Genomic DNA, 72,089 nt, shown 5'->3' on the forward strand with positions numbered 1-72,089 from the left:
CTGAAGTCCAACACATGTGATAGGTCGGCATGATACTTCCGGAGCATAGATACATGGAAAACTGGATGAACTTCCGATAGATTGGGAGGCAATGCAAGCTCATAAGCAACCTCTCCAACTCGTCTCAACACCTCAAATGGGCCTATAAACCTTGGGTACAACTTGCCCTTCTTCCCAAATCTCATAATTCCCTTCATCGGCGAAACCTTCAAGAGAACTTTTTCACCTACCATAAATGATAAATCACGTGCTTTCTGATCCGCGTAACTCTTCTGTCTGGACTATGCTGTACAAAGTCGCTCCTGAATCAACTTTACCTTTTCCAAGGCATCCCTTACCAAATCAGTACCATATAACTTAGCCTCACCGGGATCAAACCATCCGATAGGTGAACGGCATCGACGGCCATATAAAGCCTCAAATGGAGCCATCTCGATGCTGGATTGGTAACTGTTATTATAAGCAAACTCGGCCAAAGGCAGGAAACGATCCCACTGACCTCCAAAGTCAATCACACATGCCCTGAGCATATCCTCCAAAATCGGAACTGTCCGCTCTGACTGCCCGTCGGTCTGTGGATGAAAGGTTGTGTTGAGCTCTACATGGGTCCCTAATTCACTTTGTACTGCTCTCCAAAAATGTAAAGTAAACTGAGGGCCTCTATCTGATATGATAGAAATTGTCACACCGTGCAACCGAACTATCTCCTGAATATAAATCTGGGCCAACCTCTCTGAAGTATACGTATTCACAACAGGAATAAAATGTGCCGACTTGGTCAACCTATCAACAATCACCCAAACTGCATCAAACTTCCTCAAGGTCTGCGGCAACCCAACTACAAAGTCCATAGTAATTCGTTCCCATTTCCACTCTGGTATAGCCATCTGCTGAAGTAGGCCACCTGGCCTCTGGTGCTCATATTTAACTTACTGGCAATTTAGACACCTATCTACATACTCAACAATGTCCTTTTTCATTCGTCGCCACCAATAATGTTGTCGCAAATCACGATACATCTTCGTAGCACCTGGATGAATAGAATACCGAGAACTGTTGCCTCCTCTAGGATCTTTTTCCTCAGTCCATCCACATTAGGAACACATAGACGATCCTAGAGTCGCAGAACACCATCCTCTCCAATAGTAACTTCCTTGGCACCACCTCGTAGTACCGTTTCTCGAAGAACCATCAAGTGTGGATCATCATACTAGCGAGCCTTGATCTGCTCAAATAGTGAAGACTGAGCTACGACACATGCAAGAACTCGGATGGGCTCTGAAATATCCAGCCGCACAAGTCTGTTGGCCAAGGACTGGATATCCAAAGCTAATGGCCTCTCTTCTGCTGAAATGAAAGCCAAACTACCCATACTCTCCGCCTTTCTACTCAAGGCATCTGCAACTATATTTGCTTTACCTCGATGATATAGGATAGTAATATCATAATCTTTTAGTAATTCCAGCCATCTGCGCTGCCTCAAATTTAGGTCCCTCTGCTTGAACAAATTTTGCAAACTGTGATGATCAGTATAAACTTCACAGGACACCTCATAAAGATAATGCCTCCAAATCTTAAGGGCGTGAACAATCGCAGCTAACTCCAAATTATGTACCGGATAATTCCTTTCGTAGGGCTTCAGCTGACGTGAAGCATATGCAATAACTTGCCCTTCCCGCATCAATACACAACCCAAATCGACGCGTGAAGCATCACAATACACTGTATATATTCCCGAATCGGAAGGTAACACTAACACTGGTGTTGTAGTCAATGATGTCTTGAGCTTTTGAAAGCTTGACTCACAATCATCGGACCATCAGAACCGAACACCCTTCTGGGTTAATTTGGTCAAAGGTGCTGCAATAGATGAAAAACCTTCCACAAACCGACGATAATAACCTGCTAAACCCAAAAAACTCCTGATCTCAGTCATCGAAGTGGGACGATGACAATTATGAACTGCCTCAATCTTTTTAGGATCAACGTTAATACCTTCGCCCGATACAATATGTCCCAAAAATGCTACAGACTCTAGCCAAAACTCACATTTAGAGAACTTAGCATATAGCTTTTGTTCCCGCAATGTCTGAAGCACTACTCTCACATGCTTCTCATGTTCCTCCTTGCTGCGCGAGTAGATCAAAATGTCATTAATGAAGACAATGACAAACGAATCAATATATGGCATGAATACCCTGTTCATCAGATCCATAAACGCTACCGGGGCATTAGTTAAACCGAAAGACATTACCAGAAACTCCTAATGACCATATCTAGTACGGAAAGCAGTTTTCAGAACATCCGAATATCGAATCTTCAACTGATGATACCCCGACCTCAAGTCGATCTTAGAGAACACCCTAGCACCCTACAACCGGTCAAATAGGTCATCAATACGCGGCAACGGGTACTTGTTCTTAATAGTAACTTTATTCAATTGGCGATAGTCAATACACATTCGCATTGTGCCATCTTTTTTCTTCACAAATAATACCGGTGCACCCCAAGGTGATACACTCGATTTGACAAACCCTTAGGCTAGTAACTCTTCAAGATGTTCTTTTAACTCTTTCAATTCTTTCGGAGCCATGCGATACAGTGGAATAGATATAGGCTGAGTATCTGGAGCCAAGTCAATACAAAAATCAATATCACGATCAGGTGGCATACCTGGAAGATCTGAAGGAAATACATCGGAGAACTCCCGAACTACTGGCACTGAATCAATAGTCGGAGTCTCTGTAGTAGTATCCCGAACATAGGCTAGATAGGCCAAACAACCCTTCTCAACCATGTGTTGAGCCTTTATAAAAGAAATAACTTGATTAAATGAACTAACCGACGAACCCTTCCACTCCAGCCTAGGCAAAGATGGAATAGCCTAGGTAACAGTTTTGGCATGACAATCTAGAATAGCATAATATGGAGATAACCAGTCCATACCCAGAATAATTTCAAAATCGATCATCTCGAGCAATAAAAGATCTGCTCTAGTTTCATAACCACAAAATGTAATAATACAAGACCGGTAGATCTGGTTCACAATAACAGAATCGCCTACAGGAGTGGACAGATAAACAGGAGTACTTAAGGACTCATGAGAAACACCCAGGAATGGAGCAAATAGAGATGACACATATGAATACGTGGATCCTGGATCAAATAATACTAAGGCATCTTTGCCGCAAACAGAAATAATACCTGTAATCACAGCATCTGAGGCCTCTGCATCTGTTCTAGCCAAAAAAGCATAGAACCGAGCTAGAGCGCCAACTGGCTGGCCTCCGCCTGGCTGACCTCCACCTCTAGGATGGACCCTACCCACCTATCCTCCACCTCTTGGTGGTCCGACTACTGGTAGAGCAACTGGTCCGGTAAGCATAGGCTGCTGACCCTGCTGTATTGGTCTACCCCAAAGCCTGGGGCAAAACCTCCGCATATGACTGGGATCCCCGCACTCGTAACAACTCTTCGGTGCGATGGGCTGCTGACTAAGTGTCTCGCCCTGGGGAACTGAATACCTACTGGGAGGACCCTGAATAGCTGGTGGGTGGTAGGAACTCTCTGGTATAGCACTGAGATAAGGTCGCACTGAGCACCTCGAGGAGGTGGTGGTGCTGGAAATGAGGGTCTGCTAGACTGCCCCCTCACGAACTTACCTCTGCCCCCAGACGGAGCACCTCTGAACTCTCTAGAGTACCTGAACTGCTTATCTCTCATAATCTGCTCTCGGCTCCCCTGACGCACACCCTCAATCCTCCGGTCTATCTCCACAACTCGCTCATAAGAAGTACCCATCTCAACCTCTCGAGCTATAGTGGCATGAATACCAGTATGTAAATCGGCTACAAACCTCTGCACTCTCTCCGCCTCAGTAGGGAGTATCATAAGTGCAAGGCGATATAATTCAGAAAACCTCACCTCATAATTAGTCACTGACATCTGACCCTGTTGGAGCTGCTCAAACTGAAACTGCAACTCTTCCCTCTGGAAGGGTGGAATATACTTGTCTAGGAAGATACGGGTGAACCTGTCCCAAGTCATGGGAGGAGAATCTGCTGGTCTGCCAAGAGCATAAGACTGCGACCATCTACGGGCTCTGCCCTCTAGCTGAAAAGTAGCAAAGTCTACCCCATGAGACTCTAATATCCCCATGTTGTGCAGTCTGTCCCTGCAACGATCAATGAAGTCCTGTGGATCCTCATGTCGCTCACCCCCAAAGACAGGAGGATGCAGTCTAGTCCATCGGTCCAATAGCTTCTGAGGATCGGCGGCTACAGCTAGCTTGGGCTCAGGTGAAGCTGATGCCACTTGCTGGGCTCCTCCCACGGGTAGTGCACCCTGGATCTGATATACAGCAGCTGCCTGTCCATGAGCCTGCGCAGTAGGGATCTGTGCTCCCCTGCCCGCCTGAGATGTGGCTGGGTCTGCCGGAAATAAATCATCCTGAGTCATATTGTCCATGAACCGCAGCATACGACCCATGATATCCTGAAATCCCAGTGCAGATGTGAAATCCACCGGAGCTGGCTTTGCCACAGGCACCTCACCCTGCTCCTCAATAATGGGATTCTCTGTTGGACCCACTGGCGGCAAAACTGGAACAGTCCTGGGACGTCCTCACCCTCTACCAGGGGCTGGAGCCCTCCCTCGGCCTCTAGCAACTGGGGGAGTAGCTCTTCCCTGGTCTGGAACCTTATTCGAGCGCGTTCTCACCATCTGAGAGAGAATAAGAGAAGGATATTTAGAACTACATCAATTGCACAATGGAATATAAAGAAAGTAAATTTCCTAACACCCTATAGCCTCTCGAAGATAAATACAAACGTCTCCGTACCGATCCGCAAGAATCTATTAGGCCTGCTCATAACTTGTGAGACCTACGTGAACCTAGTGCTCTGATACCATGTTGTCACGACCCAATTTTTCCTATAGGTCGTGATGGCGCCCAATACTACAGCTATGCAAGCCAACTTAATAAATTAAGCATATATTGACAAAATTTCAAACCAAGAAAATAATAAAACCCAAATTCTACCAATATGTGTGCCAAGACCTGGTGTCACAAGTGTACGAGCATCCAGTAGATTATACAAAACCTCAAACACTGTCTGAAATAAAAATAGACAGAATGAAAAAATACAAAAAGAGATACTAGTAGCTGTAGAATGGATCAGAAAGGCAGCTCACCACTATGCCCCTGGATAACGTGGGTGTAAGACGATAGGTCCCCCACTAGTACTTGCCTCAGGTTCTGCACAAAAAGTGCAGCAAGTGTAGTATGAGTACGTAAACAACGTGTACCCAGTAAGTATCAAGCCTAATCTCGAAGTGGTAGAGACAAGATGGCCGACTTTGACACTCACTATGGGTCAATAATAATAATTGAAATACAACTAGGATATTTAAATCATCATGATTTATAAAATTTAAAATAATTTATTTAATCAGCAGAAATAATCAAATTCCTTCAAATGCAACAATTCTCAATATATTAATTAAATTCCTTCAATTCAAATAATTTACAATTTATCAATTAAATATCATTTACAGGAATAATAATTAATTTTTTAACAAGCAAGAATAATAATTCATTAAATTTCAAGGATTTTTCAATTTATCAATTAGCTTCGCAAGCTGAAATAAACTATTAAAGTATCGTGTAATTATTATTATTAAGCACGATTTCTGCCGAGGACGTACGACCCGATCCAGAGTGTCGTGTACACTACCGAGGGACGTGCAATGCGATCCATAGATGCATCTATCCTGCCGAGACGTTCGGCCTGCTCCACAATAAAGGAGGACATTTTTTTATGTACCTTCGGAAGGAGAGTATATTTATTATAGGATAAATTTGGGAGAAAGAACAATTGTTTTTAACAATTAATTAATTTAAACAGAAAATCAAGCATATGAGATTTTCATCCTTTAATATCTTTATCTAATAATTCACAATATATTCATATATATCAATTAATATTAATTAAACAAAGAATACAATTTACACAAGTAATTCATGCTTTGAGTCCTAAACTACCCGGACTTTAGCATTAATAGTAGCTACGCACGGACCTTCGTCACCTCGTGCATACGTAGCCCCCGCAATTAGCATATGGGGTAATTTTCCCCTCACAGGATTAGACAAGAGACTTACCTCGTCTTGCTCCAATTTAATCTACTAGAAGGCCTTTTCCACGATTATCCAACTCTGTCTGGCTAGAATCTAGCCAAAATAATTCAATACAATCACTAAAAACTATTGGAATAAATTCTATAAGAAAATATTACTTTTTCAACAAAAATCCCGAAATTAATTAAAAATTCGTCTGTGGGACCCACGTTTCGGAATCCGACAAAAGTTATGAAATATGAACACCCACTCAACCACGAGTCTACCCATACCAAAATCACTAAATTTCGATAACAATTCGGCCCTCAAATCCTCAAATCTATCCAAGAGGGTTTTCAAACTTTTCCAAATCAATTCATCAATTAAATGATAAAAATAGTGATGGATTCGGGTAATTTAACCAATATTGAGTTAAGAACACTTACCCCATTTTTTTTCTCTGAAAATCTCCCAAAACTCGCCTAAATCCGAGCTCCAAATCGTTAAAAATGAAAAATGGGACGAAGTCCCATTTTCAGAACTTAAACTCTCTGCCTAGTGATTTCTTCTACGCGATCGCAAACTTCCTCACGCGATAGCGTAGCACAAATTTTACTGCCCAAACATTAACCCTACGTGATCGCATCAAGTCTCACGCGATCGCGAATGCATCAGGTTCCGACTCTACGCGATCGCACCCCTCTTCACGCAATCGCGTAGCAAAACGCGTGGCCCAGCTTCCTCTCAAGTTTCCCCTACGCGATCGCAAACACTGACACGCGATCGTGATACACACTGGCCAATCCTACGCGATCGCGGACGTGTCCACACGATCGCAGTGAACAAATTCCCAGCTGCCCAAATTAACCTTACGCGATCGCAACCCCATTCATGTGATCGTGTAGAACAAATCAACCTCTGCCTAAATTACTTTACGCGATCGCAGACCAACTTACGCGATCTGGTATAAGGATACCAGAAGAAAATACCAGCAGTTATCAGCAGTGTTCCAAAGGCCAAAAATGATCTGTTAGCCGTCTGAAACTCACCCGAGCCCCTCAGGACCTCAACCAATTATACTAACAAGTCCTAAAACATCATACAAACTTAGTCAAAACCTCAAATCACATCAAACAATGCTAAAACCACAAATCATCCTCCAATTCAAGCTTAATGAAACTCAAAATTTCCAACTTCTTCATTCGGTACCGAAACCTATCAAATCAAGTCCGATTGACCTCAAATTTTGTACACAAGTCATAAATGACATAACAGAGTTATAAAAATTTTCAGAACTGAATTCCGACTCCGATATCAAAAAATCAACTCCCCGGTCAAACTTCCAAACTTAAATTCCTATTTTAGCAATTTTAAGCCTAATTTAACTACGGACTTCCAAATACAATTCTGAACACGCTCCTAAGTCCAAAATCACCATACGGAGCTGTTGGAATCATCAAAATTCTATTCCGGGGTCGTTTTCTCAAAATGTTGATCGAAGTCAAACTTAGCACTTTAAGGCCAACTTAAGGAACCAAGTGTTCCGGTTTCAACCGAAACACTTCCAAATCCCGAACCAACCATCCCTGTAAGTAATAAATCATTAAAAGCACATATGAGAAGTTTTGTTTTAGGGAAGGGGGTTCTAAAAGTTAAATTGACTGGTTGGGTCATTACAAGCACGATCAATGGTTGCCTCATTAAAAAATCTTGCCAAAAAACCCATTTGGGACAAAAATCGGTCTAAGGGAAAAAGAGTGCAACAACTCGTGCTTTCTGGCCTAAAGGCTTCGAGTTGAATAATACATCCATGTCTTTGGTCGAACACCTGCAAGGGTTAGTTTCGAAATATAATTGAACAGGGGAGGGTCATACCTTAGCAGTAGTATCGTTTTAGGTGTGACACGTTCCAATTGCTTTGAAGTTGATTGTCGTTTATCACACCGAGCTTGTAGGATTTCCACTATACGGCCGCTATCGGTCCCTGATCGGCCTCTGTTCTCAGTTGGTATCCCTTTTAATAACGGACCCAGAACCCAACTGGTCGTCTTTGACTCTTATTTTGGATTGATACCGATTGTGCACATCGGCCCAAGTAATAGCTGGGTACTCAATCAGGTTATGCTTCAGCCGCCGTGAAGCCATCGAGCTTCATTCGTTTAGACCTTGAGTGAAAGCTAAAATAGCCCAATTGTCTGTGACTGGTGGTAGATGCATTCGTTCTATTTGGAAATGAGATACGAATTCTCTTAGAATCTCGTTATCCTTTTGTCTTACCTTGAATAGGTCCGACTTCCTAGTCTCGACCTTTATGGCCCCAGCATGTGCTTTTATGAAAGAATCTACAAGCATAGCAAAAGAATCGATAGAGTTAGACAGTAAATTATGATACCATATCATTGCTCCCTTTGACAGGGTTTCACCGAATTTTTTCAATAATACAGATTCAATTTCATCGTCCTCTAGATCATTCCCTTTGATGGCAAATGTGTAAGAGGTGACATGTTCGTTGGGATCGGTCGTTCCATTATATTTAGGATTCTCGGGCATGCGAAACTTCTTTGGGATCGGTTTAGGAGTTGCGCTCGGGGAGAAAGGCTTTTGTACGAATTTTTTGGAATCTAAGCCCTTCAATATCGGTGATGTCCCCGGGATCTGATCAACCCTAGAGTTATACATTTCCACTTTTTTGTCGTTTGCCTCGATCCTCCTTTCTCCTGACTCTATTCGTTTTGTTAGTTATTCGAGCATCTTAACAATTTCGGGATTAGTCCCCGATTCTTGATCATTTGACCTTATTATAGATGGTCCCATTTTGTGGGTGACTTCTTGGGGTAGACTGAGCTCGAGTCTGGTTGGTGCCTGGGTTTGGCTCGGCAACTGGGCTATTGCTACTTGTTGAGCTTGCAAGATCTCAGAATCATACGCAAGCTGATTCCGTTTTCTTGAGCGTTTTGGGTATTTCGAGCTGCAGACCGAGTTCCACCATGAATGTTATCTTTAGGGTCGGAACGTTGTTTCGCCTCGATGGCCGCATGTGAATTAATGTCAATTGTCTCTTCGACCCGAGCTCCAACGGGATCGACAAATAGCCTTCCACCCCCGGGGTTTAAGTTGTTGTTCTCATCTTGAAGGCGAGCTTCGTTGTCGATAGGTAGGGCTATTAATTGAGGATCCATCCTTTTCAACCTGAAACCAAAGATACTTTTAAGAGCAAGTGTAAAATGGTGTGTTTTGCAAAGATTCGTACCAAATAACCACTGTTATCCTTAGCCTCACGGTGGGCGCCAAACTGTTTACCCGAAAAATGGAAAGAGTTGAATTTATATGTAGTTCTAAGGGTGCATAGTATAACTTGGCACAAATCGGAAAGTAAGAAGAAATATATTGAGTATTGACTGTATAAAGGATGAAATACAAATCAAATTGAATAGAAAGCTGTTTTATGAACAAGCAAGATGGATCAATGTATAAAGCTCACAAGAGGATAATCTCTATTGTATTTCTCTATTAATATCAAAAGTATATGAATATGAGAGTGTATGAATGCCTTAAATGATGGATTCTCTTACAAAAACAATAGCCATCCCTCTTATAGTGGAGGGATCCTACTTTGAATATAATTAAAAATACATAGTGGGGAACCTATGATAGATTAGCTTTTCTCTAATTCCCGCCGAGATTCTCTCCCTTAGTGCGGCTATAACGGCTCTTGTCGATTGGCTCGATCTTGATCGGACTTGGTTTTAGTTGGTTCCAGATTTAGTGCCCGATATTGACTCGAGCTCGATCTTTCCTCGGGGCTCGGTATTGACTTGGGCTCGGCATTGGTCGATCTCTAGCTCTCAAGCTCGATAACGCCGCTTCACATCATAGTTCGATTTGGATTCGAGCTCGGTATTTGATCGGTCCTAGAAATTTGAGCTCGGTAACCTAGCTTCAGATCTCATACCCGATATTATGAAGATGACCTTCGGTCCATTATGTTCCAATCTTGACTAATCATACGAAGGTTGAAATTGGTTTTGGCCGTATACAAACTTATAATGAGGTTCTAAGGACACATGATTTCACTTAATACCAATTGATAAATATGAAGATTAATAATAGAAATAAACTATAAAGTAAAGCAAACCGATGTTAGAATGGAACTCAACCCTCGAGCTAGGGTGCCCTCGAACTGATTGATACCAAAACAGTTAAAAATAAAGCAAACTGATGAACAAGAGAGTATAAGCTAAAGAGAGAGCATTATATTGGCTTTTTTATGCGAGAACAATGTGTCTTACAAATGGTTAATACTTACCTTTATATAGTAGAGGAATTCTACTTATGGTATAACTCTAATTACAGAAGAAAATCCCATGATTAGCTAATTAGCCGTTCCTAATTTGATCCGTTCCGAGATTTTCGCCATGATCTTCAACCAGTCACAGATATTTTGCCTTTCTGTTATTATGTTATCTTCGATCTTGCTCGATGCTTGTCTCATTCGGTCTCGATCGCTACTGGCCTCAATATCGACAGGTACCTCGAATCCTGAACTTGGTACCTTGTCCTCGTACCTTGGTCTGATCCACTACGGGGCTGACCCTCGATGTAGCTTCCTGGTCCGGGTCAGATAAAAAAATTGGATGGGCTCGATTTTAACCATATACAGATAGTCCCCTCATTTTTTGGAGTGTAATGACAAGAAACGAATTGAGCCTTCGATTTTTACCTCGACCTTCCATGACGTCACCGTCATGACGTAAGCAACAGAAGTGATCGAAATGTCTCGTCGGTACAGTTCCCCAAGTTATTAATGAGTGTCAGTTGGTGGTCGGCCACTAGTGCCTTTGAACCGTCGCCGTGAATCCAATAAATAGAGCCCTTCTTCATTGATTCAAACTTTACTTTCACTTCCTTCTAATCTCCAAAGCTTTTACATCTCTTAAGTTCTTCCCTTTTACAAATCTTCAGTGTCGAGGTATATATGCTCGATAACTGAAGGTTACCTTAAGCAGGTAAAGAAAGACTACAAATGGGAGGGCAAAGAGGTGGTGATCCCGACCCTCGAAGAAGACATCACCACCCATGTGGAAGGGTTTCTAAGTGTTTACACTTACCCTTTCACACTGAGCCCCCTCTACGTCATCATCATTGCTTTTTTCCGTCAATATCGAATAAACCTAGGCCAAATCCATCCTTCCTTTTGGTAAATTGTTATTCTGCTCCGATTCTTCGTGAGCAAAATCGAGGGGCTCCCTTTCACCCTCGATCACCTTATCAGATTGTATAGCCCCTGCCTCTATCGAGGTGGGTTAATAAAACTCCAATGTCGGGATACCAAAGTACTGTTCTCGAGCATAGACGAGGATAAAGACCGAGGCTGGATGGGCCGGTTCGTTCGAGTGAGGACTTCCGACCTAATCCAAGCCGAGAAGATGCCATTTCCTAAAAAATGGAACATGAATCGTAAGTACCGTCTCACTGTTAGCTTCCATGTATTATTTGTTCCTTTATTTTTTCTCATCGATGTCTTTTTCCATGATGTAGCAGTTGCTTGGATGCCCCATGCAATTCCCGACGTTGAGAGCTGGGTTCGGAACCTGGCCTCGACCTCTAATACGCCGAGCGCTTATGGCGCGATTTATCAAAGGGCTGATGGGAGGCCAAGACTCATGGTAATCCCACTTTTTGTGTATTTGATTATTCGACTAAGATGCACTTCTTCTACTTATTCAATTTTCTCGTGTACAGGCCTGGGCAAGGATGCGGTCATGAGGCCCCTATCTGGTGAGGAGGAGATTTCGATTCCGGCACCGAAACCGACGAAGGACAAAAAGAGGAAAAAGACCTCAACCTCCGAGGATCCAGAACCTAAGAAGAAGGCGGCTCGTAAGCCGAAGAAGAACATCATCCTTCTGACCGAAGACTATGTTCGGCGTCTAAGGGAGGAAGACGAAGAAGAGGAAGAAGACGACTCCGGGCTGGTGGCCCGAGTGGGAATGAGCACTGAGGCCCCAAAGGCCACTGAATCGGTGAAGTCTGCAGAGACTCCATCTCGAGATGATAGGGTCTCGGGAAGACACTTGGGCGAAGTCCCCGAGTCATCGAGGATTGAAGATGCCTCCCACCATAATGAGCCAACGGTGGGTACGACTGTAGGGGCTAGTCTCGAGGCCCCTCGAGATGGAGAAAACGCCCCAAGTGATCCACTTGGGGTAATAGGAATAAGAGGCTCCCCGCTGCTCTCCTCATTTTCTGAGGAGATGATTCAAGAGGCTCGGGCCTTGAAGACCCCCTCCATCGAAGGAGCCCATGGAAGGGAGGACCTCTTCCGTGATTACTTTACTGGGGTCGAAGATGCTACCGGCCTGAGTGACTTGGAGGTCTCGAGGAAGGACTCAGGCGAGGCATCGAGCCTTTTCAATAAAGCGCAGCAAGCTCTGAATTGGGTAAGCCTTAACTCCCCTTGTTGGTATTAACCTTGTGTTTATTTTTCTTTTCATGTCTAACTTTTTTTTTCTTCTTTCTGCGTAGGCCTCTGCGCTTTATCGGGAAGCATTTTCTCGGTTTTGAGCTGAGCTGAGTCGGTATGAGGCCGACATACAAAGGCTTACCGAGGAGAGGAATTCCCTCAACCTTCTCGGTGGGCAAAAAGAAGAAAAGATCAAGGACCTCCGAGCCGAGTTGGCCACAGCTCACAAAGATCAGACCGACCTGATCGAGCAAGTAAGGAAAATCTTAAAAGCTCATGGGCTCGATTTAGGAACGGTGGCTAACATTTCAATCTCACAGCTGAAGCAGAAGGTCGAGAGGATCGGGCAGTTCCACGAGGAGGTCAACATGATGAAGGCAGAGACTTAGGGTGGAAAGAAAGTATGGACCGCTTTGTTGCAGAAAAAGAGACTGCTCGAGCCCAATTATCATCGGTCGAAAGTCAGCTTCGAGGCATGAAGGAGAAGAGCTCGGCTCAGGCAAAGAAAATAGAGGAGCTCAAGGTTCGGTTGGCTTCCGAACTTGCAAAGGTCAAATCTGAAGCTGAAAAGGAAAAGGTCGAGGCAGATGCGATCCTGGTCGTCTACCAGGCCGATGCTGAAACCGCTTAAGTCCAAGCGAGAGAGGCAGCCGAGACCGCTCAAACTCGAGCACATTGGATTGTTGAACTCGCCAAATGCCAATCTCGGAGGAAAACCCTCGAGGAGATCCACGCTCGAGGTTTCGATCTTACCGACGAGATAATAAAGGCTAGAGAGTATTAAGCTGATGCTAGAGTGCTGGCCTCTTCCGATGATGATGATGATGATGGTAGCAAGATCGGGTCCGAGAATGGCGAGGACCTCGATGGAGAAGAAACCACCCCTGAGGAAAATTAGGAATCTTAGGTTTTTTCTTTTTTGATTTTTTGTGCGGGACCCTGATCGGTCCTTGTAAATATCTTCGTATATATTGTTGATACCCAATTTTGCCCTCATATTTTCTCAAATAATATATATACTTTCAAATATTATTTTTTGCATCATTATTTAGTTTACAAATCTATACGAGCATTTTCTATATTTTTTCATAATATTTAGAGTTTTTAAATTGATTTCCCTGTACTTAAATTACTTGAATACTTATTAATTATTTCTTCAAATTATTTTGTGATATTACCTAAAATTATTATTTGCACCTATAACACAGGTTTCAAATATTTTACTTTATTTTTTATATATAATTACATTAATATTTTAAAGGCTATTTGTACAATTTTGCAGCAATAGCCCATATTCATACATAAATGCTCTTTATTTATATTATTTGAGTCAAAATAGCATTTTATATTTTTTATAATACTAAGTTATTATTTTTAATCATTTTAGTACATAAATAATATTCTTATTTATTTATTAATTATTTTTATAAATTACTTTCGATAAATATTGCCTATTTAAATAATAGCCCAGATTTAAACTAATTTTTGGACCAAAATTGGCCCAATATACTTATCCCAACCCCCTGGCCCAAGACCAAATGACCCCTTTAGTTATAACTCAGCCGGGACCCGTTCCGCGACCCGCCCGCTTCTCCTCTAACCCTGGCCGTTGATCTCAAATGATCAACGACCCATAGTCATTCACCCGTTTTAATTAACCTAACCTGCCCCAAAACCCTATCATTTCCTCCCAGACGCCGCCTTTGAATCCTCTCTTCTCCTCTCCTCAGAAACCCTAGTCGACCTCTCAATTTTCTCCAAATCTGTCTCAATTATGGATTCTTTCCATGATTTTCTTACCTTTTATGTGTTATATCGGCACTACTTGTAAGGCTATGGTATCACTTAGTACTTGCCTAAACTTGGCAAGTACTATCTCTTAGATTTGGGTCTTTTCAACTTCAATCGCTTGAATCTGGATAAAATCTCGTCCATGTGCATCATGGCAAGGCTATATTGGGTCTGATTAGCCAAGCCAAGATCTCCGGCCAATCTCCGATTTCTGTCAACTAGGGTTTACCTATTTTTTCCCTAATCTGACTTTTACTGATTTTGCATGATATTATTTCATTATTTATGTTGATTTTATAATATTTCCTTGTTTGTTTGCCGAATTTCTACTACTATATAACTCCTCCCCCCCTCATTCCCCTTTAATTCAGACCGGAATTGCTAGATTTTCACTAATAACTATGGGAGATTGATGTGAAGTAGGTAATCGATTACCTATAGATGAGGTGGCACCGTCAGGGGAGAGAGAGAGAGAGAGAGAGAGAGAGAGAGAGAGAGAGAGAGAGAGAGATGGGTTGTGCGTGTGAGTGTAATGGGATCAATGTTTAGGTCCCTTAGGGTGGGGTGGCTCACTGACAAGTGGGATTGGGCTATGAGTGTATTTCTTTGAGAGACTGGGATATTTTTATTTTATGTAAGAATACTCGATTTGGGGGGCACAAATAGAAGTCCACCTAAGGTATCTTCTTCCACCTTGTTTGTATCAAATTTGTGAGTGTGGGTGTAAGGTATTATGCCCAAAGAGGCATCTTTTATTAGTGTATTAGGTAGGTGCCTTTTATGACCAGAATGTTTGATATGTGGTGGGTCACGTGGGCTACTCGCGCCCAATTAGTGATTTGGGCTAATTTGCTTCTGGGTCATAGAAGCCCTGGGAGGTATCTAGCCCTTTTAGGTCAAGAGATCACCCCTTTTGGGCTAGCTGGCTCCCTGGGTCATTTTCAACGCGGCCCTAATTTATGGAGCCCATGGAAGGCCTGTGGTTCAGGACAAGGAACGTACCTGATGTCGAATTAAATCGCTTTACTTGTATTTGGGTAGTCGTCGCCGTTGTTCCCTTCTGCTACCATTGTAGATGCTTGTTTTTTCCTAAAAGGGACAGTTTTCCATTGACCGTCTCTGTTCTACGCTGTTTCTTCTCCGGGGGGAGGGGGGACATTTGTGTGGGGATCTGGTTGTGGGTTTTGATATGGGGTTTTAACATTGAAGGAACAAAACCTAATTGTATGCCCAATCCTCTCACAAGCCTTGCAAAGAATCCCCTCCCCCCTCATACAGTATGGGCTGGATGTGGGTACCTATGTTTACTGTAGAGGTAACTGGAATCTCCAATGCTACTTAAACACATATCGTTGCGTATCTTCCCCTTTGGGTGGAGGAGGTACATGTGTCGATCTTTAAGAGTTTCCCGATTATGTTGCCGACTTGTTCAAGACTGGCTTTATCGTAGAATTTTGCCGACAACTGGGATAGCCTGATCCATACAACTGTTATGGCTATCTTATATTCTACTGGGACAAAATTTGGTTCCCATCGGCGAACCGATAAGAAATGTCCCGCTACAAACCATAGGCCCTCTGTCAAGATCCTAGTCATGCTCTCTTCGAGAATGAATTTGACTATAAAAAAATCCCAGCCCAAATTAATGAGGGTGAGGGGTTCTATTGGTTTCCATAAGTGTGCCAACTTTGCTCGCAACACTTGGTGTGAAATTTTCCTCCCAAATATTTTGATAATTAGGGAATTTTTTTAAGGTTGGTAGAGTCTGACTTTGTCCTCATTAGTCAGTGGGATTGGAATATTCCCGACGTTTAGTTCAAATAAGAGAATGGAGGGTGATTGGTGATGTAGTTGGTACAGGGTAGATGAAAATTCAACTACGGGATATGAAAGAGGATATGCCCAAAAGAACTCCTTTAAGGAGATTAAGTTTTAGTGTAACTATTTAGGGATATACCTTATAAGGAGTGTGAGTGTAGAATTTTCATAATATAGGAGGTGAAAGTGCTTGAATAAAAAAAAATAAGGGATGTTCTCAAAATTGAGTTATATTATATGAGTATTTGTGTAATTAAAAGGAATTTGAGATTCTTTGATGTTTAGTTCAAAAATCGAAGGAACTCAACATTAGCAAATTAAAGGCTGAGGGCATATACAGGAGAAGGGGAGTAAGAAGAGTTGCAGAAGCAATAGAGTGAAAGGGTTGAAAAAGAGAATCAATTGTCAATGTAAATAAAATAAAAGGAAGCTATTGTTACAATAAAGTTTGTAAAACGGAGCTAGTTCTTAAAATATCACGTATGTAATTCGCGGGTGTCCGGCGCGCGCAAGTTCTGGCTGCTTTTACAATCCGGGTTCCGGTCGGAAAGAGCAATCGTGTTGGTGGTATCAACAAACTGCATCTTTGTTCTGCTTCTTTCCTTCCCATGTAATACTACGATATTTTAGTTTTAGTTTCTTCTCAAAATCTATATACTATTAGTCTTCTCCAATTAACTTTTTTCCCCACCTTTTTTGTACTCGTAATATAAGTTTCTTTATGATTTTTGAGAGTATGTTATGGCCATGTTAGTACTGATTGACTCTGGTAGTTGGAAGAAGAAAGAAAAATATAAACTTTTATTTCATTCCGTTAATTGTTATGCTGCAGGAGACTCTCATGGCGAAAAGGCTGCAGCTTTCCAATAATTTTGCTCTAAAGAAGGTAAATCCTGCTACAAGACTTCTGCTACTATTCTTTTCTCATTGATTGATTTGATGAAACAGTTTTTATTCTCTATTTTTCTAGTGTTCAAGACGAGTTTGCACTCCGGAGGATCGCATTAGTCAGTTGCCTGATGAAGTTCTTGTACATATACTGTCTTACCTTAGCGTTAAGGAAGCAGCAGACACCAGTGTCCTCTCCAAGCGTTGGTTAATCTTGTGGAGATATGTTCCTCGGCTTGATTTTGATGCTACCAAACAATTGGACGAAGTAGCAGTGGATCAAAAGCTTCAGAAAAGGCACATGAAGAAGTATGTGAGATGGGTCAACCGTACGTTGCAAATGTGTAAAGGTCAAAGATTAGACCAATTTCGTGTTTGTTTCCATTTAAACAATTCGCCCAGTATGAGATTGACAAGTGGCTTGAGTTTGCCTTTGCTAGGCAAGTGCAAAAGCTAGAGTTTGACTTATCCGACAGGAGATGTGGGGATTGGAGATCCTAAAACTTTTTATACTTTCCCGCCCCAACTCCTCGATCTCACTGATAATGCTTGTCAACCACATTTCCACATGTTCAAGCCTTTCTTGCATAATTTTAAGCATATAAAGGTACTGTTATTTAAGTCTGTAAATGTGACAGGAGATGTTCTTGACTTCTTCCTGCACAATTGTCCTTTTCTTGAAGAAATGGTGGTTCAATCATATTCCTGGTAAATTTGAATGTCGTTGGTCCTTTCCTCAAGTTGAAACGCTTGGAGATATGGTACTGGCGTATTACCACCGTGTAAAATTACTTCAAATCTGTGATACAAACCTTGTAACACTTGTGACTTCAGCAGGCGACAAATTATTGCTTCGTAATGTCCCGATGCTGATTGAGGTAGAAATTGCGGGTTTCATGTTCACACATATTTGGATGAAATATTGCCCTTGGAGTTGGGTTTCATGTGTTCTCTCTCAGCTAGAGGTCCTCAAAATACATGCTTGTAATGGATTGGTCAGTGAACAAAATTTTCAAATGTATATCTATCTTTACTTTGCTTGTACTTATTGCTTGTACTAATTGGTGTGTTGTAAATATTTCCCAGGAGTACTTGGAGCATTACAAATTTCCTGAACTCACCAAGCTCAAGAAATTTGTCGTAGAAGTTTTAGCAAAGGAAGACATGAGTGTCTTAGGTTGCATAAATGTCATAGGGGCGGCTCCACAGTTGAAGGAATTTGAGTTGAAGGTAAGTGTCAAGTCTGATTTGATCATTTTGGATGTCTTGATTATACCAAAAACTACATAAATTAACTTCATTTTCATATTCTGCATTTCCTATGTACTAATTGTTTGCCATATGAGTTTGTGTAACTGTGGGTTCAATTTTTCTCATTGGCAGTCGTTTTGGAGTAATCCCACGAGGCGAGAATGGGAGTGTGTGAAGACTGTAAGATGTTCACTACATCACCTCAAAGTGATCACGTTTTTTCGGATATTTTTGAAGTATCGGTGAACTTAAACTTGAACTCGTTAGGTATTTTTTGGAAAATGCTATGGTGCTCGAGAAAATCGTTGTTGATCCTCGTAATCAATATGACCTTGTCCCGTCGGAATCAGAAGAAATTGAGGAGCAAATGACAGGAAATTTTGCTAAGCTCCAGCTTGAAGGTGAAGTACCTTCGCCTATTGAGTTGGTGATACTGTGAAGGTTAATTTATGGAAATAATAATATGTTAATTTTCAGTTATTTGGACCCGTATATTTAAGATTTATGCTAGAGGGGAAATGTGGTTTAATATAATGATTGTATTCCTGAGGGAGCTTTATGTATGATCTAATTTATATTTCGAAATTTGCTTATTTTGACCTTATGTAATGTTTGTGTCAAGTCTAATAACAAGATTTATGGTGCTGGCAATTTTACATACAATTTAAATGGAGTATTTATTATAATAGGATTACTTACACTGTTTTTACTTTTCTACTGTACTGTAAAAACTCATACTTCGGGTTGCCCCTCCATTTTGGCCTCTCATAATGACCTGAGACTTCTCCCCATGTAATTAATTGATGAAATAGCAAGTGATTAGCAATTCTTGATTCTAATTAAGTAAAACTTCTGTATATAGAGATTTGAGAAAGGTCTTTTGTAAAGCCTGATATAGTGTTGAAGTTGTACCAAATCCAATATAGGAATTAGGGAAAAGCTCAAACCTTTCTTCTTCTAAAAGCAAACAGCACTTCCTATTTGCCTATTTATCATATTCACCGTCTAAAAACTTATCCCTTATGTTCATATCAAATACTGTGATTAAATTATAAATAAAGGTGTAAACCTATTAGTTAATTACAGTATGATTTAATGATATGTGAAGAAATGTATGTATCATAGAAAAGAATAAATGTGGTGCTTTATCTCTAAATGAATTCCCTAAATTGCGCTTCTTTCTTAAATTAATTAGTACTTAATTAATTAAAAGCTTGACGCCAGGGTGCCGAACAAAAGATCAGAAATGCTATAATAACAAGTTAAAGGGGCATACCAACTTTCTTTCTGCATGAAAATTCACAAAAAGGCAACATAAAATAATAAAAAGTAATTTCCGAATGCTTGAGAAAGAAAAAGATAGTGCTATTAACTACTCTTATATGATCTGGTCAAGATATGTTCAAACAATCCGGAAAAAGAAAAAAAGTTTCCTATATCTGTTTTCTTATTAATAATGACTTGAATATATATACAAATACATTGCAGAATTCATCTAGTATTAAACATGAAATAACCAAATAGATCTTCTTCATAAACAAGCAAAATATAAAGACAAATGTTAATTGCTGGTGACTAACACTAAATTAGATCCATTGCTTAACTTTCTTTGCTTTTGATCCTCATTCCGCTCCCTTTCTAATTGAATCTTTGCATCTAAATATGCCCTCTTAACTTCCTCATTCCCTGGTTTTTCTTGTAACAAAATTTCATAATCTTGAATTGCAGCCTCCCATCTTTCCAACTATGTAATAAAATGCAAGAATCAAAAATGAGGGGAAAAAACCCATCAGGTTAGTGTATGATCTATGAAATAATAATAGAAATTAAAGAAAAAAAGAGATGTGTACAAAGAGTAATTTTACCTTCATGTAGCAATCAGCTCTTTTAAATCTAGCCTTTAAATATGAAGAACGTAATACAAGAGCTGCAGTGCAATCCTCCACTGCTTTCTCAAATTGTCCCAACTTGAATCGACAAGCTGCTCTGTTAAATAACAAAACAGAATTGTATGGCTCCTGTTCTAATCCTTGAGTGTAAATAGAACAAGCGTCTGTGTATTTTGATTCCTTAAAAAGGTCATTACCCTTTAACCGAGCTGATGCCAACCCTTTAATTCTTCTTAAAATTTTGGTTATTTCATTGCTCAAGTCAAGTTTCGCAGCCTCTTGAGCTGCAGCAATTCCATCGTCGAACCTGCCTACTAATGTGTAAACTTGTGCTCGAATTATTAACAAATACGCTGTTTTAGTTGAGCCGAAAAGGCAAGTACAAAGTTCCGTTTCAAAATTAGGTCCCTTCTGAATAGTGATGTATGCCTCCTCATGTCTTTGTAATTTCATCAATGCTTCAGCTCTCATTGCAATGATCTTTTTGAGTACAAAAAAGAAGGTGGAAACATAAAGTAAGCATCTTTAAACAGGTAAAGTTTTTAATTAAACTTGATGATTAAGAAAAGGGCTAAGTTGTTTCAACCTGTGGAGCTGAATCTGCACCAAAAGACATTGCATTTTGGCTCTCCTTAAGTAATGTGCTGTAATCCCTTAGCTTATGAGCTTCTATGCAATTGCAGATGCTTCTTTTAAGATCTTGAGCCTCAGCAATGTCTCTTCTTTCAACTTTTCGTCCACATTGTTTGTAATGATCTATTGCTTTCTCTGCTTCTCCCAATCTGTTGAGGGGAATATTATCAACTAAAGTAAAGAACACCATCTAATTAATTACTTAAAAACTTCTGTTTTGATCACATGATTTTAGTACCTGAGATATAGTCTTGCAAGGCGAGATTGAGCGTTGTGATAAAAAGGGTCTATCCGGATGGCCTCTCTGCATTCAATCACTGCCTCCATAAGACGGCCTAAACTCATTAAAGCTGCACTTTTGTTGCTATAATAACATGCATTTCTTGGATTGATGGAAATTGCTTGATCATATAAAGCCATTGCTTCCTCAAATCTTCCATTTCTATAATGCTCATTTCCCATACACTTTACCACATCAGGGTCCAATTTATTTAACATATGGCTCCTTATACTAGGTTGTTTTACTATGTTCCCCATCAAGACTACTTTGCCTATAGTCTTTTGATCACTTGAGCCATTTTGGTTCTTTTGTTGCTTCAGATTTCCTAATTGGCCTAATAACATAATGTTGCCTGTGGAGGAAGCACGGTTCAATGCTCCAGTCGCGGTCAAGTCAGAGGGGGTGAAAGTTGGTTCCCTCCTAGGCTTTTTAGTGTTGGCCAAGTTGACAACTTGTGACATTTTGTGTGAGCTCGAAAAAGTGGACGATTGCTTCGAGCTGATTCTCGTACCATCGGATGTTGATCTCCTAACATGTTTTTGATCATGGGAAATCGAATTCCTCGGAGTGATTGAGGGTGGTTGAGTGGAATGTTTCACACCTAGTTTTCTTGGATTTTTGGCTGATTTCTTGGCGTCTAAATATGTGATGCTTGGCCTAATTGGTGTTAGATCATTGGCACTGGACTTGATGGGAAGTGGTGGCACTGGTTGTTTACTTGGCTTAGATTTTCCAAGTTGAAAAATTGCTGCCATTAAACCACAACCCAATTGAATTTCCACTGACCTCTCTGCAATTTCAGCCATTGTTCCTCCTTCACAATTTGCTATCTGGTTTTTAATAAGCTATTTTAGAGGAAATGGAAGGCTTTATCCAAAGTGAAGTATTCATGAATCAAAGTGGAAAGGTCAAATGGAAAAAAGATATTAATTTTTAAACACAATCCAGTAGACACATGGTCCAAGAAAGGGGAAAGAAATCAAAGATAAAACTTGAATATGAAGGGTTCAATGTGATAGGCCCTGATTCAGATAGAACAAATGTTTTGATTACTTATATATACTCTTTAAAGGTCCTAGAGTGGAAGTCAAGAAACCAACTTTATTTTCTTTTGCCGCTAAGAGTTTTGGCCTATCAAACAAAATTCCAAAAGGGGACAAGACTCGTCGTTCTAATAAAGTACCAACGAATGTCTTATCAAGAAAGTGTTATTTGGAACGATTTCTTTAAAATTTCTTTCCTATAGTGCCAAACAAGTAGGACCTTCCACCTAATCATAACAAAGTTTTTATTCCGGCAGGATTAGCTTAAAAATTCACACGTGCAAACATGTTTCATTCGCCAAACCTTCTGAAAAAATCTAACACGCAAGTTGAGAGATTAAGAATTCTATTATTAACTGAAAAGAAAATATATATTTATATAACTAAAGAAGAGTTGAATTTGTTTCTCAACGTCCCAAGAAATGAACCCATTGTTCAGATAATACATTTCAGTATTTAAAATCACATTTAATGTGTCACTTCCCAAACCATGTGTAAACACGAGATAATTTGTGTATCAAACTATCTTTTTTTATAACTTAAGTTTACTTACTAAAAAGTTTAGTTGAATGATAATTACAACAACTTTATTATAATATGACTTGTCATTTACATTATTCGTTTTAACTCGCCCATATCTGATCCGATCCGACCTACCGTTTGCCACCACTAATGAAGTACTTGTATTTATTACTACTCCTTCCATGTTCTAAAATCGGTGGTCTTGTTATTCAAAGAAAGATTTCGGTTTTTAAAAAAAAAAAAGGAAAAATGCCTCGTTAAATAAATCAAACAAGATGAAAAGAATATAGTTCTATATACAGTCAGAAATTTCAAACAATAATTCTAGTAAGACATATTATATAATTCGGCATGTCCTTATTGTAACGCGATTTTTCCAACAAAGCTTGTCATTTAGTGTAAGAAATACTGTGTTCACTTTGAGGCCAATAATATAAATTCCAAAGAATTTGACCAAAAAATAGACACTTTTCTTCTGCTGCATGGCTTTAGAAATTCGTCGGTGCCTGCCGTCCATAATCCAATTTCGGCAAAATCAATATGAAACAATGAGTTTTTCATTTTGTGACAATAACATTTCTAACCTTGCCAAAAATGTAGTCAAAGTTTTCAACTTTTGGAAAGAGGACAATACACCTAAGCTATCTCTCCTCTTCCATTTTCTAATTGAAGATCTTTAAGAAAATTGACATCATTACTTGTACCAAATGTAAAAGTTATTTTGTGTCACGATTCGGGCATTCCATAATCGTTTTGGAATAACTCGGATTTAACTTTCTTAATAGTGAGTATAAGTATTTAAAATATTTTCAGTTTTTAACAAAGCAATGAAGCAACTGAAGTTTGGCCGAATAAAAGCAATCTCAGTGCGTAGTTATGGGACGAAAACATCACAGAAACTCCTATATTTTGCTTTTTAAACAACAACCATTACCTTTCCGCTTTGTCTTTTGATAAACGGCCAAAAATGCATATTTCATAACTTCTGTGATTACAGTAAGTTACATGAGTTTTTTTAGTAAATTATGCTCATTACATGCATTCTTATGTGTAGAAGCAAGTTGGACAAAAAATGAGCAAAAAAAGTTAATTCGGGACCAAAAGACAAAAGAAGGACGTTGTTCATTCACTCTCGCGTGCACATGAGAGAGTGAACAAGCAAGCTGAGGAAAAGCTTGAAAAAAAAAACAGCGGATTATGGCAAAAAGGCATGGAAGTGCACGAGATACCTAGAAGGAAAAGAAAAAGAGAAGAACTTCGCTCGTTCACTCTCGCATGCGCACGAGAGAGTGAACGAGCTATCCTAAAAAGGTTATTTCGAAGTGAGCTTATATTATTTTGCCCCATGCTAACCCTATCCCATATAAATAGTTTTTAAACTCACTTTAGGAGGGGGAGAGGAGGACGTTTTTTACAGCAGATTCGACCTAGGAGGGGGACGTTCTTAGAGAAGATTATCGACCAAAGGAGGCAAGAACACACCAGGAGCAAGGCGGAGAATTCTTCTACGAGTTTTTCACTTCCTTCTTCCTATTTTCATTATTGGTTATGAATTCTAGTATTGTAGTTTTTCATACTATTATGAATAGCTAATTTGTTATCTAGGGCTTTAATAGAACCTTTTGTAGGATAAATTCTTGTGATATTTTTATATAATTAAGCCGTTGGATTTCTCTACTTGTTCAACTACGTGTTTATTGTTATTGATTGAATGGCCATAAATAAACTGTGCCTATTTAGTGTGTATACTGATCGAGAGAGAGTACACATTTAGGTAGTTGTTGAACAACATCACTCCTAATGTATGTGGGAGATCAATACAGAGGGTTTAAAGGCAGGATTAGAGATAACGAAACCTTGGTGCGATCGTAGTGAGCGGTGAATTAGTGCCAGCTAGCGTAGTTCGAGAGAATACGTCTAGTAAATTATGGTAGTTGCTCGAGAGAGAGAGTTACGACACCCAAAGTACTCACGATCGATAGAGAATACTTAGGCGAAATTATAAAAGACGTAGCAGGAAGGATTCCGACAATTGGAGAAATCATAACTCTAGACCTCCTTAATTAATCTTTTCTCCAACCTCTCGTATCTCTAGTTGGTAATTCACTACTTTAATTTGTTAGTTAATTAGTTTAACATAAGAATCTTTATATTTATAACTTAGAAATTATTCGAACTTGTATTCTTAGTGATACTTAACAATTATAGCGAAGCCTTAGTTCTCTGTGTGATTCGACTCCGGACTTTTAGATCGGATTATATTTGCAGCGACCTCTTATCCTTTTTAGGACTAGAGTTGGCCGTGATTAAATTTTGGTGCCGCTGCCGGGGAACTAAGGTGTAGTTGTAGGTATACATATTGCTAGGTTTCAAGTTTCAACTTTTATTTTTATTTTTTTGTATTTAATTTTTTTTATTTTTGTTTTAGTTATTGATTTGAGAGACATGACATCGTGGAATTATGAGAGTTTTGATGTTGGCAATTCTTCTCTCGATCCTCCTTATGCATATTATGGAGAAAACCACCCATTGCAAAATTGTCAAAATATTTTCGAGAGCGAGTTATGCGCACCAACTCAATCTTATGTGTGGAATGTGTGTAATATATGTGGTGGTCAAGATGGTCATTTTTCTGATTGTGCTTGTATGTCTTATCCGCTTTGGACCCCTTATTATGATGGTTCTACTTTTTCTTGTGAGGTTAACAGGAACAAAGAACCCAGTGAAGCTGACCTGAAGGAGATCAAAGTTATGTTAAAGTATTTTATGGAACAAAGTAATGAGAAACAACTGCAAATACAAAGGCTATGTGATACTATCCAAAGGGAAGATGCAATTATTCATAACCTGGAGACACAAGCGAGTCAATTAGTTGAAGCATTTAATGCTCAACAAGCTGATATTGTGGATAGTATCCAAAAAGAGCATACATTAGATGCAGAAATTGAGGTGCTAATGGAGGAGGTCAGAGTAGAACACCAACAATCTATCAAACTAGAATTTGAGGATGCCGATGTTGTAAAAGTGATACTAGAGTTAACCAAAGACATTGAAGATACATATTTAGTTGAGTCTAGTGTCATTGGTTTTAAGGATGTTAACGGTCCCAAAGTTCATGTAGTTGAGCGCATTGGCCCACACTATGTTTGGATGATGATATAGAAATAGAGTCATCCGAGCCAATTGAGGAGTTAAGGGATGAGGAACAAGGTACCTACACTCTAAAATTCTTCTTGCCGGAAAGTCAGGATCACACGCCTCATCTAAAGGCCAAGAAGTGCAGAATACTACATTGTTTCCTTGGGCCAACTAGATTCGTTCCACCAACCCAAGAGCATAATCGTATACTTGAAGCAAAACTTGGGGTTCAATTCATAAGCTCGAGGTGGAGGCAAAAAGTGATTCGCATCGTGCCGCGACTTTAAATCAAGCGCTTGTTGGGAGGCAACTCAGCTTTATTGCTTTATTTTTTTTATTATTATTGTATTATTATTACAGTGTTGTTTTTGATTTCTCTAGGAGCATGGGAAGTAAGGCTATTGGAAGAAAGCAAAAGCAGGGGAGATGGTCAGAACTAAGTGTGGGGTGCCCGCACAAAGAACCTAGTCTGGGAGAAGTCTGAGTACCCCATGAGCTGCTAATGCTTCGGCCTTTGTCCTATCAGGGAGTTTCTTTTACCCTCTTGTATTTATGGGTGTGCATTGGGGACAATGCATAATTTTAAATGTGGGGTGAAGAGACTGTTTGGGTGTTCATGTGCTATTTTAGTTGTGTTATTGTATGTGTGTTGAGAAAAAATAAATAATAAATAAATAATTAGGTAGAAATAATCCCTCTTGGTTTTTCTTATGGACATGATTCTTTTCCAAGGGATGACTCTTTGAACTGGGTAGTAATTTTTTTTAGGTAGAAAATTCATAAAAGTTTTGGACTTTTCCCGACGATGGACTTCGTTGACAGTTTTCTTGAGAGAGTAAAGTCTAAAGAAAAAATACAAAAAGATTTTTCTTTTCTTTTTAGAACCGATAATGGAATGAAAGAACTTGAGTATCAATACTTTTTGACATGCTTTATGCCGGGACTTAGAGTTGTAATATTTGAATTAATTATCTATTTCGTGTTCTATGTGCCCACATGCCTTGAGAATATATGTGACTTTCCTTTGACGCTTAAGTTCATTTGTTGACTCCTGTGATTACTTCCCATGTGTTGAGTTAATATGATGATTATGCTTAGATGTTTAACTTGAGTGTCAGGTCTGAACCGTCCGGAGTGAATCATGTGCATTGTGTGATGTGAGGCTTGATTACATTCTGTGCTATCATGTGTTAGTCTAGAACTTGCCTCGTGTGTTAGTCGAAGCAAAATAAGTAAGCTTTGTGAGTCTAGAAGATGATGTAGGCGTTTCTTTGATTGTCCATTGAGCTAGTACGCCAACATAAATAAAATTATCCTTAGATAGCCCATTTGAGCCTATAAAGTTTTTCTTTGGCACCCACATTACAAGTTTGTTCCCTTTTTGTTCTTAATCAGATCTTTTTGAACCTTTATCTCCGAAAGTACTTAAGTCGCTAGAAGAGTAAGGTGAGAGTTGGAGTAACTTTTGAGTGGAACCACAGAAAGGCCAAAAGGTGTACATATGTTTTGAAAGATCATTGGCTGAGCAACCCAAGTTTGGAGAGTGTTGGGAAAAAAACGAAAAAAAAAGATCAAATAAAATACAAAAAAGAAAAATGGAAAAAAATAGAAAATACTCCTCCTATTCCTCTTAATCTGAGCTAATGAATTCATAGTCGTGCTTAAAGAAGAAGGGTTAAATTATATATGGTTTCGTAGTATTGCTTGAATTGGTCATGAAGAGTATGTATTTGAAAGTTAAGTGTGGTGTATTAAATGCTTAAGAGGGTTAGTCACTATACCCAAATATATCCTACTTATCTCTTAGCCTACATTACAACCTGGAAAGACCTAATTGATTCTAGACTTCACAAGCTTAAATTAGTAGAGACATACACTACGGGCAAGCCTATGGTACGACCTCAGGATATACATGAATTTCTTTGTGAGAGTGAGTGAATTCCTTCGATGTGTAAGTTCTTAAATTATACTTAAATGCATATTTGAGTGTGTAGACTAATTTCTCTCTTTAATTGTGGCGAGAGCACATAATTTACAAAGGATTGGTAAAGTCCAAGCATTTTGAGTTGACACAAGAAATAAGTCATAGTAAGGAATGTATTGGAGTCATCTCTTGAGGTTAGGATGTTAGAAGAAGTAGCACAAATATTTTATATAGTCTTGGCATGGGTCTACTTTTGAAGAAAGATGTCAATAGTTCTTATATTGAGTTCAAAGTGTTGGCATAAGCCATTGTCATTGGTATGATGCTTGAGTATATTTTGAAAATGTGTTTCTTGCCATTATGCTTAATTTTGAAAGTTGCTCGAGGACGAGCAAGAGTTTAAGTGTGGGGCGTTGTCTATCAAAACGAATCTTTTTGTATTTTACAATTAGATAAAGGTGTATATGGGTCGGGTTGGTTCGGATTTTCTAATTACCAAACTAAACCAGTTATATCGGGTTATTAAATCTAAAGACCAAACCAAACCAATAAAAGTCGGATTTTTAAATCTCGATTTTTCTCGAGGTTTTCGGGTTGTTTCGGGTTTTTTTTTCATAAAGTCTTCATAGCACAAAACATAGAATTTGTGCTCCAAATATTTCTTTAATACTAGTAAGACAGAACTATATAAGGTATTTTTTTAATAAAATAACATAAATATGAGATGATTCATGTCATTGCACTAAAATATTCAACAATAAAGATAAGAAAATCACATAAAATAAATATTATAAATAAGCAATAATGAAAACAAACATACTTTAAAATTACTAATAAGTTGCTAAAATAAGTACGACTAATAAGTACTATTATTTACATGACTAAACACTAAAAGAAAAATAAGTTATGCATTTTATCTAAACCATGGAAAAACTAAAAAATAGATATCCAACACTATTTTTATTCATAGTACAATTGAATTGAATGTCTTTTATTATCATTAGTATTGATTTAATTTGATTTAGGATTTATTTGAGTTACTAACATTTATGGACTATAAAACTTATTGGAGCATCCAAAAATTATAAGTCCAAACTTGAAATAATACGTTAAAAGATTAAATTATGAAAAAGCTTAAGAAATATTTATAAACTACACTACAGTAAATATTTTCATGTATTTAATATATTTAAAACTTCTATACATATAATGTCGGGTTGGTTTGGTTTCGATTTGACTTTTTTTAGTTAAAACCAAATCAAACCAAATATCATCGGGTTTTTTTTTCCAACACTAAACCATAGTCGGGTTTTTTTCTCGGTTTGACTCGGATTATCGGATTGGTACGGTTTGTCGATTTGATTTGTATACCCCTACAATTAGATTAGTGAATCCAGCTGCTTTTGTCTACAATAATTTAATTTGTTACATGAAATTTTCCAATCTCCTGATCAGTGAACATTTTAATTAGTGTTTAGATTTCTTGGCACGTGTTTGAAAGCTTCATTTGGTGAGCTCCCAATATAACTTCCGCAATTAAGGTGAAGGGTTATCAGCAGTGGCGTACCACTCCCAAGATATTAATTTGCATCTTAATCATTTTTAGAAATTCCCTTGATCAGCTCAATCTCTTGATTCTACACACTCTCGGGAATTATAATGATATTGCCTAATTTCAATATGGTTTTTGGGCATGTGAACAATTTCGTTAAGAGGTTTTTTTCTTTTTATACAATATTTGAAATTTATTTATCAAAATTGTTCTAATTTTGTATATTACTTGTCCTAAATAAGGATTACTTACAAATTATATACATTCCACCTTAAAAGGCTCCCAGTCCATTATTAGTGCCTTAAATTAAGAGATTCTTTGCTTGGAAAAAGGCATGACTGAAGGGAACAATGGTGTTAACCACCTTTCCCTTCCATGGTCAACTATATTTTTTTAAAAAGAAAAGAAAGCAAACAGACGGGAGAATACAAAATAAACAATACTTCTGAGCAAATGTCACCCTAATTGTTCTTTCTTTAAAATCTTTTTGTAGACAAGCATATTGTCTGAATTTTGGAAATAAAAGAAAGAAAACTGCTTCAGCCAGTGCAATGATCGTGTAGCAATGTTAAGATGCATACAAGTGAAGCTGAAAACATTTCAATAATTTCTCTAATGATTTTGACGAAAATCTCATCTCATTAGAATATAGTTTGATATCTTCTGTCACTTATCCATAAATAAAATACATACATCATATTATGCTTCTCATAAGAAAAAATTTGATGGCAAACAAGACAAAAAAGGAGGACCCTCTTAATTTACCAACAAAAGAAATCTACTAACATCTATAAGCTGGGACAAAAGTGGGCACAAGGTTATTAAGAAAAAGAAAGAAAAGAAAACTAAAACACAACCTATTTAGTGGGGACTTCTTTCGTGACAACACAAGCCCAAGTTTACAAAAATCAATGCATTTAATCAACATATCCTATTTCAAGAAAAGAATAATGCATTATACAACATCATACAAATTAAAAATAAATTTCATAGAAATTTAATACAAAATTTGATATATCTACAACAACATACATAATAAAAATAAATTTCATACAACTAGTTATACAATATATAACTTATTTATAACTTATCTACAACTTTCATACATCCTTCTTACCCAATTAAATACAACTACAACATCATACAACTTAAATATAATTTTCATACAAATTTTATATAATATGTCTTTTGTATACTTTGTATCTGATTTGTATATACTTTGTATGTGGTGTGTGCTTCTTCCTCTCTAAAATTTCAATCAAAACTTTCTCTCTTAATACAATTTTGATACATATCAACAACTTTATGTAAAAAAGATAGTCTTGATAACTTAAATATAAATTTTATACAACGATTCATACATTATACAATTATTTTTCAACTTTCATATAACATTCAAATAATAAAAAATATATAACTACAACAGAATACAATTTACATACAATTATACTACAACTTTACTACAATTTCGTAAGTACCAACCCGATAAGAATGCTCTTGAGTAGAGAATTATTTTTTAGTGAAATATGTTATTTGGTGACTTTTACTGCACCTTTAATGAAGGAAAAATGGCATGCCAAATTGCCTTTAATGAAGGGAAATTACCATTTATGTCAGCCCATAAGTTAGTACAAAAATTTGTCAATTCATAAAAAATTGCTAATATTAGCTAACTAGTTATTTGTAGTCAAAAAAATATCAAAATTTTGCTTTCTTTTGAGTAAGTATTGTTGGAATATATTGGATACATCTTAAGGAGTTTAAATCTCAATTTTGGGATGATTTGATATAGTTTTGAGGTGGTTTGAATTAAAAATGTAAAGTAAAATATGAATGTGTATCACACTATGTATCATTTGTGTATCACATATGTATCATATTTGTATCAATGTGTATCACATGTATATCCATTTATACCTGTATGTGAGATACATGCGTGATACATGTGTCGCATAAGAATTTTTTGAACCCGATTTTAACTCGAATTTTGGTACCAAATCAGTCCAAATCACCTCCAATCTTTCTCAAATTTTGTATATTTACTCATCTATATGTTTTTATTGAATTGCAACCATACCCATCGAAAAAGGTCCCATTTTGCTTAGATTTTTGGAATCTTATATAAATTTATTTTTTGTATTTTATCACCTTGTTTGCTATCTCATCCATATAATTTTCTTTCCGTCTTACATCTAATGTTGCTGATCACGCTTAAAAATATGAAAGAATATCTTTGCGTGTGATTCTTAGAGAGAAAGAATCCTTATTTATTTATTTATTTATTTATTTATTTTGTATGCGATTGGCTACTTTTGGTAAATCTATAATTAATGATTAGAGATTGATAAGTTAGGACTTATTTGGGACATTTCCGTAAGATTCCCTTTAATGAATGCGAACATCCTAATTTTTGGATTTAGTAAGTGTTAGTGAGGTCTCTACCCAAACCCAATTGTGAATCCTTTCTGCTGAAAATTGGGGCATTTGCACGAACTGAGGCCATTATTTAAATTTTATTCCCATTAATCATGTAAACGAATTTTGTTTGCAAAACTAAAATTATCCCCACTGTTTTTAGTGACTAACGGGGTCAAGAATTAAAGAGGCCTGAAAATGGCCTTATGTGCAACTTCTCAATTTTGATATCATAATTGGACCGACGATTCCAGCCCCTTGGTAATAGGTCATAGCCCAGAGGTTAAGGCAGATTGAGGATTTACCTTTGAAGAATTAACCTAAATAGCGGTTCACCTAATCACTTAAAATAAAAATAGTCGATAAATATATAATATATGTATAATCAATATATAATGTATGTTTAATCACGTATAATCAGTATAATCTAGGAAATTTTTCATAATTACCTATGGATTCTAAAAATATTCTATAATCTACAACTAATAATAGAATAACATATCCTACAACAAATGTTAAAATATATACTCTAAAAAAAGGTAGATTTCCTAATAAAGGGGACTTCTAATTTGAAACATATTCCATAATTAGCTCCTAAAATTCTTTAATTTATTAATTATTGATTATCACTATAAATACATTAGGTTACTATTATAACACTATCTCATACCCACATTACATCATCCATAAAAATAGGGACTCACGTTCCATAATTTTGGATGAAAATTGCTCTATTATTTCATCCTTTCATCATCTATATAATATTAATAATACAAATATTATATGTTATTATACAATATACAAAATATTATCTCATACCCACACTACATCCTCCATAAAAATAAGGACACACGTTCCATAATTTCGGATGAAAATTTCTCTATTCTTTCATCCTTTCATCATCTATATAATATTAATAATACAAATATTATATGTTATTATAAAATATACAATATATAGTTATTAATTATTACAAAATATATATATATATATATATATATATATATATATATATATACTGTATATTATATATATGCTATTATATATACTGTATATTATATATACGAATTATAATATATAGTATATGTAATACATATATTATATATAACTATATAATATACAAATATTAATTAACACTTTGCAAAAATGCATAGAACAATTTTAATATAGTCTACCTTTAATTTATAGTAAAGTGTATATACATAAATAAGTATTATACAATATCTGAGATATAATATTTTGGGGAGAAAACAAGTTGGGTGATAAGAATGGTTCCAATTCAATTCCATCACCGTTTCTAAAGAGAAGAAGTTTCAGAATTTGATGTTGGAGTGACTGGTGAGATATTATTTGATGAGAGAGAAAATATGATAATTTTAAACTTAATGTAGTGATATGCTTTAATTGGTATAATCCCTATTTTTTAGGTTCAAGTTTTAAGAGAGAGATATTAGGGATGAGAAGTTATGTATAATTTAATTAAAAAGGTGAGATTTTAAAATAAGTTGCATTATTTGTAATTTTCGAGAAGTAGTTGTAAGTTATTTAAATAGGTCTTAAATATATTGTATTCTATGTAAATTTCTCTATAATCTATGTATATAGGCTAGAAAAAGAATAAAACGAATCCGATTGGCTATTTGTGTAACAATATCCATACTTTTCAAGAGGCCCAATGCATCACTAAACAAGCTCACAATGATGTTGGCCCATATCTAGACGATAAAACAAAATAACTACATCAAGGAAATAAGCTTATTCACAATATTTAAGAAAATTTTGGCAGCTAATTAAATACATTTCTAGCAGGAACCTATAATGTTAGGACCAATCCCATTAAAATAGGGATTAGTAATTAATAGTAATTCACATAAACAAAAGTAAAGAGAGAGGTTAGAGTAATACTAAAACCACAATTGATGGACGTGTTACAACTCGAAACCTTAGAAAATGTGAGTGTAATTCTTCCGACTAAATGAAAACAAAAGAAAATGACAAATTAATGAATGCAAAAGGCAACGCAATAATTAAGCATATAAACATATCTGTTAAAACAAGACATTAATTTCATTAATAACTCCGAAGGATAAGCCGTAAAACTTTCATACAGGTTTATCTTAGACTTACACCAATTTAATAGTTCTAGAGTCTTATCGCAGCGAAATACACATTTTAATTTCTACATTAAAAGTGAGTGTGCCACTACTAAAAAGAAGAAATTAGCGATGGATAAATTTTGTCATTAAAAGAAAAAATATTTAGCGACGGATTATCAAAAAATTCTGTTAGCTTCCAGCGATTTAGGAACAGATTAGCAACGAAATTCGTAATTAATTTTTTAAAAAAAATTGTAGAAAAAAGAATACTTTAAAAAAGGATATATGTATATTCCTTTTTGTAAAAGAATTTAGGCATAATGCACGCTAGTGTGTCTTGTAGACAAGACAAGTTAATTAGGTGGAAGAAGAGAAGGGGAGGTTTGTTTTCCTCCTCCTGTAAATACCTTCTTCATGTGGAAAAGGGATATATAATTCTATTACACAAATAATATGAGTACTTTTAAGTTGAATTTAAGTTATATAAACGAAAAACATACAATGATTGAAGTCGCATAATCTTGTACATAAGTAAAACAACATACAAAGAAAAAGCATGTACAGTTAATAATCGAAGTATATAGCGCATAGTGTATACTAATATGACAAGAAACCATTCAATGAATAAAGATGGAACAATGGCCGCAATTTTTTAATATTCCGTATTCACAATTAGGGGAATTTGTATCTTTAGAGTTTGGGATTTGATACTTAGGGTTGGCCAATAGGCATAACAAGAGAATATATAATAATGCGTCTGAACGCATCCAGTATATAGTGGCTATTTCTTTCCCAAAAGAAAATATAAAAAAATTGCAGTTCTTAATTTTCTAATGGAAAGGAGGAATTTTTCTCTCTTTTTTAATATGGAAAGGAGGAAATTTTACAGAAAGCAAACTTATATTTACCATGCTACTCCATTTGCATTATTAACTCCCTACTTATTAAAATGCTAAAGATGTGGTCTTTAAATTTATTTTTTCGTATAATATTTTGTTGGTCCCTTTTAGATGTGGTTGCAGCTAACAAAGATTAATGTGGTTGAACTAATCACTATGAGGCCTATCCATCTAAACATTTTAATTATAAATGACAATTGACAAGGGTAGATATATCTAAGTTTTATTTATTATTTATCAAAGTGTAGGCTCAAATTAAAGATCATGTGAAGATTCATGCGGAAATATTCAAATCATATCCAATGAGGGCACAGTCTACATACATATCATGAACTTAAAGTTTCTTTCATCCCTTCACATACGTAATAACTTCATCAAAGAATAGGAAAACTTTGGTGCGAAATAATTATGGTTAGAAGCAGAGTTAGAGTTATAGTACCTTTTTTTTTGGTAACTAACTTTTTATTAATCACCAGTAATAGTGTCGTAGGTAGCTAACTCGGCTATCTATCATATTTACAATGGATCTCATATCTCTTCCTAGGCTTCTATTTAGAATCTATATCTATGTACTATCTCATCTATTCTAGGAGGAGCTCGCACACAACATACACATGCAATCTCCTTTGCTATTCTTTCCCACTCTACACTTGTTTTCTCAAATATTCTTTGGTTTCTCTCAATCCATATGCGGTGTACTATCTCTGTGTATACCATCTTGAAGAGTTGGGCTTCTCTTGATTTTTCTTTAGCTATCCTGATCACTTCCTCCACATGTTGTTCCCAATCCCCTGCTGCTATGTTTTGGCTATGTGTCCATTGCATTATCTTGTTCATCACTGCCTTCATGTAGTCACATTCCACATAGAGATGATTTCTAGACTCCTCTGCTTGGTGGCATAGGTTGCACTTGTTCTCTATCACCATATCTTATCTATTCAGCCTATCTGATGTTAGTAGTCTATTCTGCATTTGTAGCCAAAGTGTAAATCGAACTTTTGGTCTTCCAGCATTTCCAAACATCATACACTTCCATGGAATCCTGGGTTGTTCTCCCAGTAAATGTAAATAAATTTGATTAATGACACTCTTGCATGTGCACACATGTATACTTTCCTGCTCTAGGATATTCTTTGCTTCTAGGATTTTCCTCACCATCCAGCTTGCTTGTTTTGGCACTGTTGCATGCTCTATCTGTTGTCCTTTTATATAGTATGTATGTATCCACCTTATCCACAACTTGTCCTTTTTTCTTGCAAGATCCCAGTACAACTTTATTATAGCTGCCTTGTTCCATAGTCTTAAGTTTATCAAATTCCACCCTCCACTACTTTTTGGAGAACAAACCTTGTCCCAGTTGATCAATGCTTTCCTTGTTATTACATTGTTGTATGTTCATAAGTAGCTCCTGCAGAAACCTTCCACTATTTTCATCATATCTGCTGGTAGTATAAATAATTGTGCCCAATAGGATTGAACCCCAAATAGTACATTTCTTATCAGTTGAGCTCTTCCTCCATATCAGTTATTTTTTTGTTGTCCATGATGTAATTCTTGCCACTATCTTCTCAATGAGGGGTTGCCACTGCATTAGTGTCAGCTTCTTTGTAGATAGAGGAACTCCCAAATACTTGAATGGTAGTGCTCCCTTTGTGAATCCCAGTTGGCTCAGTATCAGCTCTTGTTCAGCATGTGGTACACCTCCAAAATAAATGAAGCTCTTTACTAAATTTGCTTACAAAAATGATGCCTTTGAGAACTGGTTGAAACTATGTTGTACTTCTGTTACTGAAGAAACATCACCTCTTGAAAATATCAGCAGGTCATCAGCAAAACATAGGTGAGTTATTTCCAGCTTTGCACATCTAGGATGATAGTGAAATTCTTTCTTCTTAGTCATCAATTTTAAGTTGTGACTCATGTATTCTATTGCAATTGCAAACAGGAAGGGAGATATAGGATCTCCTTGCCTGAGACCTTTGCAGCATTGAAGGGGTCTGTTGGTTCACCATTCACCATAATAGTATAGTTCACAGTCTTTACACATTCCATTACCCAAGCTATGAATTTACCAGGGAATCCCAATAGGTTCATAATTTGTTCCAAGTAGCTCCATTCAACCGAGTCATAGGCCTTCTGGAGGTCTATTTTAAACATACATCTTGGTGACACATATTTCCTTATATAAGCTTTGATTAATTCATGGGCCATGATGATGTTATCTCATATTTTTCTCCCTGGAATAAACCTAGCTTGAGATTCACAAATGATGCTGTCAATTACTTTTTGTAGCCTTGCTGATAGTATCTTGGAGATTAGTTTGTATAGCATTGTGCAGCATGCTATTGGCCTATATTTTTTTATTGTTGTTGGATTGTTAGTCTTTGGGATCGGGGTAATGGTTGTGCAATTAATGGCTCTATACATTCTTCCAGTTGAGAAGAACTCCCTCATTGCTTTAGTCACCTCTTCCCCAATGATGTACCATGCTTTTTGGAAGAAGACAACATTATATCTATCTATTCCTGGAGCTTTGCCATCCTCTATGGCTTTCAATCCAGCTTCTACTTCTTTCTTTGTCACTTCTGCACATAGCATCAGTCTTTGTTTTTGATTCAAGGTTGGGCCTTTTTTTCATTATAGCTCTGCTTTCTGCTGGAAGACTTCTTGCAGATGTTCCCATTAAACTCTTGTAAAACTAAATGGCCTCTTCTTTGATCTCTTTAGGCTCATTAATCTTCCTTCCATCTAGAGTTGTCAGCTCTCTTATCTGTTTTCTGTGAGTTCTTTCCTTCATTACAACTGAGAAATACTTTGCGTTTGCATCTCCCAATTGTATCCATTTAGCTTTAGCTTTCTGCTTCAAAATGCTTTCTTCAACCATTGACCATTTTTTCAGGTTCTGTAATGTGATCTTTTCTTGTTCCTGTATAACCTCGTTATATGTCTGCTGAAGGTTGCTCTGAATTGCCATAAGTTCATTTCTTGCATCCTTTATCTTCTGAGTCACAGCTCTAAATTCATTGTTGTTCAACTGCCTTAGTCTTGGTCTAAGTGCTTTCAATTTTTTCCATATGCATCTTATAGCCCAGGGATCACTTATTTGTATCCAAATGTCTTCTACCATCTGTTCAAACTCTTGATGATCTGCCCAAACATTGAAGAATCTAAATGGATACTTTATGGTTAATTGATCAACTTCCATAGGAAGGATCATTGGAGCATGATCATATATCCCTGGCAGACCATACTCCATTGTTATATTGCCCCATTTCATCATCCATTCATAATTACCAAAAGCTCTGTCAATTCGGCTAAAAATTATATCCTCTACTCGTTGCTTGTTTGTCCAAGTGCAGTAGTCACCTCTCCATGATAGTTCACTTAGGTTGGTTGTTTGAATGCAGTCAACAAAATCTTGTATATCTGCCTGATGGACTGTATTCCCATGTAGTCTATCCATTGAATACAACAATGCATTAAAATTTTGTAACACTAGGTACTGTAATGCCTTGAGCTAGTGTTTTCAGGGATTCCCAGAGCTCTTTTCTCTGTTTATTATTATTGAACCCATAGATGACAGTAATCACACACGCCAACTCTATAGTGTGTCCTTTTACTTCACAGTGAATCATTTGTGCTCCTTCTGCTTTCTTATTTACTTAATACCTATTAGTGTCCCATAACACCCATATTCGACCATTACTAGTTGTTGAGTAGTTATGTAACCATCCCCATCCTTGGGCTATATTCTTACTCATAGCCTCATCCTTATTCTCCTTAACCCTTGTTTCTACTAGAGCAAATATTCCTATTTTTTTTATTTTCAATATATTTCCTACTTCCTTCCGCTTATATCTCTTATTCAATCCTCGTATATTCCACACAAGCCAAGTCATATTGATCGTTTTGTTCTACCTCCTATATCGGGAGGTTTTGATTGAACCCATTTCACTTCTATCACTTATCTATTCAAATACTCCAAACCCAATATTTAATGGCACTGATCCTAGTACTGGAAAATTGATGTCATTTAGTTCTGGGCTTGCTCTTGCTTTACTCTTGCTCGTGTTTGCTGCCACTGGGGTTGTGTCCTTTTTTTGCACTTGCATATTGGTCTTCACCACCCCTGAATTCTGCCCTGCTTCTGTGACTCTTATCATTGTATTTGTTTCCACCTGTTGATGATTGTCTTGATTAGGCTTTGGCAGATGTTCCTCTTCCACATGTTGCTTTGCTTTGCCTTTGTCTTTAGTAATCCATTGCCGCACTATTTTCTTTGTTCCCCTCTTTTTTTTCGTTTGATCCTTATGTTGTTGCTTTTGTCTTCTACCTTCATGTTGACACTTATGCCCAATGGCTTGGCATTTTTCACAGAACATTGGCTTCTAATCATAAATGATTGGTTGTAGGAATACTCTCCCATTTGGATACTCCATAGTTATCTCATCTAACAGTGGTTTAGTTATATCAATCTCAATTAGCATCCTTGCATAGGATACTCTGATTTTCTTAGCAGTACATTCATCTGCATACATGGGTGTTCCAATTAGGCTGGCTATCCTGCTAAGTGAATTATTCCCCCAATAATTCAGTGGTAGCTTAGGGAATTTGATCCACAAAGGAATTTCTGTTGGAAACTCCTTCTCAAAATCGAAATCTGTTGTCCATTGCTTGAGAATAATAGGTCTATTGTTGATAGTATATGGGCCAGAATATAGAATTTCCTGCATATCTTCTCTCCTTTTGAATTTGATTATGTAATAGCCCTCCTCATGCATATACAGATGTGGTTCTGGAATAGCATTCCAATTTAACTCTATATACCTCTTCATAGCATTATAACCCGATATGTCCCCAATTACATATGCAATTAGAGCCCCTTTCCATTTCTCAGTTTCTCTATCAACTTCATCCTTATCCAATTTTACAATTATTTGACCATTGACAATCTGTGGTGGGATATAAGTTAGGGCCATACCATTTTCAGCAGCCCTATTCTTAGCAAATAGGTTAACCCACGTTTGAGTGACTTCCTTCTCTGCATGCTTGTTCTCCTCTCCTGCTGGAATTACAGTTTCATTGCTTTGTTTCACTGGTGGAATAGTGATTTCCATTGTCTTCTCTATTTCTAGATCTGCTCTTTCCTCTTGTGTTGATGGGCACAATTGGAGCTTTTTCATCGCTCCAGTTGATGATTCTCCTTGATTCCCCTCTTTAGATCCCCTTTGTTCGTGGGGGATGCTGGTATTTCTTCATCAATGTTCCTGGGTTCTGAGCTACGAGTTCCTACTGAGCTCCCGATGGTGATGATCGGTACTTTTTTTTGGGCGACCTCGCCCTCTTCCTCATCCTCTTCCATTCCCTCTCGCCCCTGCCATGGACACACCGGCGTAGGTTAACTACCTTACGCCGAGAGCATAGAGAGAGAGTATATAGTTACGGGTTTGACATAACACAAAAGTTTTAGTTAAAATTTTATATTTATATTAAAAAATTAATTGAATACTTATAAATATTTTATCCAAAATTAAGTAAGTTGTCTTTTTTAGAATTCGAAATTCATAGACTCAAAATTGTGATCTACCTCTATTATGGCTACCAACAAGTGCCAATACTAATTCGTGACGTGGACGGTAAAAGATTCCCTGTGTTAAATTATTTTCTAATTTTTCAAGCAAGTTTCTGGATGGTCCATTCTGACTTGGTCAAAGGATGAGGTATACAATTGCATCTGTTATGTATCAAGTTTTGTTAACCGAATTTCTTTTAAATAAAATATATTAAATTGATTGGATTATATTATATGCATGTTATTCTTCTTATTTTTTTTAAAAACATAGTCACATAAGCGGATTTTCCGTAACCACTGGAAGTCACATGTTGCAAAGAAGCTAGACAGTGCATGACTTGTGAATAAAAAAGAATACTAATCATATAACTAGAAAATTAATAGAGCAAAAAGAAATGGGAAAAAAAATTTAGAACCTCATAGCACGTTAGCCATCACTTTCTCATTAAGTATATCATTTGATTGATAAAAACCAGGATTGTAATTATCAATCATGTTTTTTAAAGCATGGATAATCTAATTAAATTTAGAGAACTTGCAGTTTTGAGAAGCTCCTAAATTGTCTTAATTAAAAACGAATTGTTGATCAACATTAGATTTCAATCTAAGGATTCACTTAACATTATACTGATCATACGATAACTATTACAAGAAGATGTAAATTTAATAGACAAACAATTAAATGTAGTTTGATCTTCTAAATATCAGAATAATTATTTATTAGAAAAATTTATTGTGTCCCAACTCTCAAATAAGACAAGTACTCCATTTTTTTAAGAACATCCTTCCAAATTGAAACATTGGTAAACTTCATTAACGTGACAATATGAAACGGCGCGGTAGCACACAGTTTTTTTTCTTGGTCAGGATTTAAATTATAAAATGTTAAATTTTAAAGTTTCTAGCATTGAATTAAAGTTATGAAATAATATATTATGTTACAATTTTAATTGAATTTTATATATAAATTTATACATCACAACAATATTAGTGAGTTTAGATGAAACCAACGGCTCAACTTTATATTCGCCTCTGCTTTACAAGACAGCTTAAGTAAGTTCAGTTGGCTACCCACTCTTTTAAGTATAAAAAATTGTTCTTTTAGATATCTTTATCACTTTATTATAATATACTTCTATAGTACATTTGTTTTTCTTCCCTTTCATGTTTCCATGAAACTTTTCTTGTATTCAATTTTCTTATTTTCACACTTAAATCTAAAGGGTTCGCCAACTATTCTTTTACCCCTTTTTATTATCTCTCTCTCTCTCACTATCTATATCTTTGAGTTTGACCCGTTGCCACCTACCGGCAGCTTCTTTGCTCCCCTCCAATGGCGACCCCACCACCCACCCAGTCCCCCACCTAAGCTTTCCTTTTCCTAAGTGTATAGGAAAAACGTAAGCTTTTTTACTTGTTGCATCTCTTTCAGAGCCCCCTTCCCTTTCTCTCAATCCAACCCCTTATTTAACCTTTCCTATCTCCTTTCTTTTCTCTTTCCCCTTTCTCTCAAACCCTAATCTACAGGAGTTTTTGAAGAAAAAGAAATGCAGAATATCTGATACAAGAATTCAAATCTAATCTTTTTACTTTTTTTTTACAGCCCCAGATATTTGTTTTCCTTTTTTTAATATTGTTCGAGTACAAGCTTGTGGTCCAAGAAAGTGAACTTGATGAGCTAACTCCATTGTTTAGATCATCTATTATCAGAACTTTCAAGATATATGGGTACCTTTTTAAATCTTTTCTTGAATCTATTAATACTGTTTTTTATTTGTATTTTGGTTTCTTGGGTTTACCTCTTTCTGGATTAATCTCTATACTATATTGGTGCTTCCTATCTCAGAATCTTATTCAAACTTTGCAACTATCGCTTTCTCTTTTGCAGGTTTTAGTAAATATAGCTCTTAAGACTTTTCTTTCCCTATTCCTTTCTCTTGACCTTTTAACTACATTAGAAGCCAATGGATTCTGGGAATAGTGGTAGTATGCAATCTTCAAGTGGTGGTGATGAAGAGTATGATTCACGTGGAGAATCCATTTCTACTTTCTTGAATAATAATAATAATCCTTCTCTTCATTTTGGTTCAATATCTTCTAATAATAATCCACCTCCACCTTTTCTTTCTCACCACCAACATCCCACTTTCTTTGATCCTCACTCACAAAATCTTGACACCAATTTCCCACAAAATGCAAATTCTCAGTTTAATACTAATGATCTCATTTGGTCACAACGGGGTCTAAGATCTGACCAAAACTTCAACAACTTTGGTACATCCTCATCAAATGCAACTCAAGCTGTTCTTCATCAAAACCTTTTTTCGGGTTCATCTTCAGTACCATTACAACAATCTTTGATTGAAGCTGCGGGTAATGTTGTACAACGGGCTTCGAATTCGGCCCAGCCCGAACATCAGCCCAATGTGGTAAAAAATCCGAAAAAACGAACCAGGGCATCAAGGAGAGCGCCAACTACTGTCCTTACTACTGACACCACAAATTTTCGACAAATGGTTCAAGAATTCACTGGCATCCCTACAGCTCCGTTTACTGGTTCAGCCTACACTCGCCGCCTTGATCTTTTTTCTACAGCTGGCTCAGCGATGAGGTCGGGTCATTTGGATACTCTTGGACCACTTTACCCTTTAAGGCCTTCAGCACAAAAGGTTAATCAAGTATCTCCATTTATGCCACAATTATCTTCTTCTACTAGTACTTCTTCATCATCACTGTTGAGTTCTAGCATGATTGATGCTTTAATGCCAACAAATAATAATACTGGAAACAAAAACTCTATAATTGGTACCAGTACTACCATGGCCTCAACCTCTACCTCGACAAATTTTCAACTAGGTTCTGATCATCTTGGAATACAAAAACAAGCACAAAACTTGTTCAACATGCAGAATCAGATTCTTTCATTTAAGCAGCATCATCCATTGGTTAATAATGCACAGGTTTTTGGCACAAAGTCATCACAAGGAACAAATACTATTGTTCCTTCTTTAGATGAGCTTGGAATAAGTCACGATCAACAAGTCAGTACTGCAAATCTTATCAGTGGATATCAAGGGAGAATTTCTAGTCAAACAAGAAATGATGGAAATAATCTTTCAAGATTATGGAGATCAGGTGGTAATGGTCATAATGATGGAGGTCAAGAAAATCAGCTGAGATCGTCTTTTGGTGGTAACAACAATAATAACAATAATGGTGGAAGTTCATTACAACAACAACATGTTAGTGGTTATAAGTTGAATTGTTCAGGTAATTCTTCTACATCAGAATTCCATCAACATGAGAAGGGTTTGGAAAATGTATGCTCAACAGGTGAAGGACCAGTTTCTTCTTGGACTAATTGCCCTTCCGAGTAGAAAAAAGACAGTTGCACTAAGCTCCTGTTATGCGTGTGGTCAAGGGAAGGATCGGACCACTATGCCCTTCCGAGTAGAATTAAGAAGAAACAATCACAGCTGACGATTGAAAAAAAATTGTTAACTTGAGTAAGTTAGTATTCTGCGCAATGGGATAGAATTCATTGATGACTGAGATCACTTTGGTGAGTTTTTCCTTTTAATTATTGTATTTTAATTTGTTTTTGATTAATTATATACCTTGTAATACACATGTAGATATAGCATATTTTGTACTCCTTTGATGATTAAATATTTGGTAGAATATATGGGAATTCTGGGAAGGTATTATCTGGTTGTTTTCTTCGTTTTATCATAGTTAAGGTGGTTCCTTTTTTCTTTTATTTTTTGGTTTTAATTATGCACCGATCGTATTGTAAGGTAGAATCTTTGAGAATAGACTTCATTACACAAAATTCCTTTATTTTTATTTAATGGTAAAATCAAACTTGTCAGCAATGGCATGCGTACTGATCAGTATTTACACAGAGACGCGGTGTTACATGTTATTCCTTTCGAATCATCTTTCACATTTTGCATTTCCCCTATTCCTAACAAGTATTTTAGAAAATTTATGCAAAACAACCAAAGTACTTGTATATTTGTACAAAATTGTGAGTATTACCTAATAATTAATTTGTTTTTCAGAAATGTCTCAACTCTCAAATGACGTTTCAAATAACAACAACTACCCAATAATATTTCAAGTGTGAGGTCCGGGAAGAGTAGTGTGTATGTAGACTTTACCCTGCCCGGGAGATTTCAAAAAGGAAAAAAAACGCTTAACCAAACAAATAAAAAGAAGGCCGCCCTAAATTACTTAGACTAGGAGTTTTACATAGTACATCTACTGATAAATTAGTACTCTAACTTTTATCATTTTATTCCACTTTAAAAATAATATTTGAACTCTTGAATTAATTGTTTGTGTATATAAACACTAGTCAAGCCATTATCACTTATATTGTTTAATCTCAATCTATTTCATTTGCTTTTAGCGAGGATGAAGTTTGTTGGTCAACTAAAGACAGCCAAACAAACTTGCATAAGTCAATAAAACAGTAGCGTAAATTTCTAGGTTAAGAATATTAACCAGAGCACAATGGATATATATATATATATATATATATATATATATATATATATATATATATATATATATATATATATATATATATATATATATATAAATAAAAGTTAGTGTTTTCACATTGTCATATGGGAATTCTCAAAATTCTCTAACCTGAACCCCGAATTTGGTTCATCTGGATATAAAAAGATAGTATTCATGAGACCACAAGAAATTTTGCAGAAAAAAATCCAACCACGATTACTTTAACGTACATATTGGTATACAACTAATCTTTTGAGTTTAGCTTCTAAAACCTCGTAATGTAAACAATTTTTTACACACAAAAAAAATATGCAGGTAATCCTCAATAAGATAAGTTACCTACTGTAACAAAATAAAATAAGAGGCTTATGTAACATATGGGTTCATTTACTAATAGATTCAGAATCCAATAAATCAAATAGGTAGTGGAAGAATCCCAAACTCGAGACAATAGCATTCAAATCATGAATCCTGACTCTCTGGTGTAACACACTTCTTAATTTCTAGAATAGACGGCAAAATAATTTTTCTTTCGACGGACAATTTCATTTATTTAGACTAAGCTATGACCTTTTTGTCACACCTGCAGACTTACGATCTACACACGTTTCATCTCTTAAATATTAAGCAAACAATAATATTTCCAGTGGGTACCAAAACTTTTAAGACCCACCATCTCATTACAAGTCTATTCTTTTAGTACGTGGGACTATTTATTAGTTAATCAAAAATTTTCTCTAAAGTCCCCACAACTTCTTTAACTGATCCTACAATTCATATTAAATGCAAGTATACGAGTTGTTTCATATTCTGATGTCAAACTTCTACATCAAATGGAACGGAAAGCATGTTTCCACGTTTGTTATCGTTGCCCTTTTGATGAGAATCAGGGAAGAAAAATGAGATTTCAGATAATATGAAGAATTTGATTTTTAAATACCAGAAAAGTTTAAGAGCACAAAATGAATTGTTTTTGTTCTTGTTAATAAGATATGACGAAAGAAAGGAAGTAAAGGTAAGGGGAAGGGACAGAGAAAGGGTTTAGTACGATATCTAAAGCAAGAGAAATGATTAGTAAAGAGATCAGATTAGAGAAATTATTGTGTGTGTAAATGAGTATATAATATTTTTTCTACTTTCAAAATGGCAATGATAGTAAATCTTACTAGGCGAGAAAAGGGAGGCAAAAAATAAAGTGAAAAAGAAAGGGAGATGATTAGCCATGAGATTTTTGAAGATTTTAGGAGGTTTGAAAGACATGTGACAAAGCTTTATGGAATCAATGGTGGCCCCAATTTCCACAGAATAATCTGGTTTTTAGCAATGATTATTGCTTCACAATAGCTATTTATATCTCTATCCATCAATCTATTCAATCTAATATTTCTCTAACTCTCTCAACTTCATCATCCTCAGTCTCCATCTGAGAAAGCTGCTTCATCTTTTTTCATGTTTCTTCTAACACCTAGCTTTAAACTATGGTGAAAGCGGGCCTCTTCTCTTTATTCTATACACTTAATGGGCGTTTGGAGACTGAAATTTCGGGAAAAAGTAGGGGGAAAAAGTAAGTGAAAATGGTATTTGAAATTTAGAGTTGTGTTTCATCATGAATATAATTTGGAGTTGTTTATGAATTCTTTTTAGTTATTTGAGGTGAAAACTTTGAAAAACGTCTTTTTGAAGTTTTTCAAATATTCGAAAAATTCTGAAATTCAATTTCAAGTGAAATTTAAAAATTTTATAGTCAAATACTGATTTCGAAAAATTAAAAAAAATTCCGAAAAAATAATGAATTTTTATGGCCAAACGGGCCTTTAGATTATCAAATAATAATGTTCTTTTTTAACTATTAGTCAAACTTTTAGACGAAACAATTTAGTAGGCGTTTAGAAATAAAAATTGTAATTTTGAAAAAAAAAAGTATTTGGAGTTAAATTAAAAAATGGCGACATGCATTTTATTTGAAAAAATATTGCACTTTTATGAGTGGGAAAACAAAAGTTTCTGAAATTTTTGAAAAATTATCAAAACCACTTTTTGATTTTGAAAAACTAATTTTCGAAAAAATTTCAAAAACTTGGACAAACATATTTTTGAAAGAAAAAAATCAAAAAAAAATCTATGGACAAACGGGTTTTCTAAGCCCCGTTTGGCCATAGATTTTGCCAAGTTTTTTTTAAAAAATATTTTGGCAAAACATGTTTGTTTATGGATTTTATCAATATTTTGGAAGATTTTGAAAACAAAATTTTCAAATCCCAAAATTAGCTAGACATGTTTTTTTCCCAAAATATTACTGTTTGATTTTTTAACAATTCTAAAAATTACTCCAAATTTTTGTATTTTAAAAAAATCTTGTGTAAAGCCTTTCCGCCTATCTATTATTTTTTTTATCTTTATTCAAAGTAAGCAGATCGAAAGCACGAAAAGGAATGTCTTAGCGTGCCCTTACTCTAATTCGAAATCCGTCTCTTTCTTTCTATTCTAATTCCTCTCCCTTCATTCCTCGATCCGCTTGTAAATTCTTGGTGTAATACTCACTCGTAAATGATTGGTGTCAGAATTTCTCACTAATCAGGTGTGATCAGTCTCATCCGTGTAAGAATTAGGAATTCCTCTTCCAACTCGTCCCAGAATGGGCGTTATGGCAAAGAACAAGAAGAAAACTAAAGGAGAAATTTGTCCAATAGTAACAAAGGGTGCCTCCACAGGTTGACATCCGATCCAACCTAGTAGTAAGCAATCCGCCAAAAGCAACCAAAATATTCCTTGGTGAATCGGGCGAAAACTTGAAAATCCAGCTTCTATTATGACCAATCTAATCCACCAACTAATTACTTTCATTTTCTTTTGGATTGATAGATCTTGTAATATTATTGCAATTTGACGAATTATAGTGGCTAGTAATTATGTTATTAACAGTTGATATTAAAATATCAAGTTATGATTTTAGGATAGTGTATTATGTAGTTTATTATAAATATAATAATTTTGTACCAAATTTATCTATATTCAGGACTATGGTTTGTGATAATGATAATAAAGGTTCTGCATATACAGGATTAGTAAGTTTGTTTGTTTGGTATTGTTGGGTATTTTTGATAGTTTTTAAAACTTATGAGTATCAGTCACATTTTATTTATTTTTTAATAAAAAAAGTGAAATGTGTTTGGAAAAATTATGTTCAAACAGATTTTTATTTTCAAATCAAATTTCACCGAAATCAGATTTTTTAAAATAAATTTAGGAATTTATGACCAAATGCTAGCTTAAATTCATGAAAATATAAAAAGGGAGGGGGAGGCTGTTTGAGCACGCAATGGCATGATTACTTGTTGAAAGGGCAGAGAAGTAAAAGTGAAAATTTTTAATAGGTCTTTTAGTGCTATCCGGGAGCTCGGATAATTTTTAGTTGAATAAGCCATTAAGTATTTAGATTGAATAATTAAGAAGAATATTTTTAATAAAAATACATAATAACTAATTCTTAAACACATCAGTTACGCCTCTAAGAATATTGTTGGAACTAATTTATAAATAAGAAAAATAACAAATAAAAAGAATAAAAGATGAACAACTAGAACCTGTGGCAATAAATAATTCTTAATGACAGTTGCGGTAAAGCAAGCCTTGTCAATCTATCAGAACTTACCGCGATTCTATGTGAATATTTTGTTCCATTATTTATAACCTAATTTGTACTAAAGTCATGACGATCTATTACGAATTGTCGCAAGGCAAATTTGCCCATCCATTAGAACTTTTGCCGATCCGTTAGAACTTGCGACCAAGTGCCCCACAAGTTTCCAAGATTTATTTAGACGTTGATCAAAACTTAAATAGTGTCACTCAATTAACATATTTGTGGAAATTACCCCTCTAACTGACAAAAAATTGCACATGCGTCCTATTTGGGCGTCCCCATTTATCATGTAACCACTTTTAATTTTTTTTAGCTTGTACCCACTGTTTACACTCTGTTTGGATCATTGTTACCCACCATTTTATAATATATTGTATTGTATCGTATCGTATCGTATCGTATTGTATCGTTTTATGAATATAACTGTCACGCCCCAAAACCGAGGAGCGTGACTGGCGCTCAACCGAGTGAACCCGACCGAGCAAGCCTGTTAGATTTCCTTCTACCCAAACTCATCCACGAAAGAAGATAATACATATTTTCATTAATTAGACAAAAAGGTGTTCATGCTCACAATACCAACTCATTATCAATAGTTCCATCATTTTTAGTTGTCTTAACTAGAACAAGTAATACAACCATAATATAACGTAGTTTGTCTTTTCCAGTACCAATACACAACCCACACTATGTCTACGGAGCCTCTATAGATAAAGAAGAGTACAATGATAATGCCGGCAATAAGGCCCCGGCTATACCTCAACTATAATACATAACGAACAAAAGATACATGACCCCGGGATGAAGTAGGGCTCACCAAGTCAGCTGGGAAGAAGGTGTACTGCTATCACTGATCAATGTCTCCTGCTGTGGAACCACCTGCATCCATTTAAAGATGCAGCGCCCCCGACAAAAGGGACGTTAGTACCGTCGAATAGTACTAGTATGAAAACTAAACACCAATTTAAAAATTTAAAAATACAAGATAATTATGATGAGCCAGTGCGGTAATAGAATAATATAGATAATTGTCTCAACCATAGCAAGCTTATTAAAAGCTATCAACAATATTTATAGGGTTTAAGATGAGATCCTCTATAACCATCTTCACACAAAGCGGCCCCGCCGCCTCACCCGATGTATGCAGGTGGATGTGTACGTATAATACCACAACTATAATCAAGCGGCCCTGCCGCCTCACCTCAATATATGCAGGTGAATATATAACCACAGTACCAAGAACCTACACAAAGTGGCTATGCCGCCTCACCCCAATGTATGTGGGTGGTGGTGCCACAACAATACCAAAACCCATACACAAAGCGGTCGTACCGCCTCACCCCAATATAAGCGGGTGGAGGTGCAGTCCCACAATATCATAATTCCTACACAAAGCGGTCTTGTCGCCTCACCCCCAATATATATATATATATATATATATATATATATATATATGCGGGTGGAGGTGTATCACAATCGCAATCTCTATACCATAATCCCCACACAAAGCGATCATGCCGCCTCACCCTAATGTATGCGGGTGGAGGTGTATCACAATCACAATCTCTACACAATTTGGCAAAATAGTTTTCACATAAATCACGACTAGAAATTATAACATGTGGATACATAATTCATAGTTTGGGACACATCCTCAATTTATAATGCAATATGATAAGAGCATTTGAAACACGAATTGAACATATATCTTCACCACGAAACTTATCGGAATACTCCATTTATAATCGACATCTCGGAACTTACAAGGATATTGAAAATTCCAATTCTTAAAGAAGAGTTTAGCCAACATACCTCACTTGAGCTTCCTTAAACTCTAAAACGTTTCGGAATTCTTAGCAACTTCAATCTATTTTAGAAATATAATAAATTGAACCAAAATTAGGAAGATGATTATGGTTCTAGCTCATTTGAGCATTTTATCAAACATTAGGTGTGCATTAAGGTTTCAAGGCCCTTTTTATGGAGAATTCCATCATCCCACAACCCAATATTTACCATGCCTAGTTCAACAATCTTCCTACACCCCTTGATATCATATGCATGTAAAATAACCAACCCTCTTGCCCAGAAATTATCTTGCTTATTATCCATTTCTACATAAAATTCGAAATTGAGGGTTAGGGTATAGAATCTTACCTCTAGGATGAAGACCTAGTGAGTTTTCCTTCTCAATCTTCCAAAACATGGGCACGAATTGAAGAACAATTATTGGAGAATACCTTCTCACTCTAGGGCACCCTCTCTCATTCTAAAATGTCAGATAATAGCTCAAAAATGACCCAACGAGTGTATTTAACGAAATTGGGTCGGGTTTTAAAAACCCAAAAATGATGCTCCAGAGCATGTTATGCGGTCGCATATGCGATCGCATAATAGTTATGCGGACCGCATATCGGCCGCATATTGGTGTCCAAAGTTGGCCAAAATCTGTCTGTGTATGCGGTCACTATGCGGTCCGTATAACTGTTATGCGATCGCATAATGCACCGCATAACAGTTATGCGGTCGCATAATCGATCGCATAATTTTCCCGGACTGGCCCTTCTCCTGCTCACTTCTGCGGCCATTATGCGGCCCGCAGAGTGATTCTGCGGTCGCATAATGGACCGCAGAATTACATTTTTCTGCCAAAAATTTTCCTTTACTTTTTCGTGCATTATTTAACTCAAAAAGTCCGAGCAGCGGCTCGCAAGCTCGCCATGAAGAATTTTTATAATTCTCAAACACGTAAGCATAGTCTGGCACCATAAAACATTATTTTCTTTACAAATTTTACCAGGCTTTACACTTAAATACTTTGAAATTTTTCGGGGTGTTACATTCTCCCCCGCTTAGGATCATTCGTCCTCGAATGAGGGTCAAATTCTGTTATTAGCATCTTATGCAACTCGGTCTTTCATACCACGCACCAATTACCCCAAATTTGACTAACTCCCTAAATTTTCAAAAATTTTGCCAGAGTTTCCTTTGTAATTAGGCCTATCCACCTATCAGAGAGCCCTAGAAACACATCCTAACAACATATACATATTCCATTGACATAACATAATACAAAATAACACCAACTTTGGCCTTATCAACAATATATTTCCAGAAAGGAACACCCTTAACACCAAATGTACAAGTCATACATATTTCATAGGAATATCCCTTAGCATTTTCATAAGGCACAACTCATAATTATATGGTTATTCGAATAAATAAGGATACTTTTTCTTCATTTCTTCTTCGGCCTCCCAAGTAGCCTCTTCAACCTGTTGGTTTCGCCATAGCACTTTCACGGATGTAATTTCTTTATTTTTTTGACTTTCGGACTTACCGATCAATAATAGAAACTGGAATCTCTTCATAAGTCAATTCTTCATTTACCTCAATAGTCTCAACCGGAACAATGACTGTCGGGTCTCCAACTACTTTCTTTAACATGGACACATGAAATACCGGGTGTATTAATGACATTTCAGGTGGTAGCTCAAGATTGTATGCTACCTCACCGATCCTCTGAATGATTTTGTACGGTCCGATATACCTCGGACTCAATTTTTCTTTCTTACCAAATCGCATTACACCCTTCATAGGGAAAACTTTCAAAAATATCCAATCATCTTCTTTGAATTCCAAATCTTTACGACGGACATCCGAATAGGATTTTTGACGACTCTGAGCAGTCTTCAACCGCTCCTTAATGATTTTAACTTTTTCCATAGCCTGATGCACGAGGTCTGGCCCTATCAATTCCGCTTCCCTAATTTCGAACCACCCAATAGGAGATCTACATCTCCTACCATATAAAGCCTCGAACGGTGCCATTTGAATGCTAGCATGATAGCTATTGTTATATGCAAATTTTATGAGTGGTAAATGATCATCCTAGCTACCTTTGAAGTTTATAACACAAGCACGCAACATATCCTCAAGCGCCTTAATAGTCCGCTCTGCCCGCCCTTCAGTCTACGGGTGAAAGGCTGTACTAAGATTCACTTGAGTACCCAAACCTTGCTGAAATTTCTTCCAAAAATTAGCAGTGAATTTTGCCCCCCAATCAGAAATGATGGAAACTGGGGTGCCATGCAACCTGACTATTTTTTTTATATACAACTGAGTATACTGCTCCGCTGTGTCGGTAGACTTAACCGGCAAAAAGTGTGATGACTTCGTGAGTCGATCCACAATTACCCAAATTGAGTCAAACTTGCGCGAAGTACACGGTAATCCTACCACAAAGTCCATATTAATCATTTCCCACTTCCACATTGGAATTTCTATGTTTTGTGCCAACCCACCAGGCCTTTGGTGTTCGGCCTTCACTTGTTGACAATTCGGACATCTTGCCACAAAGTCCGCCACATTCCTATTCATATCATTCCACCAATAGACTTCCTTGAGATCATGATACATTTTTGTAGAACCTGGGTGCACGGAATACCTAGTAGTGTGAGCTTCAGTCAAAATTCTTTTACGGAGACCATCCGCATTTGGAACACATAGTCGCCCTTGGTACCTTAGTGTACCATCATCCATGCCAAGAGAAAAGGCCATGGTCTTATGTTTATGAATTCCCTCTTTCAATTGCACCTACAATGAATCGTTGTATTGCTTCTCTTTGACTTCCACAAAAAGCGACGATTCAGCCCTATTTTGCACAATTACCTCTCCTTCACTAGAGTCCATAAGACGAATTCCCAAACTAGCCAATCGGTGAACTTCTTTGGCCAATGGCCTTTGATATGCCTCCAAGTGTGCTAAGCTACCCATAGATTTTTGGCTAAGAGCATCCGCCACAACATTAGCCTTCCCCGGATGGTATAAAATATCAATGTCATAATCCTTGAGTAATTCAAGCCATCTTCTTTGCCTCAGATTCAATTCCTTCTGTTTGAAAATATATTGAAGGCTCTTATGGTCCGTGAATATATACACATGGACCCTATATAAATAATGATGCCAAATTTTCAATGCAAATACCACTGTCGCAAGTTCTAAATCATGTGTTGGATAGTTCTTTTAATGATTCTTTAGTTGCCTAGAAGCATAAGCCATCACCTTCCTATGTTGCATTAATACACACCCAAGCCCGATTCTTGAAGCATCACAATATACCACAAATCCCTCTATACCTTCCGGTAGAGTCAACACCGGTGTCGTAGTCAAGCTTTTAATTCGTGGAAACTCCTTTCACAAGCATATGATCATTGGAACTTAATTGCCTTCTGCGTCAATTTAGTCAATGGAGAGGTAAGAGTAGAAAACCTCTCCACAAACTTTCTGTAATACCCAGCTAAGCCTAAGAAACTGTGAATCTCTGTTGGAGTTGTAGGCCTCGGCCAATTCTTCACAGCTGAAATTTTCTGAGGATCAACCTTAATTCCCTCACTAGAAACTACATGACCCAAGAATATGACTGATTCAAGACAAAATTCGCACTTTGAAAACTTTACATATAACTGGTGTTGATGTAGGGTTTGCAGAACTACCCTGAGATGATCGGCATGGTCCTCTCGACTTTGTGAGTATACAAGAATATCATCAATAAACACTATCACAAAGGAGTCGAGGAATGGCTTAAAAACTCGATTCATAAGATCCATGAAGGCTGCTGGGGCATTTGTTAGCCTAAAAGACATCACCAGAAATTGAAAATGCCTATACCGGGTCCTAAAAGCTATTTTCAGAATATCCTGCTCCCTAATCTTCAATTGGTGATACCCGGATCTTAAATCAATTTTGGAGAAGTACCTGGCACCTTGCAATTGATCAAACAAGTCATCTATCAGTGGCGGTGGGTACTTATTCTTGATTGTGACCTTATTAAGCTGCCGATAGTCAATATTGTCAATATACATACGTAGTGACCCATCTTTCTTTCTTACAAAGAGAACAGGTGCGCCCCAAGGCGACATACTAGGTCGGATGAAACCCTTTTCTAACAAATCTTTCAATTGTTCCTTTAGCTTCTTCAATTCTACTGGTGCCATTCTGTAGGGTGGAATAGATATAGGATGTGTGTCTGGCATCACATCAATCCCAAAATCAATCTCCCTGTCTGGTGGGATCCCAGGGAGTTCATCCGGAAATACTCCCAGAAATTCATTCACAACAGGCACGAACTCAAGTATAGGTGCCTCAGCATCGGTGTCCGTAACCCGGACCAAACGGTAAATACATCCCTTGTCGATCATTTTCATGACCTTAAGATAAGAAATAACCCTACCCTTCAGTACTACATCATCACCCTTCCACTCAATAACTGGCTCATTTGGAAATTCAAACCTAACAGTTCTGGTTCGGCAATCAAGCTTGGCAAAACAAGAGTAAAGCCAATCCATCCCTATTATCACATCAAAATCGACCATTCTCAATTCAATAAGATCGGCCACGGTGCCCCGACCACACAACGTGACAACACAATCCCTATAAACCCGCTCGGCCAAAATAGACTCACCAACCGGAGTAGATACAGAGAACGGCTCATAAAGCTGTTCTGGTTCTATCCCAAATTCCATAGCAAAATAAGGAGTGACATATGAAAAAGTGGAACCGGGATCAAAAAGAGCATATACATCATGAGATTGGACAGTCAATATCCCTGTGACAACATCTGGAGAAGCCTCTGATTCCCGACGTCTCCGTATAGCATAAAATCTGCTGGGTCCTCCCGAATTCTATGCACCACCCCTAGCTGCACCACGCCCTACGGGTGTTGGAGTGCCTCAAGCTGGAGGAGGTGCTGCGGATGTAGTAGCTGCAGAACTGGCTGGTTGTGCCACACCTCTGCCCATATTTTGGCGGGACGAGCGGTAATCTCTCTGAATGTGACCCCGCAAACCATATCCATAGCATACTGGTAGGTCCATGAAGCAGGACCCAAAGTGCATCTTCCCACACTTAGGGCATGGAAGCCTCCGCTACTGAAACCTTCTGTCGGGCCGACCCTACTGGTAGGGTCCTATGTTGCCATGACAGGGTCCAGATGACTGTGCACACATCAAAGACTGGGCGAATGATTGGGATGGTCCTGATGACGCTCCCCTGAATGCCGACCTACCACCACCACCACCGGAAGAACCACCAAAGTTGCCTACGGACCGGGCCTTGCTGTTACTCTAACGCTCCATTCTATTCTTCAATTTGCGGGTCTCTGTGGCTTGAGCAAATGCCACCATCTTACCATAGTTCATATCGGAATTCAAGGCAGCTATAGAGGCCTCATTGATAACCAAGGGGCTAAGGCCTTGTACAAACCGGCGCACTCTAGCCTCCATAGTGGGCAACATGTGAATAGCATACTTGGACAGGCGCGCAAACTCCATATGGTACTCCCACACATTCATACTACCCTGCTTCAGGCTTTCAAACTCAGCGGCACGAGCTGTCTTAGTTTCGGCAGGCAAGAAATAATCTATAAAGGCATCTGTGAACTCACCCCACCTTGCCGGAGGGCTTCCCTCTCCTCACAGGATTCCTCCCACAACTCAAACCAAGAGTAGGCCACCCCTTTCAGGCGGTAGGAGGCCAATTCTACTCCCTCCGTCTATGTAGCATGCATAACCCGGAGAGTTTTGTGCATCTCATTAATGAAGTTCTGGGGGTCCTCCTCGGGATCAGCCCCCGTAAACACTGGAAGATCTAACTGAAGAAACTTGTTCACCCTAGAACTAGCAGATTCCCCTGGATGGCTTGAAGAAGTAGGCCCAACACTCGATCTCTAGGCCTGAGAAGCCACTATCTGTGTCAACATTTGTATGGCTCCCCTAATATCAATATCAGACACACCAGAATTGGAAGCTGGAGCTGGAGGTGGAACTGGAATATCAGTTGGAGGGACCGTTTCACCCTCAGTAGGTGTAGGGACACGTGCGGTCTAATCAGTTGTAGTAGAGTCAGGCAGTGTAGTAACTGGAGGAATATCCTCACTCCTCGGGTGCTCACCCGCATCATCAATTATAGGGTCAACTGTCACTCTTGGGGTGACATAGACTCTTTGGCCAGTTCTTGCCTTCTTCTTAGGTGCCATGTACTGAAAATTAAAGCAACACAGGAGTTAAAGGAGGAACAATCTTACAACCAGCTTTATCGTACGATCAAGAACATGAAAGAAGGGTATAATTCCTATATGTCCATGTAGCATCCTAGTTATAGATGTGGTGACAACACACCGATAATAAGGACTCTACTAGACACGGCTCCGAGACATCCTAGGATTCTTTAAAACCTTAGGCTCTGATACCAAGTTTGTCACGCCCCAAAACCGAGAAGCGCGACTGGCGCTCAACCGAGTGAACCCGACCGAGCAAGCCTGTTAGATTTTCTTCTACCCAAACTCATCCACGAATGAATATAATACATATTTTCATTAATTAGACAAAAAGGTGTTCATGTTCATAATACCAACTCATTACCAATAGTTCCATCATTTTTAGTCGTCTTAACTAGAACAAGTAATACAACCATAACATAACGTAATTTGTCTTTCCCAGTACCAATACACAACCCACACTATGTCTACGGAGCCTCTATAGATAAGGAAGAGTACAATGATAATGTCGGCAATAAGGCCCCGCCTATACCTCAACCATAATACATAACGAACAAAAGACACATGACCCCGCGATGAAGTGGGGCTCACCAAGTCAGCTGGGAAGAAGGTGTACTACTATCACTGATCAATGTCTCATGCTGTGGAATCGCCTGCATCCATTTAAAGATGCAGCGCCCCCGGTAAAAGGGACATTAGTACCGTCGAATAGTACTAGTATGAAAACTAAACACCAATTTAAAAATTTAGAAATACAAGATAATTATGATGAACCAGTGCGGTAATAGAATAATATAGATAATTGTCTCAACCATAGCAAGCTTATTAAAAGCTATCAACAACATTTATAGGGTTTAAGATGAGATCCTCTATAACCATCTTCACACAAAGCGGCCCCGCCGCCTCACCCGATGTATGCAGGTGGAGGTGTACGTATAATACCACAACTATAATTAAGCGGCCCTGCCGCCTCACCTCAATATATGCGGGTGGATATATAACCACAGTACCAAGAACCTACACAAAGCGGTTATGCCGCCTCTCCCCAATGTATGCGGGTGGTGGTGCCACAACAATACCAAAACCATACACAAAGCGGTCATACCGCCTCACCCCAATATAAGCGGGTGGAGGTGCAGTCCCACAATATCATAATCCCTACACAAAGCGGTCATTCCGCCTCACTCCCAATATATATATATGCGGGTGGAGGTGTATCACAATCGCAATCTCTATACCATAATTCCCACACAAAGCGGTTATGCCGTCTCACCCCAATGTATGCGGGTGGAGGTGTATCACAATCACAATCTCTACACAATTTGGCAAAATAGCTTTCACATAAATCACGACTAAAAATTATAATATGTGGATACATAATCCATAGTTTGGGACACATCCTCAATTTATAATGCAATATGATAAGAGCATTTGAAACACGAATTGAACATATATCTTCACCACGAAACTTATCGGAATACTCCATTTATAATCGACATCTCGGAACTTACAAGGATATTGGAAATTCCAATTCTTAAAGAAGAGTTTAGCCAACATACCTCACTTGAGTTTCCTTAAACTCTAAAACGTTCCGGAATTCTTAGAAACTTCAATCTATTTTAGAAATATAACAAATTGAACCAAAATTAGGAAGATGATTATGGTTCTAGTTCATTTGAGCATTTTATCAAACACTAGGTGTGCATTAAGGTTTCAAGGCCCTTTTTATGGAGAATTCCATCATCCCACAACCCAATATTTACCATGCCTAGTTCAACAATCTTCATACACCCCTTGATATCACATGCATGTAAAATAACCAACCCTGTTGCCCAGAAATTATCTTGCTTATTATCCATTTCTACACAAAATTCGAAATTGAGGGTTAGGGTGTAGAATCTTACCTCTAAGATGAAGACCTAGTGAGTTTCCCTTCTCAATCTTCCAAAACTTGGGCAAGAATTGAAGAACAATTATTGGAGAACACTTTCTCACTCTAGGGCACCCTCTCTCACTCTAAAATATTAGATAATAGCTCAAAAATTACCCAAAGAGTGTATTTAACGAAATAGGATCGGGTTTTAAAAACTCAAAAATGATGCTCCGCAACAAGTTCTGCGGTCGCATATGCGACCGCATATCGGTCGCATATTGGTGTCCAAAGTTGGCCAAAATCTGTCTCTGTATGCGGTCACTATGCGGTCCGCATAACTGTTATGTGATCGCATAATGCACCGTATAACAGTTATGTGGTCGCATAATCGACCGCATAATTTTCCCGGACTGGCCCTTTTCCCGCTCACTTCTGCGGCCATTATGCGGCTCACAAAGTGATTCTGCGGTCGCATAATGGACCGCAGAATTATATTTTTCTGCCAAAAACTTTTTTTTACTTTTTCGTGCATTGTTCAACTCAAAAAGTCCGAGCAGCGTCTCGCAAGTTCGCCGCGAAGAATTTCTATAATCCTCAAACACGTAAGCATAGTCCGGTACCATGAAATATTATTTTCTTTGCAAATTTTACCAGGCCTTATACTTAAGTACTTTGAAATTTTTCGGGGTGTTACAATAACGTTTGCATATATTGTATTATTTGTTATTGTTAATAACATTTTTCTGTTTGGTTTGACTGTATTGTACTGTACTGTAACTGATAAGTTTACTAAAATACCCTCAATTATTTTAAATATTAAATTTATCAAGAATTGCCCATAAAAATAATTTAAGAATACCCCTAATTTCTACTAATTTATCTCTAATTATGTCTTATAAACAAATTAATCAATTAAGTTTACGCAAATTCTAACAAAATTAATGGAACAAGTTAGTAATATTAAAAATAATAATAAGTACACTATTCATAATTAGATAATAACAATAATATTAAGAAAAGTAAAATATTAAGTAAAGAATAATGACAGTGAAATGAACGAAGACAAATCAGGTAAGAATGGCAGAACTTACTCTTGTTTTCTCTCTCCCTGGAGTTGGCAAAGAACGGCAGAAGCAGTTCTGAAAAAAATGGGAGGAAGACAAAATATGTTATAGGTAGGAGATTTGGAGTTTAAATAAAAAAAAGATATAAGGTAAAATAGAATTATGGAGTAATAAAGAAGGGCATAATTGAAAAAAAAAAACGAAACAATCACACTACACCAAATCGGTTGTTTAAAAAAATGGTCTTTTCATTATTTCGGAACGATGAATTTAACAATACAATACAATACAATCAACTTTAACTAAACAATCAAAACAAACACTCTTTTAAAATAACAATACAATACAATACAATACAATGGGTAACAATCATCCAAACAAGTTGTTAAACAACTTCAGATATGTTTCTCCTCTTTTTTCTTCTTCTTCTTCTTCTTCTTCTTCTTCTTTATTATTGCTATTATTATTATTATTATTATTATATGGTGTTTGTGAATATATTTTAAAGTAATTTATGATGTTTTACAGTGGTGAGCTGTTGTGACACTTTATTTTTTATGTTTAGGGTTTCTTCTTTTTCTTTTGTTTAATTGCAAAATGGGTTCGTTAGATTTATTGTTATTTTGACAAGTTGATGATTGGGGTTTGTTGATCTTGATGATATTAGGAGGTTATGTTTCAAATTTGAGCTCACTTGGAGTAGATTTAGGTATTAAACCGGATTGTTAAAATTCGAAAAATAAATTTCTGTTTCTCGACAATTTGCACTTCAGGCCTATTTGGCCTTAAGTGCATGAAAACATTAGTTGCACTTCAAACCTTTTGGCCTTAAGTGCATCTGAAGTGTAATTTTTCACTTTAGACTTATTGGCCTTAAGTGTCGGAAAACGTTTGTTGCACTTCAGACCTTTTGGCCTTAAGTGCATCTGAAGCGCCATTTTTCACTTCAGACTTATTAGCCTTAAGTGCATGAAACCATTGGTTGCACTTCAAACCTATTTGACCTTAAGTGCATCTGTAGTGTAATTTTTTCACTTAAGATCCGATAAGTCTGAAGTTGATCGTAATTAAAGTGGTAGGCTTGCAAAAGTTTTTGCAAAGTGGGTATAAGTTCAATTGTGACCCAAAAAGCGAGTATAGATGCAAAAGCCCCTAAAAAGCTCATTTCAACCCGACCCGCTTAATGTGCATACGACTCCACCTACGCGCTACACATACTTCTTACTGTTTCTGGCTCGATACTATAGCTAAATACAGTAACAACTACTAACATAGACTAAATCATACTAATAATTATTGTGGTACATGTGCATAATAGCATTGTTTACCATTTAACCCGTTAATTTTTGCTTTTTCATCTACTTTTAGGTTGTTCTATTATATATATACGTAAGCAATGATGGAAACAGAATTAAATATGACATAAGGAAATTGGTCTAAATTAGAGAACCAAACCTCGTGGTCATGGTCTTGGTTAGACTGCTTTAGTAAAAATGTTAGATAACAGCTGTTCCGTCGCAACTCGCAAGGAACAAATACGTTGACTCGTTTGACAAGTATTACTTTCTCTTCCCCCCTTCCCCCCCCCCTCCCAATTTTATGACTTAATTTAACTAAATACAGAGTTCAAGATATTAGTTTGCTCAAATATTATATTAGTGGCGTCACAGTTAAGAAAATATCAAAAAATAAAAGTTATTTAAAATATATCTTGATAGTAAAAACATAACGTCAAAATTAAAAAATTAAAATGAATGTGTATTCTTAAAGGTTTTTAATAGTTATTGTTAGATAAAAACGAGGGGCGAGAACAACGAATTGTGTACCTTATATATTGACGCAGCGAAAATCGTTGAACTTATCACCAAAAGAATTATCCCAAATCAACCTTTGAATTACTCGAAAATAAAGTGTATTCCCACAAACTAAATGCCTCTTAATCTATGTGTGTGTTTTGGAGAAGAAAGAAGAAGCGAAGTTCTTTCACGAAGGAGAAGAAGTACGTTACTTCTTGGCAGACTGATAGAGTAGTTTTTCAGATTTTTCATTCCCTCTATACACTAATTATCCCACTACTAACAATGGTTGTTAGGGGTGGCAAACGGTCGGGTCGGGTCGGATATGGAACGGGTTGAAACGAGTAATAAAAAACGGATAAATTATCTGATCCGACCCATATTTAATACGGATAAGAAATGAATTACTTCATGAATATGATCACTTTTGGGAGAATTCATAATCTCTTAAACTTGAGGAACCTCCAATTTGAGGCTTTACAAATGTAAAAGTTAAACTCATTATGTATCAATTGGTTATCCATTTTCTAAATAGATAATATAGTTTTTATCCATATTTGACCCGTTTTTAAATAGTTCATTATCCAACTAATTTTTTAATAGATAATATGAGTGGTTAACTGTTTTCTTTTAACCATTTTGCTACTCATAGTGATTGTATTGGTTTATATTGCTAGGATAACTTCCCTGTAACCTTCCAATCTTATCCCCTTTCTAAGCGGATCAGGTCAGTTCACATAGGCGACCCACGACTCAAACCCAAATTACCAACAGTTAAATATAAATTTTAAGAAAAATAGATAAAGCAATAAGTAAAATGGAAGTACTAGCTATTATAATTATAAGGCCTCAAGCTGGGATCAAGCTAGGTGGGGGCCTTTTTCTCCGTCCCAAAACAAACGAAAATGAAGTATCATAGCAGTATGTGTGACCACAACATGTTATCAGCATAAATCTATCAACCTGTGGAAAAGATAGTTGCTGGACCATAAAAGTATAGTTATTAACAAAGTAAAGTTTAGCATAATTAATTGCTAGCTTCAATCCATTTTAATTGATTTTTTGATATTTTTTTGTGCCGCATAATATTTAATTTTTTAAATATCAAGAAAGAATTAATTTCTTTTTTTCAAAGTTGCTCTTGTAATAAAGAGCCTAGGGGTATTTGTTGTATTTCCAATGAACAAATTAAGGTTAATGTGTTTAGCTACGATGTTAATTAATATTAAAAATGTAAATTTCTTAATATGTATGAAAATATTCAAAAATCACTTAAAGTGGACCGGAGGGAGTAACACTTTAGTTCCTACTAGACATCCGATAAAAAAACAAATTAACACTTAACACCACGAAGGCTATGCCAAAAGGTGCTAGCTGACTAGGGTTCGTTCTTGCTGACTGAAGTTTGACTTCTAATACAATGTAAAAAAAATAAAAATAAATAAATATATATATATATATATATATATATATATATATATATATATATATTAGGTCGAGCAAAAATATTATAAATATTTGTACATAACATATGAATTTATTAAATTTAAAAATAAGTCAAGTAACCTGCTATAATAAATTAAAATACACTATAATATAAAAAGTTACTTTGTCAATGTTCACAAGTAATAGGTCCTTAATTAGAAAGTGAAGCGGTAATATAATTGTATATGCCAAAATCTGCCTCAATAAAATTTAGCATGGAGTGGTATTATGGAAGGTGATGTGGCCGGGGTCGACTAGTGGACAGCGAGGCTCATAGTCGGACGGTCAATAACGGCCCAGGTCAAGTACCAAGGACGGTACTAATAACTAGTTTTTGTAATAGGATATTTAAGGGAATATTCCACCGAATATTTATTCTATGTACTGGTACTTTTAAGGTTGACTGGGGATATGTCCCATATAAAGAAAAAAAGAGATAAGGGGAAAGGGGCATGTAATATTTTCTTTCTGATAAGAGCACTTTTTGAGAAGAAGACTCTTTTGAGAAAAGATACAAACATTACCTTTCTAATAAGATTCTACTATCCATTATTCTAGACTTTTCTATCAGATCTGGGAAGAGTTTTAATATTCTAGGATTTATCTATCACTCATCATTGTCATAAAGAAGAATCATCCACCTCATTCGATATTGGGTGAATCATTCTCCTTATTTACGTTAATGTCATTTATTGTTATTTATTACTTGATATTCTTCCATCATTACTCCTCTTAAAATATTGAATGTACACTGCATTTAATCCCCCACCAATACCACCCTGCGTTATTCATTTTAGCTAGTTATAAATCTAGGGATATTATAATCAATTAGGCTTAATCCATCATTACATAAAATTAATTAGTTTAATCAAAAATTTATACGTTTTGGTCAAACAATTTGGCGCAGTCTGTGGGGATTTTCTTGTTAAAATTTTAATTTCGCCTAGATCTATAATTATCACAGTTCACAAAAAAAAAAAGAGCAAAGATCCTTTTTACTTGTACACACGGATCTGACATAGCAGGTAATGGAGGAGAAAGGATGAAGCCAGTGGCCGATCTCACCACCAACCTCTTGAACACCATCAATGAGGTTTCTGAAACAGAAGGCGAAGATATAATGCCCAACGCCTCCCCCAGGTGAGTTGGATTGCCCCTCTCTCACGGCAGTATCACAACATCCCGCGGTAAAGAAGCTTCCACATCCACGACGGAAGAGGCGCCACCAGCAGTGAAAAACCTACTCGAGACTTGGCTAACAAACACGCTAACTAGCATCCTCGACAAGCCCGTCCAGGAGGTAGCTAGAGAAAATACAAGGACTAGCATTACACTGACAACGGCCGAGCATCACGGCCCTCTCCCTCCAGTAACAGGTATTACTCACAATGTTAATAATCCAGGTGACGACACCCTCACACCCATTCCGAGGAAGATGGAAGAAATGGAAAATGAGAACAAAATTCTTCGCTTTCATCAGTAAACGATGTGGGAACATCAACGGGCCGCGAGGACGATGGCACACCTCATCGCACAGTACCAAGAATCTCCACGGATACCCCACTAGTTTCGACATTGGCATCAAGAAGGGGCATGCTCTCAGCAACCTCCGCTGGTGGCTGGACCTTAGATGGAAAATTTGCACTGTCTTTAGACACAACGGAGACCGATTCGCGTTCGTTCCTTGTAGAATCTACTGCTCGAATTGTCCCATCGCCGACGTCCAACGACCTCATTTTAGAGGGACCAAATCCTCCTCGCTTTGTGAAAACTCTTTATCTATTAAATGAAGCAAGGGAGAGGCCGGAGTCAGTGGTATTGAAGTCGTCGACGATCGAGCTGATCTAGCCTAAACCGGAGGCCGAATAGAAGTGGATGGCCGGGCAAGCTTAGACACAATCACATCAGGGGCAGACCCCGTTGTAGTGTTTATCTGGCGAAATGCATGAGTAGGGGCCTTCGACCTCCTCGAGGATCCCTGGGCTAAAAACAAAAGAGAAGAAAAGGAAGATTAAGAGGTTGATCCCCACAAAACAATAAGAAGCAAGCGACCAGAAGGCCACAACAATAAAGATTCAAAACGGCTAAACTCACCGGTCGCTGAAAGCTTGGGTCCGAACTTCTTGATAAAGGTCAACCATTCGTGAATCCTCACTATGTGAGGCAAGGCTTGGCTAACCCAGTCATGAATATCCTCAACCAAAGGAGGGGGCGAAGTCTCAGTTGAACGAGGAAAAGGCAGAGTGTTAGGCTATAATCAAAATGAGCAAAATAAGCGCTTAGTAAAAAAATACTTATGGGCATAATTCCATGCCTCAGGAAATCCATTCGCATTTGTCATCACATCCTCGGTTTTGATGTAGAAGTAGCTAATCCAGAACCGACGTCCATCTTCACTGCCAAACTCTTACTTCCTCGGTGACGAAGATGCAACATTGTCCCCTATAGAAACTGAGCGCGAAGAGGTGCATCAGGTGGCGAAGGAAGATCCCGCGGCCGACCAATTCTGTATACTTCGTCAACATGTGGATGAGTTTGTAGATATAAGGTGAAAGTTGGACCGGGCAGACGCCGTAGTGGCAGCAAAATTCCTCCGCCAATGGGAGAAGAGGAAATGAGTAGCCCACATAGAACGGATACGCTTAGAATGCGCAGTATCAAGTGCGATGAATCTACACCACGTCACGACTAGCTGGGACCAGATCGATATGGGCCGGAATTTTAAACTTCGCCCTGAAATTAGTAAGGGAAACCACGTCCATCACCGATTCCGTGGCCTCAGGGTCGTCCTTGGGCGATTTTGAAAAGTCAGATCTAGCCTTCTCGTTACGGAAAATTATTTCCTCCACCATAGAAAAGCTTTCATCCTCCGCAACAATGGCAACCCCATCGTCATGGGGAGGCATGCGCACTGCCAAGGGAATAGGGTCAAGTACCCCCCCAGAACTGGAAGACGCGTTAACCATCATTGTTTATGAATAAAGGTGGTGTAAACACAGAAGAGTCAAGAGTAGCAAGAGCCACCAGAATCAGTGAAAGCTAGAATATCGAAGTAAGATCAAAAGAACAAGGATTCTGAATAAGGAAGGAAGAAGAAGGTGTGAAGGTTCAATATTTAGATTGCAAAGAGTAAGGCAAAGGATTTTGTATCCCTATTTATAAGAGTCCGTGCATCAATATCGAGAAAGAAAACCGTCGTTACCTAGCTCAGGAATCGAAGCGGCAGAGGCACGGGAAACAATGCAAGGTATCGGAAAAACGCGTAATAATGACGTATGTTGACATGATATCACTCTAAAATGACGTGACCCTGGGTTGTGGCTCATGGAAGACAACGTTTCCACCCCGTCTGAAACGCTACTACTCGACCTGCTCATCTAAACTTCTCAATCATAACTAACAGAGTCTGCTCATCGAGGTCTCCCAGGGTCGACATCAACAAGCGGAGGGACTAACTGTATAGGTCAAAATATGCCTCAATAGGATTTAGCATGTAGTGGTATTATGGAAGGTGATGTGGTCGGGGTCGACTAGTAGACAGCGGAGCTCGTAGCCGGGCGGTCAATAACGGCCGAGGTCAAGTACCAAGGACGGTACTAACGGCTAGTTTTTGTAATAGGATATTTAAGGGAATATTCCACTGAATATTCTATGTACTGGTACTTTTAGGGTTGACTAGGGATATGTCCCATATAAAGAGAAAAAGAGATAAGGGGAAAGGGGCATGTAATATTTTCTTTCTGATAAGAACGCTTTTTGAGAAGAAGACTCTCTCGAAAAAAAAATACAAACTTTATCTTTCTAATAAGATTCCACCATCCATTATTTCAGACTTTTCTATCAGATCTGAGAATAGTTTCAATATTCTAGGATTTATCTATCACTTATTATTGTCATATTAAAAAAAAAATTCTAATTCGATATTGGGTGAATCATTCTCCTTATTTACGTTAATGCCATTTATTGTTATTTATTGCTTGATATTCTTCCATCATTACTCTTCTTGAAATATTGAATGTACATGTATTTAATCCCCCACCAACGCTACCCTGCGTTATTCGTGTTAGCAAGTTATAAATCCAGGAATATTATTATCAACTAGGCTTAATCCTTCACTATATAAAATTAATTAGTTTAATAAAAAATTTACACGTTTTGGTCGAACTATAATCTTCGTACATCTTTGCCAATTGATATGTATAGTAGCAGTACAATAACGAACATGACATGCTTGCCAATTTCAAAGTCGTAAGCTCTAGAATGGTTACAGCGTTGTCTATTGCCTCTGTACTTTTGGTGCAATTCTGGTACGTTGACTTTGAGAATTTTTCTTTCTTGGGAAATGATAGAGATAAGTAGATAATTCCTGTTTGTAGTATTATATAAAAGGATTAATTAAAGATAAAGAACTTTGTTCTAGTGTTTAAGGGAGAAATCTGTCTAAAGTCCTCTTTCAAGTAAGTATACTGTAGTTTTGCTTAACTTTCTTAAGGAGTTATTAATTCTGCTTTTGCGATTTAAATTATCTTTTCCCTGTTTATTAATTTTTGTCATTGTGAATGGACACGTTTAGTTGACTTTATGAATTTTTTTGGGGGGCTTCAATTCTAAGGACATGAAATGATTCAATAAACTAAGCTACATTTTGTCGATGGTTTATCATAAACAACCTCTCTATCTTCACAAGATAAGAATAAAGTTTGTGTACACTCTACCTTCCCCAAATCCTATTATATGATATTACATTGGGTTTGTTGTTGTACTTAGAATGAATTTAAAAACCTAACCTTTGTTGAGGTGCTGAACTAGAAATATTTGCTAAAAGTAATATAATGCAATATTCAATGAAAAAACAAACAAGTAGACTTCCTTTTGTTAAGTGGAAAGTGAGTGTATATATGGTGTGATTGTGTGGTTTCGAATGGTATAGTAATATTCTCCTGGTCGAATGAATACTAAGAATTTTTCCTTCTTTTTTAATTTATAAACGACGAATTATGTAGATTCTTAAGGGACATTTTGACAGCATTTTTGCCTGCCTTAGGTGCAGTTATATGATTTTCAAGAACCCCATTTGTCTCCCACTATACCACCTTCTATCGGGTACTACTGCATTGGGAAATTGCTCTTTCAACGGCCACTGGAATTACAAAGGTGTAATTGTGTTTATTTTTTTTCTTTTTGATTTCTCACCCGATATTTGATATTCACCTTAAAGGCTCCAATTAATTCAGTCGGACCGCATGAGGCTTGCAATTGTTCTCCTTTTACTTTAATACACAATATGTTAGGAGGGTTATTTAATTGAGGTTGCAAAATATATTCTCACTGTTGCATTTCATGTGACATAGTTCAGATTAAAAAGACTAAGTTATTTAATTTCGATTGAAATTCAAATATGAATTTTTGAGTTTCTTAAAATAAAATTTATCTGTTTAATACATAAAAAGTGCTAAAGAATCAAGAGTTAATAATCTAAATGTCAACAACATAAAAAGAAATATTTGCAAAAATCGCAATAACAAAAGGCTTCTTAGAATCTCCAAATATATAGTACTAGTTACACATAAAATGGATCATAAAGAGTATGAAGTATGGATAAATATTTTGGTTTTCTGACTGTTTCTTTATTGTCCGCCTAAGCAATGATTCATGCAACTGAAAATATTACTTTAAAGTTGCATATTTTAGCCTCCACGGCCTTTAATTTTAACGTTTTCCTTGTTTCAGCATGATGAATTATTTAAAATGTGTTTAATGAGCACATTCGAATAATTTAAATATGTTCATGAGTTCATCTCCCACCACCAGTTCCCTCGACCCCCAAAATTATTTTAAAAAAAGATGTAAGTTATACTAATAACTTAAGTTCAAAGTTAGACATATTTATCAGCAATTAAACGTGCCATGTCAACGTTCAATGCTAATAAGAAAGTAGAAAAGAATTATATTCTTCCACTTGTTGAACATATTAGTTTATCCGTCACAACTGCAATCAAATTTGATATTTTTGTATATAATGAGAACTGATTCATTATAAAAATTTTAGGTAAACCACCAGTTAATATTACAACCAATTGGAAATTCAGCGTAGCTCCTTTTGGTAGGCTGCTCAAACTTCCGCCATCTACGTGGGGGGTTTCATTCCTCATTATATATTCTCCGCATCCAATCTTATGTACAACAAAAAATATTTTTTTAAAGTAATACAATCAATTTTTATAATTCTATTTAAATAATGTGTTAAACTAAAGGAGGTAAGTAAATTGTAGAGGGGAAACATATGAGAATTAATAAGTATTTAATGACACAAAATGACGTTATAAATAACGTGAGATGCTTACATTACGGTGAAAGCAACGGGCCAGCAGACAAGCAGGAGGCGCCATTCGAGGAAGGAATTAATACGATGTGCTTTCCCTGAATACTTTTTTTTCCTGTAAATTTTAACTTTATGTGATGACAATATATAACACATTTAAGTAAAACAGAATATTAGGTAGTCATTAGTGGCTAATAAAAATATAGTCGGTGGTCCTAATTTAAAAATAATCATATTTTAAGATGCAGTGAAAAAGTTGAAAAAATAGCTACATGAACTTGAGGAAATGTTTTTGGTGTTCGAAGTGTTGCAAGTAAAATTTCAGAAAACATGAGTTTGGAAGTTACGTCAGTGGCGGCAGAACCAGCTATTTATATAAGGAGATTATAAAAAAATAGGATATCACAGTTTACATTTAAATGTATGATTTAAAGTAACTTTTGAATCTCATTCACTATAATACTTGAATTTTTCTTCATGTCGAGGGCTCCAACAACTCATATTTAATCAAAAAAAAATTATTTTTACCCAATTGTCATAGTATAATAATTTGATTAAACCCACTTCATTCTACTAAGTTAAAACATAAAATTTGCCATTTTTTGAGATTATTTAATACTTCATATGAAAAAAAAAAGAAAAAAAAAAGAGGGTCACTACTCTTGCATTTTAGTCATCCGACTATTCTTTATGTCTTTTCCAGAGAGTGGGGCCGGTGTTTAGTAAGTAGAGTAGGATAGGGATTGGCGGCCCACTACTCCACAGGGCCGTACCACCGCACGATTCCCGCAATTGATTACGATAACGACCTTCAACTCTGAACTGGACTGGGCTTTGATTTTTGGGGTCTCTTCTCAGGCCCAACATTCGAGTTGGAGATGTATCATTTTCATTATCTTGCCCATCATAATCATTTTGACAGAATTGCCAAGTTTTAAGAAAATTTTGTCCGTCTCATATTTTAATATTCAAATTTATGTTTTTGGTAAAGCTTTTACTTGTATTATTATTACTACTAACTCCAAAGTCAAGTTAAGTTTCTAGAGAGTTTGGAAACTAACAGACCTCTCAATGTTACTGATTTGACATATATTCATTCTTATGATCTTATCCGATGTTCTAGAAAGAAGAATTGATAAAAGTCATCTTTGCAATTCACATTAAAGCCCAAAAACAAGTGTCAATTTGAAGGGCTCCAAAGTCCACACTAGCCCAAGTTGGTGAAGAATAGTGGTTTGTCCACTTTGATGTTTGGGCCGAAATTTTGAGGCCCAAATGGGAACAGCATCTTCAAAGGAATATTCTAAGGGATCCAAAACAAGAAAGGGAATGCGGTTACTCTATAAGCTCCACCCTCCAAACCTCAATGTTTTTTTTTGTTTCCATCCAGCGTTACCTGCATTGGAGCCCGACTAAATTCATATTCGCGTCAGGAAGTCCTATATTATGGTGTAAAGCGCTCTAACAAAGACAACTTCATACCCAGGGCTCGAACTCGAAACCTGTGGTTAAAGATGAAAGAGTACTTACTACTACACGAGTTCATTAAAAGCAAAAGTGGATTATGGCATCATTGGTCTATCAATTATTAGTAAATTTAATTTTGTTCCTTGTGATATATGACTTAGTATACGTAACTTTAATGTATTAAATGTGTATTTTTCATCTTTTTATGTAGAAATATATCATATTCAGATGATATTTATAACTATATTACTGTCACTATATGAAGAAAATATACAAATTTAACATAATATATGGAGAATTAAGTAGGTAAACAGGTTAATAATTCTAATAAATTTGTGAATATTCACAAGGGATTTTTATGAAAAATTGTCTAATTTAAGGAAATTTTTATATATGATACTCTTATCGACATATTATTCTACATTTTATCGCGTATGTAATCATACATAAATTTCTTTTTATAGCATAATATTAGTAACTAAATTATGTATTAGTTATATAAAGATTATTAATCATGCACGGTTTTATACCGAAAATTAAACGACTTATAGGTAATATAAAATTTTATACAAAAATAAAAATTCTCTTATATTTCAATCGAAATAACCCTTGGAGATGAGGCACCTTCAAATTTTGATACCTTTTTTATTATAAAAAAAAGTTCCTCACAATATTGTGGAAATAAAGTTTATTGCCAATAGACATGTTAATTTTACTATTTTGGTTGAAAACTATATCAAGGAGTATAAAATTCAGCACTCTCTCCCAGGTAAAACATACTCTAATTATTGAGCGGAAAATGGAGAGTGAAATTTGTTAGGGTCAACGGTGACTCATCAGTTTGTTCATCAGCAATTGTCAGCTACTGTTTAATTCAAATCCCCATTTTCCCCTCAATTTTACAGTTAAAAAGGGTTTATCAAAATCTTGACACAATTTTGTTTGCACAGAGAGAAAAATGAAGGCAGAAACAGTAACACTGGTGCTGGTGAACTTAGCGGGAATAATGGAAAGGGCGGACGAATCATTGTTACCTGGTGTTTATAAGGAAGTTGGTGAAGCACTACATGCTGATCCAACGAGGTTGGGCTCCCTCACGCTTTTCCGGTCCATGGTTCAGTCCCTGTGTTATCCTCTTGCTGCTTACTTAGCTGCTCGCCATAACCGGGCCCATGTTATCGCCTATGGTGCTTTTCTTTGGGCTGCCGCCACTTTCCTCGTCGCTTTCTCCTCTACCTTCTCTCAGGTCTGTCTGTTACATAAATACAATTCTCATTTTTGATTTTTTGAATTCATTGATCCAAAGTTACTCCTCTATTAATATCTTATTTTCTAAACACTTCGGGAAAGATGTCCAAATTTACCCTCTACTTTTGAGTCTGAGTTGAAATTACCCTCCGTCATACTTTAGGTTGGAGCTCCATTAGGATCGGATGTTAAAATTAAGATATTTTGCAAAGCATGAGGGTACTTTTGACCTCCTCTTCTCTTGATTCTATCGAATAAAGAGTGTGTTTCAATTCGAGTACCACTAGGTCTTTGGATTGTGTTTACATTTGCGTGC

General features: G+C 36.9%; 4 protein-coding genes across 8 annotated transcripts in view; 2 read left to right on the forward strand and 2 right to left on the reverse strand.

Moving 5' to 3' along the window:
- Positions 1 to 19,743: 19,743 nt before the first annotated feature.
- On the reverse strand, positions 19,744 to 22,163 carry LOC104102555 (inactive TPR repeat-containing thioredoxin TTL3-like). Of its 2 annotated transcripts, XM_070200067.1 has the most exons (5): positions 21,087 to 22,163; positions 20,802 to 20,997; positions 20,413 to 20,695; positions 20,192 to 20,312; positions 19,933 to 20,070 (listed from the first exon to the last, which is right to left on the reverse strand). In XM_070200067.1, exons 1-4 carry the CDS (start codon positions 21,932 to 21,934, stop codon positions 20,227 to 20,229), a joined length of 1,413 nt encoding a protein of 470 aa, XP_070056168.1. In that variant the 5' UTR covers positions 21,935 to 22,163; the 3' UTR covers positions 19,933 to 20,070; positions 20,192 to 20,226. The 2 variants fall into 2 exon arrangements, with proteins under 2 accessions (XP_009608583.1, XP_070056168.1); XM_009610288.4 differs by having other exon boundaries at positions 19,744 to 20,070; positions 20,192 to 20,695; positions 21,087 to 22,162.
- A 13,573-nt stretch (positions 22,164 to 35,736) lies between these two features.
- On the forward strand, positions 35,737 to 43,993 carry LOC104102553 (uncharacterized). Of its 2 annotated transcripts, none has more exons than XM_033657786.2 (2): positions 35,737 to 36,557; positions 42,178 to 43,993. In XM_033657786.2, the coding sequence occupies exon 2, from the start codon at positions 42,254 to 42,256 to the stop codon at positions 43,664 to 43,666; it is 1,413 nt and encodes a 470-aa protein (XP_033513677.1). In that variant the 5' UTR covers positions 35,737 to 36,557; positions 42,178 to 42,253; the 3' UTR covers positions 43,667 to 43,993. The 2 variants fall into 2 exon arrangements, with proteins under 2 accessions (XP_033513677.1, XP_009608581.1); XM_009610286.4 differs by lacking the exon at positions 35,737 to 36,557 and adding an exon at positions 41,471 to 42,017.
- On the reverse strand, positions 37,416 to 38,180 carry LOC138910237 (uncharacterized). Its single transcript, XM_070201463.1, has one exon. It carries the CDS (start codon positions 38,178 to 38,180, stop codon positions 37,416 to 37,418), a length of 765 nt encoding a protein of 254 aa, XP_070057564.1.
- A 27,306-nt stretch (positions 43,994 to 71,299) lies between the features above and the next one.
- LOC104109763 (uncharacterized) overlaps positions 71,300 to 72,089 on the forward strand; it is a 3,122-nt gene continuing 2,332 nt past the window's right edge. The window contains exons 1-2 of one of the 3 annotated variants that reach the window (XM_009619119.4): positions 71,335 to 71,382; positions 71,476 to 71,771. In XM_009619119.4, the coding sequence (XP_009617414.1) occupies positions 71,484 to 71,771 (288 nt within the window). In that variant the 5' untranslated portion in view covers positions 71,335 to 71,382; positions 71,476 to 71,483. Of the gene's footprint in view, positions 71,772 to 72,089 lie in introns of all 3 variants that reach the window. The other 2 variants (XM_018775444.3, XM_018775443.3) reach the window with 2 other exon arrangements.

Source organism: Nicotiana tomentosiformis, chromosome 4, assembly GCF_000390325.3.
Source record: "Nicotiana tomentosiformis chromosome 4, ASM39032v3, whole genome shotgun sequence".
Taxonomy (NCBI): Eukaryota; Viridiplantae; Streptophyta; class Magnoliopsida; order Solanales; family Solanaceae; genus Nicotiana; species Nicotiana tomentosiformis.

Coding starts and splice junctions, on each gene's coding strand:
- LOC104102553 (XM_033657786.2), top strand. CDS start 42,254: ATGGATTCTGGGAATAGTGGTAGTATGCAATCTTCAAGTGGTGGTGAT.
- LOC104102555 (XM_009610288.4), bottom strand. CDS start 21,934: ATGGCTGAAATTGCAGAGAGGTCAGTGGAAATTCAATTGGGTTGTGGT. Junction 20,998..21,086: donor CTTGCAAGACTATATCTCAG/GTACTAAAATCA, acceptor TCCCCTCAACAG/ATTGGGAGAAGCAGAGAAAG. Junction 20,071..20,191: donor GAGCTGATTGCTACATGAAG/GTAAAATTACTC, acceptor TTTATTACATAG/TTGGAAAGATGGGAGGCTGC.
- LOC138910237 (XM_070201463.1), bottom strand. CDS start 38,180: ATGGATAGACTACATGGGAATACAGTCCATCAGGCAGATATACAAGAT.